The sequence below is a fragment of the Benincasa hispida genome, chromosome 9, assembly GCF_027475165.1.
Source record: "Benincasa hispida cultivar pf3 chromosome 9, pf3_genome.v1.1, whole genome shotgun sequence".
NCBI classification, from domain to species: domain Eukaryota; kingdom Viridiplantae; phylum Streptophyta; class Magnoliopsida; order Cucurbitales; family Cucurbitaceae; genus Benincasa; species Benincasa hispida.
In genome coordinates, this window is record NC_143486.1 from 23,413,679 (window position 1) to 23,485,767 (window position 72,089).

Here is a 72,089-nt window from a genome sequence, read left to right on the forward strand (position 1 = left end):
CTGTTCGGACTTGGAATGAGGTAGACGAAGGAGGAAACACTGATTGTGTACACGACTGGACAAATGGGAGATGGCGGAGACCTATCGCATAGGTCGATGCCTAATCGTTTAGCTAAAGCTAAGCGATCGTCTATCAAAAGCTCTGCGATCATTTAGCTCATCACTTAGCTCAGTCTGTCGCCTACAGACATTACACGATCATTTACTTTGGGCAAGCGATCGTCTAACAAAAGCTATGCGATCGTTTGGTAAATACTGTACGATTGTTTAGCTTGTCACTGCATGATCGTTTAGCATGCCCAAGCTGTCGTTTAGTAAATCTGTATTTACTTAACAACTCCGTGAGATCCTTTTGCATGAAAGAAATCTCAAAAAACTTTTATAAGAACTTTTCAACAGTATGTAAATCTTACTAAAATTAGGAAAACCATTTTTCTTTTATCGCACCCACTCAATTGGTTATTAAAGAAAAATAATTAATTATCCAATAATTAATATTTTATAAATATAAATGATAATCAACTTATCATACTATATTTATAACCTATAGTTTTAATATTTCATCTTATGAAACATATAAACTATAGTTCTTTTTCTATTCCATGGTACTTAATGTAAATCTCATTTACATCAATCCTCCACTAGATGTATCTCATATATTATATCGATTATATCATATATAATCAAAATACCTCTTGTCAATTTGAAAATTTCAAATCAACACCAAGAACTGAATCACTGATCCTCCACTGAATCCATTGAGCTACCAAGGGGACCTCATGAACCTGTAGCTCGAAGCTCCAACAATACGTGAATAACTGACTAAACTCTTTAGTCATGTGATCCACCATTCGTTAACTGCCAGGCACTCCACTAAAGACCGACAATTGAACTCTCCTTACCACAGATATATTATGTGTCCATCTCAACCAATCAACAGTGCGACAACCCTTCACAGATCGTTCGTAAGTACAGCTGGGCCAATAACCGTTATGTCCCCCTAGTTATATCTGTCTCCTTAAGTACCACTGATCTCTTCAATGAACATAAGTCATAGTCCTACTATGACTGAGTCTTCTCTTCCAAAGAGAAGCTGTGGCTACTATGTTTAAGCCCTAGAATTAGCCCTTAAGGGAGCAATCTCTCTACTTATCCCTACTTCGAGAAAGGAGTGAATTCCTTCTTATGGATTGAGTACCCAACTCCCAGATCAGATAAGTGCCCAAAAAGATAGGCATGTTGAGTTGGCAATCTGGCCACTTTTACTCATACTAATCAAAGGACCGCCCTTAAAGGCAGGAGTTCCCAAAACCCTCAGGATTGAGGTCGTGTCACCTATGGTCGTTTAGGTAAGATGTAAGTCTCTAGTATTAACGGTGTTATATACAGAGTCTAGTCATCTCGTGGTCCATGTCTTATACAAACTCTTTGTATAGGACACCCCCGCTTGCACGTCTTCACATAAATGGTCAGGATCTACCGTCTGTAGTAGTTTACAACACTTGCAAACCTTTACAAAGCAGGTCGTATCCATAGTATCACCAGGATCAGGTATCTCACCTGAATCCTTATACTACATACCTATTTAGGTTATCACTTAAGGCATGATCCACTTGTATATCACATATATATGCTTAAGTTCACATAAGATAACCAATGAGCTTTGTTTATTGGATATGAGTAAATGTCAGAATTAAATAACACTTATTTTATTCATTAAACAATGTGTATCTTTACAAAACAACAAGACTCCAGGAGAATTAAGACATCAATCTTAACAACCCCATCGTCTGTTTTTAATATTTGAATTTAATGAATGTCTTTTGAATTTAACTTATTTATTTAGCATTTATTTCACTGTAAAAGGGTGTCGTTTTAGATTTCATGCATGTATGTATTTGGTAACAGCCTAACTTGAGTCCTAGGGGGTCAGGGTCGTTACAATTTATTTTTTTAAAAAAACAAATATTTAATGTTTTATACACACATAAATAATAAATTTTTTTTATATTTAAAATTCATACTTATAGAACAAAACTCATAATTCAGACGGACTAGAATTTTGATAAAAATATATTTTTGGGTTTAGTTTCCATTTCACTTTTTTTTTAAGAAAAAAAACAATAAAAATATATATATAATTTTCCCAACTATTTCTAAAAATATCGTAGTTTCAAAAAAAAAAAAGTTTGCAAATTCTTTAAAACGCACATTCCCGAGGGAAAGGCTGCAAATTGGTTGCAAATTGGTTAAAATAATAAAAGGTTGAACATGATTCTAAATTTAATGTCACCTTGTGGACAATTGTACTTCTTATTCTTAATTTAACAATTTTTTCCACCCTAACTAACAACTATTGCTTACCATTTTTTTCACTCCTACAACTTTTTTAAAAAAATATAAATTTCCTTTTTATAGTTTCCTTTTTTTTTTTTTTTAACTATATATGTTTTAAGTTATGCAATTAGTTAGTACATTAGTCATTCCATTATGATACATTTTTTTCATTTTCTAAGAAGTTCCCACATTTACAATTAATTTATTTTAGAATTAGGAAAAAAACCACTTTTAATTTAAATGTCAATATCAATACAAATGTTGGTTAATTAGTTTAAATAGCTTAGTTGGTTAATCTCGGATCGTTGGAGTCCATGATCTGTAGGTGCATTAGGTTCCCTATTAGTTCACAAATGGACTAAACCTTAGAATAGTGTGATAGTAAATTTGAAGCGTTCAAATTTGAATTAAAGGAATCAGTAATTATATATACGATATATTTTCACGTTTAATTATCGAATTGAACGAAATTAGCGAAATGAATAACATTTAAATTTGATTTAAATATTATATACATGAATAGGGATTCATGATTATGAAATTGATGGTGTAAATAATTAATATTGGATATTAAATTATTTTAATTAATTATTTAAATTATTTTTATTTAAAATTAATTATTTGAATTAAATATTATATACATGAATAGGGATTCACGTTTAATTATTAGAAGGTTGAATTTTATGAAAATTCAAATATTAAATTCAAAATTTGTGTTAATTTAATTTATTTTAAATTAAAAAATTGAATTTTAATTTAAATAACGAAAATTGATTGAAATTGATAATAAATCAAATTTAGTGGGTTTATCCCACTTTAGACACTTAAATTCCCACTATAGATTGACCTACTTGGTGTCAATCTATCGATTGCATGGGAAGGATGAACAAAACCTCACTCCAATTTGCTGAGAGGCTAGACATGCAAATAAAAATTTCTGGAATTTTGGTTGAAGAAGTGTTCTTCAAACTTGGAACCAATAACCAGTCTTTCTTCTCTTATATTCCCTTCAATTTCAACTTACTTTGGGTTTCACCATCCAATCTGAGGTCCTAGAGGGTAGTAGAGAAGATCAAGTGGTGGTCTACAAGCAGTTAGAGTGAAGATTCAAACTGGATTTTAAGATTGAAGTCAAAGGTATATCTTCAAAATCCTATTTTTAGTTTAGGAACTTGCATGTTTCAATGCTAATTTTGATGGGATTAGAATGTTTAAGATCCTAATTGTTTTCGTTGATTACATGTTAACTCCAACAGAGTTCACAACTCACTCAGGATTTAGGTCATGTCATCTATGGTCATTATGGTGAAATATAAGTCTCTGCTATTAATGGTGTTATATAATGGGACTATTCATCTCGTGGTCTGGTCTTATATAAACCCTTTTGTATAGAACACTCTCACTCGCATGTATCCACATGAATGTTCAGGATTAGATTATTTATAGAACTTTACAACAATTATAATATCTATAAAGCGGGTCGTATTTATAGCGTCACTAGGATAAGGTACCCAGTCTTATCCATCTACTACAAACCATTTAGGTTATCACTTAAACATGATCCACATGTATGTCTCCAGGTACATGTTTAAGTTATAAAAGATAACCTTGGATGTTTATTAGTTTTGTGGGTTAATGCTACTAAATGTCAAATAAAATATCTTAGCTTTATTAAATAAATAAACTGTTTGTACAATACAATTACAAACTATAGAACCTACGAGATTTAGGGCATCAACCCCAACACTGCCTATGATGCCAGTCCTTTGATCTTTATGAGTGAGAGTGGGCAGATTCACCAATTCAATATACCTACAATTTGAGGATCTGTCCGAATAGAAAGCTAAGAACATAGTTATACATGATGGAATTCACTCTTTCCTGGTTTTAGGTAAGTAGATGAATTTTTTCCTTAAGAATTGATTTTGGATCTTGAACAATGAGGTGCTTCATTCTCTCACTGGCTAGAGAGGGGTCTAGTTTATAGTTGGACTATAACTAATTGTTCATTATAGGAATCAGTGGTACTGAAGGAGTTAGATGTAACTACAAAGGAAAACGGTAATTTGACCCAGTTGTAGTTATAAACGATTCGTGAATGGTCTACTTACTATTGATGGCTATATCTGTAGACACAGAAATATATCTACAGTGTGAAAAGTGCAGTCGTGGGACTTTAGTGGAGTGATCTGTAGTTAGTAAATGTTGATTAATTAATTAAATAGTTTAATTAACTAATTTTGTGTCATTAGAGTTTACAATATATAGGTCCATTAGGTCACGTTGCTAGCTCAATAAGGATAAAACAAGAAATAAATGGTTTTGAAATAATTTGAAGTGTTCAAATTATTTATGAAAAATTTTATATTAGTGTGATTAATATAAAGTATATTGATATACTATAATACACAGTTAATCATGAATATGATTTATAATTAATATTATGTATAAAAGAGAAAAATATTTGAAGGAGATTCAAATCAATATAATGTATATTAATAAAATATAATATATAGTTAATTATAACTATGATATTAATACTATATAATATATGATAATGGTATATTTGAATAAGATTCAAATATCAATTATATGACTGTGATTCATATAAATGCTATGAATTAAAATTACTATGAATGATATTCATATTAAAACTATAGGTTATGTGAGAGGATATCATTTGAATATGATTAAATTGAAATTAAATATATGATATTTAATTAATATTATTAATTTAATTAAATATATATTACACCGAATTTGATATATATATTAAATAAAATAAAATAACTCTCAAAGGAAATTATTATATGTTAAGAGGAAGGGAATTATAACTCCCCTCCATCATTATTTACTCTCACCACTTTTGAATCTTTGAGATGCACTCTATAATGATTACAATGTGATCAAGATTTTGAATATAAAAATCTCCATCTAATGCTCTCTGAAAAAACTCCCTAGCCTTTTTCCCTTTCCAAAACACAAAAGATCCCACAATCTCTATTCTTTGTTTGAGAATAGCAAGGAAGTTCTTTTTGTTGTGTCTTCTGTACGTGATCTTTTGAGTTTGTGGGAAATAATTTGCAGTTGAGTTCGAGAAGGAGCAGTTCGTGTAGAGGATTTGGGATTGTTCGTGGCTTGGAGAGGAAATATTGTGAAAATAGTCTTTAAGGGTCAGTATCTCTTATTTTTCTCTATTTCTCTCCAAAAGCATGCTTATATTAGTTACATTTATTATGTATGTTTTTCTCTGGTTTATGTGTCTTCAAAGTTGATTATACATTTGGAACAACGTTCACATGTTTCTGTGAGGAATTCTATTTCTTCAATGATAATACAAGCCAAAAAGGAAAAATTCCAATAATAGAAAAAATACACAATCACAAATATAAGGAAAGAATTAATCCTTTGATATAGTCGATGTTCCAACCAATCTTAATGACAAACATTGAGACAATAGTCAACCAAAATAGTATCAAACAACCCTAAACAAATGTAGTCAATCTTCAAATCTAACATATTGGAAGGCCTTCGTTTGGTCCAATTGGTTATAGGCAATTAACTTGGTTTTGAAGAAATTGGAAAGTTGGTGAAGAAAGATGTTGGGTGGAAGATATTTGGCAGCTTTCAAACTTATTTGATCAATTTTTTTTTAATACATATTAACAAAAATTGTAATAAGTTGATTGATGTTATTGCAAAAGAAGCAAAAAATTGTAATTGTTTTTCCTGTTTGGATGGAAATATTGTCTTCAATGGACTATACCGCCTTTGTCCACGAGGCATTAATAAAGAGGTATTATTTTAAGGGGGTGTTTAGCTCAGCAACATGAGTTGAGTTGAGTTGGTATAATATACCAACTCATTGTTTGGCCCACCAACTTTAAATGTTGGTGGAGTTGAGTTGGTATATTTTACCAACTCACCCCAACTCTTCCTTCTTCCCATGTTTTCAATGGCTCCACCCATCGACCACTGTCACACTCCGGGAACTAACTCCGGGCTCTGACAATCACCTTTGATTACAACTTTGAAGGAAATCGTACACGAGGATTTCTATGAGCAGCGGACAAATCATTCCAAATTACAATCATATATAAACTTTACAAATTATAGTCACAAACACAAACATACAGTTATGCATTCATTATAGAAATTATAGCATGATACAACAAATGATCAAGAAGAAACTCTGCACACATTTGTAGACTCATCGCCAAACTCCTTGATCACGAACGCTCAGACACAGTAACCTCGAACGCTCGTCCAACACGACTGCTACACTGCATGAACACCACGCACTGAAACCCAGCGATCACCTCGGTCACGGACAACCTCCACATAACCTCGACGGTGTCGAGTTGAGTATGACACTACCAAGAAGGCTACTTTGGTATTCTCGGTGTGAGAATCCAGAGGGTGGGCTCTGTGTGGACTTGGTTGGAGGTAGAAGACGGAGGAAACAACAATCGTGTAAACGATTGAGCAAATGGGAGATGGTTGAACCTATCATATAAGTTGATGCCCAATCGTTTAGCAAAAGCTAAGCGATCGTTTAGCTCATCGCTTAGCTACGCATCTGTCGCCTACAAACACTATACGATCGTTTAGCTCGCTCCAAGTTGTCGCTTAGTAAATCCTATTTGCTTGACAACTTCCGTGATATTCTAAGGGAGAAAAATCTCAAGCTTACAAAACTTAACATTAACATTCCTAAAAATAGGAAAACAATTTTCCTTTTATCTCACGGTTACCATGAAACTACCAATAACATCCTTCAAATGGTTATTAGAGAAAAATATTTAATTATACAATAATTAATATTATTATAAATATAAATGATAACCAACTTATCAGACTATATTCATAACCTATAGTTTTAATATTTCATCTCATCAAACATATAAACCATAGCTCTTTTCCTATTCCATGGTACTTAATGTAAATCTCACTTACATTAATCCTCCACTAGATGTATCTCATATACCATACCGATCATATCATATATAATCGAATTACCTCTTGTTAATTTGAACATTTCAAATCAAACTGATCCTCAACTGAATCCATTGAGTTACCAAGGGGGTCTTATAAACTTGTAGCTCGAAGCTCCAACGGTACGTGAATAACTGACTAAACTCTTTAGTCACGGGATCCACTATCCTTTAACTGTCAGACACTCCACTAAAGACCGATAGCTGAACTCTTCTTACCACAAATATATTATGTATCCATCTTAACCAATCAACAATGCGACAACCCTTCATAGATCTCTCATAAGTACAGTTGGGCCAATAACCGTTATGTCCCTGTAGTTACATCTAACTCCTTAAGTACCACTAAATCCTCTAATGAACATAAGTCATAGTCCTACTATGACTGGTCCTCTCTTTCAAAGAGAAGTTGTGGTAACTATGTTCAACCCCGGAATCAGCCCTTAAGAGATCAATCTCTCTACTTACCCCTGCTTTAGGGAAGGAGTAAATTCCATCTTGTGTAAGTGAGTTTCCAGCTCCCAGATCAAATAAGTCCAAAAAAAGGTAGACATGTTGAGTTGGCAATCTAGCCACTCTCACCCATACTAATCAAAGGATTGCCGTCAAAGGTAGGAGTTTCCAAAACACTCAGGATTGAGGTCGTGTCACCTATGGTCGTTTAGGTGAGATGTAACTCTCCAATATCAATGACGTTATATATAGAGTCTAGTAATCTCGTGGTCCGGTCTTATACAAACTCTTTGTATAGGACACCTTCGCTCGCATGTCTCCACATGAATGGTCAGGATCTACCATCTGTAGTAGTTTACAACACTTGCAAACCTCTATAAAGTAGACCGTATCCGTAGTGTCATCAGGATCAGGTATCTCACCTTAATCCTTATACTACAGACCTATTTAGGTTATCTTTTAAGGCATGATCCACTTTTATATCACATATACATACTTAAGTTCACATAAGATAACTAAGGAGTTTTGTTTATTGAATATGAGTAAATGCCATAATAAAATAACAATTATTTTATTCATCAAACAATGTGTATCATTAAAAATAACGAAACTCTGGGAGAATTAGGACACCAATCCCAACAATCTCCCATTTGTCTTAGTGAATCGGGAGACTAATGTACAATACAATTATGTACAATATACAATAAACTAGGGCATACCCTAAGTATCATATCAATCTCCCATCTGTCTTAATGATTCGAGAGACTAATGCACAATACAATATACAATAAACTAGGGCATATCCTAGTATCATCTCCCACTTGCCCTAGACAAGATGTCGCATGTCCCGCAGACCCAGACTCTCCAGGTGACTCTCGAACACTTTAGCCATGAGGGCCTTTGTAAAGGGATTAGCAACTTTGTGCTCCAATGCGATTTTCGTGACTATCACATCACCGCGATGCACAATCTCCCTTATCAGGTGATATTTTTGTTTGATGTGCTTACCCTGACAATGACTCCAAGGCTCCTTCGAATTTTCCACAGCCTCGCTGTTATCACAATAAAGAGTGATAGGCAAATACATATTTGGAACAACTTCCAAATCTGAAAGGAATTTCCTCAGCCAAATAGTCTCCTTAGTTGCTTCACAAGCGGCTACGTATTCGGCTTCCATAGTGAAGTCCGCGATGCATCCTTGCTTGATGCTTCGCAAGACTACAACCCCTTCATTCAGAGTGAAAACTGACCCCGATGTCGATTTGTGAGAATCTAAATCGGTCTAAAAGTCAAAGTCTGTGTATCCTGTAAGGATTAGATCCTTATCTCCATACATGAGCATATAGTCCCTCGTTCTCCGAAAATAGTTAAGGATCGTCTTGATCGTCATCCAGTGATTAAATCATGGATTGGGTTGATATCGATTGACAATCCCTACTGCATAAGAAATGTCGGGTCTGGTATACAATATTGCATACATCAAGCTTCCTATAGTAGAAGCATAGGGAATCCACCTCATCTCCTTAATCTCTTGAGGTGTCTTAGGATATTGATCCTTAGACAAAACGATTCTATGCCTGAAAGGTAACAAACCTCTCTTGGAATTTTGCATTCGGTACTTGATCAACATTTGATCAATGTACGACGCCTTAGACAAGGCTAATTATTTGTTCTTACGATCTCGAATGATCTAGATCCCTAAAACATACTGTACCTCACCCAAATCTTTCATTTGGAACTAGGCAGTTAACCATTTCTTAATGTCGGTCAAATATCCTACATCATTCTCAATGAGTAGCATATCATCCACATACAGTACAAGGAAAGCTACTGAGCTATTGATGATCTTCTTGTAAACACAAGGCTTATCAACGTTCTAATCAAAGCCAAACGATTTGACAACAATGTCAAATCTGATGTTCCAAGATCTAGATACTTGTTTCAGCCCATAAATGGACCTATTAAGCTTGCGAACTCTTTGCTCTTGATCTGAAACTATGAACCCCTCTGGTTGAGTCATATAGATGGTCTCCTCAAGATTACTATTAAGCTTACAAACTCTTTGCTCTTGATCTGGAACTATGAACACCCCCACTCGCATGTCTCCACATGAATGGTCAAGATCTACCATATGTAATAGTTTACAACACTTGCAAACCTCTATAAAGCGGATCGTATCCGTAGTGTCACTAGGATCAGGTATCTAACCTTAATCCTTATACTATAGACCTATTTAGATTATCACTTAAGGCATGATCCACTTGTATATCACATATACATGCTTAAGTTCACATGAGATAACCAAGGAGCTTTGTTTATTGGATATGAGTAGATGTCAAAATAAAATAACAATTATTTTATTCATCAAACAATGTGTATCATTACAAACAACGAGACTTCGGGAGAATTAGGACACCAATCTCAACAAACTTCGACGATCAACTCTGGGCTTCGATAACAACCTTCAATGACAACTTCGACGACCAACTTCAGGATACGAAAACCACCTCCGATGACAGTTCTGGCGACAAAATATGAACTCCGACAACCACCTCCGATGACACTCGATTGACCAACTCCGAGCTCCAACAACCTTCGCGCGACTAACTCTGACAATCAATTCTAGCCTTCAACATCCACCTCCAGTGACCCAACTCCAATGACCGATTAATTTCGACAACAAACTCCAATGACCAACTCTGACAACCACCTCCAATTACAAACTTCGATGAAAATCACCTTCGATGATGACCTCTAAAAGAGCAACTCCAACGACCAACTCAAGGCTTCGACAACCAACTTCGATGAAAAATTCCAACAACCAATGCTAATACCATCTTCATGTGACTAACTTCGGGCTTTGATAGTCACCTTCATTTACAATCTCCAACGAAATTCGTCTTTGATGATCAACTTCAACAACCTCTTTTGTCCGACCAACTTTGGGATTCAAAAACCGCCTCTAATGACAAAATTCGACAACTAACTCCAATATTCCTTCATGTGACTAACTTTAGGCTCTAACAACCACCTCCGACTAGAAACTCCAGCAAAAACCATCTTCGATAATCAACTTTGACAACCACTTCCGACTACTATAAAACTGATGTTTGTTAAAGTATGTTGTACGGTTGTTGATTATATAAAAAAATATTACTTTGTCTACATTAAGTGCAATATTTATAGGTAATGAATTCACATATCAAATGAGTATTAAGAATATTTAGATACAAAGTATGTAACATGTAACAAAAAAAAATCATAAAATGAAAAGAAATTCCTTGTGACATTTTCCAACAAGAATTAGTGAAAAATAGAGATTTGTTCTCTGATGATCCTCCAAATTTAGAGGAAATGAAACTGAAATTATTGAAGAAATGTGATGACATTCCATTGGTTGTTACGATGATGGGGGAGATTTAATTAAAAAAAATCATGACATAGTGAAAATATAGAGCAACAATAGAAAGAAAAGAAAAGAAAAAGAAGAAGATGATAATGAAATTCTTAGAGAAAAATTAGCTAGAATCAAAAGTTTTGATTTCATTTTAATTTCTCATTTTATTTAACCACATTTCTACAAGGAATGTAATTGATTAATTGTTGTTCATTGTCAAAAAAGAAAAAAAGAAAGCAAGAAAAGTTTTAAAAATTAAAGAAAAAATTGCAATCCATATTTTATTCAAACAAAGATGGGTAGAATTATTGAATAAAAAATTTTCAAAACGTAAATAGTAATCATAAAAGCATATTTTAGAGTTCAAAAAACTGCATCAGATACCCAAGCATATGAACTCATCTTTGCACCCCAAACATAGACATATGAACTCAAACCAAATAACTTTGTACCCCAAACACAGACATGTGAACTCCACAGATATACGAACTCTACAAATATATAAACTCCAGACATCTTATCTCAACTCAGCACCCCATATATCCCCTAAAAGAAAAAAAATTGTAGATCTTTTGAGATATCCCCAATGCAGCTGAAGCACGATTTATGCGAATATAAAATGAATTAGACAATATCTAAAATAAATTTAGATTAAATAGAAAATTGACTATACTATGTATAGCTTGACCAAAAGATGCTCTCCTTCACTAGTAATCTAGCACCTTTTGATATTTTGATACCAATATATGTAATTTTCGGTCACATCTCCACCATGTGGTTCAACTGGGCATCGACTGCAACAATTTTTTTGCATGAGTGTCATCACACTACCAAATTTGTAATCTGGCTAGATCAATCTAGAGTTCATAACTCTATGTCATGCAATTTTGATTCAGTATTGTATATTGATGAGATAGCTTGTTTTAGGCCAAATTGTGTGATCAATATGTTATAAAGATATCACTCAATAATGTGAAAACACATGAGTGGACTTATCGTCTGCCATATGTCATGACCATTAGTGTAGTTAGAGGTGTTAAAAAATTGATACGAATCGAAGTAAAACCACTACTTCGGTTCGATTTTTTATAAAATTTTTAATTTTTCAATTTAATCCATTAAAAATGGAGTTTTTCAGTTCAATCTACAGTTTATCTCTTAAAAAATCAGGGAAAAAAAATCCCAAATTGGGCCTACACTATAATTAAGTTTTAACCTTAATATATAGTTCAAAAGCTTTAGGTTTTGTCATACCTTACAAAATGGTGCGATTTTCATACCTGGGAGATGAATAATAAAAATATAACCTAATTAATAAATAAATTAATATAAACTGTTCATTAATATTAATTTTATTAATTATTAAATATAAATATATTATCTAGACTTGATAAATTTCAACTAATACCTTCACATTAATATTTTATGTTATATTAACTAATTAATATAAATTAATTTTAGCAATTATCAATATTTTAATTAATTTAATTTGTAATAATTAATTTAAATAATTTAATTATGCTTAAATAAATGTTTAATATAGCAATATTCATTTTTTTTTCATTGATTAAATACTTAATCAATATAACAATAAATTGAATAATACTAAAATTAATGACTACATCGATTGGTCTTTTGCATTTAATTAAGTAATTATTTAATGGTAAATTTAACACATATATTTAACTCCTGCATATCCAAACACAAACATTAATTATTCCAGACATTCAAATCTCAATTTATACCAATGAAGCAATATTTGTGATCCAAACAGTCCCTAAATATCACAATCTCTCTCATTTTCACTAAAAACCCATCCAGCTGCCCCTCCCACTCCCTCTATCCTTCAAGCTTTAATTTCCCTCTCCATTTCAACCCCTACTACCTCGGTTCTAAGAGTGTTCATTCTTCTTCTCCATCTCTACTAATTGCCTTGGTCATCTCTCTCACGGCCGCCTACGACAATATGTTTGTTGTTCATTGTATTTCTTTTTTTATTTCTATTCATTTTAAATTTGTAATCCTTGTTCTTTATTCTTTGAAAATTGTCTCATTTAATTTTATAATTAATTAAGGAGAATGACCTTTTTAGTCTCAAAATTTTTAAGAATATGTACGTTTGGTCTATGAGTAAATATAGATCTATTTGGTCCTGAATTTGCAAAATGTATCTTTTTAGTCCTTGAATTTTTTAAAATATGTTTAAAAAAATCCCTCAAATAACTTTATACCATTGTTTTAAATAATTGTTTTACATTTTAAATTAAAAGAATAATTTTTAAAAATCACATTCTCTCTAAAATTATTAAATATGATATAATTATTTTTGAAAAATCAAACAAAAAAGTATTTCAAAGACCTTTTAAAGGTATGTTTAAAAACTCAACAACTAAAAAAGTACCAAACACACCCATTCTTTAAAATTTGGAGATTAGAAAGATAGTTTTACTAATTAATTATCAATGTTTGATATTATCTTCTTTTTCCTTTTTAAATTTTTTTATTATATCGATATTTACCATATATGTCTAAATATTGTCTTAAAATGATCAATTATAGCTTAATTAAACCACAATCAAAATTTCATTAACTAATTTTAATACAATTTTTATAAAGTTTCTCAAAATTTCTAACATGGATATTTTCATAAATCCATGAAATCGATATTTTCAGACATTTTCAATATTAGTGTAATTGTGTAAATTGATACTTAAAAAAGAAAAGAAACTCAACGAAAATGTACACCGTGGCAATTAAAATAAAATTAGTGCTAGTTTCATGAAAAATTTACAGTTTGCCCAAAATCTTTATGTTATTGTGCGTATATATATAAGAAACCCTAACAATTTAGGGCTCGTCGTTTGCGCAGTTTCGCACGAGAGGAGGCGAAAAAGGATCTGCAGAAATGGAATCGGCCGCGAACATCGTGTACTCCAAAATCACTATCCTCCTCGGATTTTTAACACTCTTTCTTCTTCGTTTTTTCGATTATTTTAACTTACAGATTCGAAATCAATGATCTCCTTATTATTATGGAGCTTCATCGATTCGATCGCATATTTTTTCTTTTCTTCTTGTTTGGATGAATTTGAATGCGAAATTATTAGTCTTGTGTTCTTGTTTCTGAAAGAAATTTGTGAATATTTTTTTGTTGATGGTGGCTGGTGATGACGAACATTTCAGGCATGAGCCGCAACAATATGATTTGCGCTTCTGTGTAGACAATATTTCTACATGGGTTGTTGTTGCGATGAAGAATGTGCCAAAATGCTAATCTGAAGCTCTCCCATTTTCTTTTCCTCCTCCTTTCAATTAAATCAGAGAAAATCGACAAAAATGGCCTATTGAAAGTTTTTATTTGAAAAGAATGGTAGATGACATGGAAAAACCTACTCATTCGCACAAACAAAGGGGAAAGAATCTATTTTTCACCACTTATGGTAGGAAAAAACCATTATAGAAAAAGGTTCAAAATCACAATTGGAGCCCTTTTTTTTGCAACCTTCAAAGTCCTTTCAAAATTTTTCTTCAACATTTTGGTTCATATCTTCAAATTCGTACTCGAATAAGTATTTATGCACATTTTAGGAGATTTGCACCTTTTTCTTTGAAGATTTTGGTTTTATATTTTTCTGGTATTGTTCTTGATTGATTTTTATAGATAAAAAACATTGTACTCTAGAATGATTTTGAGGTTGAGGTATATAGATAGGATATGAGGTTTTACATTGACATGGAAGGGATCGGGTGGGGTCGGGCCAAAAACCGGGTTGGGATCGGGCAACTCGGTATTGGGAAAAACTCTCATCCATAGTATTATCCTACCGAACTCTCATCCATAGTATTATCCTACCGAACTCTCATCCATAACAAAAATGTAATGTTTTTAAAGAAGCTGAAGCTTGGTCGGGTATCAAACTTATTCCAACAATTATTAATTGAAGAATTGGAGTAGATGGCGGTTTTTGAGGTTCCATTCGAAAAAATAGCAAAATCACTTAGGAATAAGAATGACATGCACATGGTCGCAAATTTTGAAATTCGTGATTTGTCCGGACTTGTTTGTGGATTGTCTTCCTCATTTTGCTCGTATGGTTAATATAATCTCTATAGTTTATTATTATTTTAGATTTTATTTAACCACTTTTTGAATATATCTCATCTTAATAAAATATCCACATTTTAAAACTAAATTTATATTTGAAATATCCATATAATATTAAAACTTATTTCCTAATTTTTAGATAACACAATCTCTATATTTTATTATTAAATTAGATTATGTTTAACAACTTTTCGAATTTATCTCACCTTAATAAAATATCTAGATTTTGAAATCAAATCTATATTTGAAATACCCATATATTATTAAAACTTCTTATTAACCATATATATTTTTTTTCAAATTTCTATATTGTTCTCCGATTTGTAATAAATTAGGTGTATATGCCATTGATATTATTTTCTAAAAAAATGGCCATATGTTGATTGCACAAGAATCAACTTGATTGTTTGCTTGAACTTTGTCATAAGTTTTGTTACCTACACAAAAGGTTTCGTCCGTATAGGTTTCCTTGTCAATTCATTAACTGTTATCTGAAAGGAAAACATTTGAAAACATGAGTTAGAAGCTCAGTGAGTGACTAACATTTAAGCATAACGTTCATACATAAATTTCATATTAAAAAACTGAAACATAAATTAGCAATTATTATTCATGTCATCATCAACATCATATAGTATTTTTTCTTATCTAGCTAGACTATGCCTTTGTTTATTTGTCTAGAGTGGTCCTTTCGCTCACTCCTTATCATTCTTTATTGCATTAATACTTAACTGAAAAGGAACTCTTTTTGTTCACTTTCTACAATTATAATTTGCATCCTTAGTTGAGAGAGAACCTTTACTCAATCCCTTAACATCAACCTATAGCTAAAGTGGAGTGATCTCGACACTACCAATAACAACTTTTCATTTATTCATATAATTTTAGTTTAAGTTTTGTCATACCTTGGGTACTATTGCTCAGATACCTTCTCCGTGTACTTCAATATCGAGTTGTTCGGATACCTTCTCCATGTACTATAGTATCGGGCTATTCAAATTCTAGGACAAAGCTTCAGTACCTTCTCCGTGTACTTCAATACTGAGCTATTCACATTCTAAGACTGAGGTACCTTCTCCGTGTACTTCAGTACTGAGCTACTTATACTTACTTGCACATTCTTATATCTTAATGACTTAGTTGCCCAAACACATCCCATACTAACGCATCCTCATAGTCATTGTAAAGCATAACATAAATATAACATTAATGTGTGATGCGTTGATTGGTAACTATTTGTGAATAGTTGTCATAAATAGCTTTCAGCAAACATGCATTGCTAGATATTCATAAGCATTAACAATTTACTTAAAACATTTAAAGCATTTAAAGTCACTCACAGTCTTTGGAAATCCTCTTCATATATGCTTACTGTGCGTTGAACATCTAGCCAAATCCTTAGGCCTTAACTTGACTAGGTAGCAACGTTAATATCATGCGTCCATGCGTTGCGTCCATACATTGCGTTAGGTGTTCAAGCCTCCTACGCGTCCAAGCCTTTAACTCACGCCTACTGCCCATCACATAGCAATCTTTGCGCCCATCGCTCAGTTCATGCGCTCATCTTGTGGCACATCGACGCATGCCCCATGCGTTCGTCCGATTGCGCCCATCACTCTAACGCAACCTTGCGCTTATGGCTTCAATATGCGATGCATGGTTTAATGTTTCTCAATGCATCCTTGCACCAATTCAACCTCTAACGCATGCGCCCATCATCGTCGTTAAGCCCTTTAAGCTGCTTGCTTGTTCAACCCAAGCAGCTGCCTGCTTGCTCAAGATTCCACATTTAATTTACAATTTTAATAACTAATTTTCTAGGCCTTTTCTCAAGAAAGTTCCTTCTACAAACATTCTTTAAATTGTCTTAGCAAGCTTAACTTAAAATTTCAACTCAGAATTCCCCGTGGTTGTGCCAGAATCCTCAAATCATCAAGACTGGCTCAACTTACACGAGTATTCAACCTCCAGCCGGATTCTTCATACTCCAGCTCGATTCTGCTAGAATCTCCCTCCGACGTATCAACCCCAACAACTAGACATACTCAGGGTTTGAATGGCTTTAGATTTATTTCATTTGCCCGAGTGAATTTCTCCAAACTCCTGCTTGAAGTCGGGCTTTTCTTTTTAAACTAACAGCTGCATGCTCTCCTTTTAACATCAGGCTGCTACCTCATTCTTAGAGGATAATGTCAAACCTGAGTATGACAGTTAGCTTAGCTGATCAATCTTCAAGATGATATTTCCCTCTTGGCTATCAACGCAAGGGTCAGCTCCCAAGCCAACGCTTACGACCACATGGCCGCATACCTCCTTCTCAATGCATCACCCAATCTAGCTAACGCATAGCTCACTTAAAGGTTTTTGCGTTCCTCCTTTAGTCGCATACTTCTAAGCCAACTTATGTCCTAGCCCACGCATAGTTGTCCTATCATATCAACCATGCGTTAAGCCTTCCTCGTTTCATAACATAACTTTAGCATGCATCACATACTCCATCGTCTAGCTCATCATCTAGTACTACTATCGCATAACACCAACACATAGGCCGCATAGCACCAACGCATAGTACATCACTAATGCATAGTGTAGCATTGCCGCATCTAACGCCACATGCCTTCCTCGCCGCATGCCATCCATCGACGCATGCCTCGCACTGCATCATCGCATGCCCTCGCCTCACCGCATGCCCTCGCATCACCGCAAACTACCAACGCATTTCCTTCGGCTGCTTACCATCGCATCATAGCTTTCATTTGTTGGATTTTATGACCTAAAACTCGTAGTTTATAAATTAATAAACATATTCTGTTTTGTTTTTCGATAAAGTTGTTATTGAAATTGTAATCTTGAATCCAATAAACTAAGGCCCCGAGGCTATTTAATGTAGTTTGAACTTTATGTAGTGACATAAATGTGGATCAAGTTCAAATATATAGCCAAAATGGTCTATAATATATGAATAAGGTTGAGCGCCTTATTCTTGGGACACTATGGATGCGACCCACTTTGTAGTTAGTACAAACGATGTGATCCTGAATTGTTCATATAGAGATATATGAGTGGGGGCATCCTATGCAATGAGTTTGCATAAGACTGAACCATGAAATAGTCACTTTTTACGTTCTAAATGTCATTTTATGTATAAACTGACTATTTCGTTAATTGATGACCTGGGTAACTCAATCTTATTCCTAAGCTAACTATGAACTCCTATTCACTCGGAATTATCCTTAGATCTGCATAGGTGAGGGCAACTTAATATCGTTGGCCCAATAAGTCTCCCATTTCAGGGGTAAGATCGGGTGGATAGCTGGGAATATAGGGTGCAAGACGGAATTCACTCCTACCTGTTATAGGGATAGTAGATAGGTTGTTCCCTTTAGTACTGAATCCAGGTCTTGAACAAGGGGCCCCACCCTCTCCTTAGCTCGAGAGGGATTCGGTTTATAGGTTGGACCTTAAACCAATTGTTCATTAGAGGATCAGTAGAACTTAAGGAACAAGATGTAGTCTTGGGGGTAAAACAGTTTTTATGACCCAGCCGAGATTACGAACAGTCTGTGAAGGATTAACTTACTAATCATGGTTATATCAAATGGACACAAATATATCTATAGTGAGGGGAGTGCAACTACTAGACTATAGTGGAATAACCCGTTAGTTAACGAATGTTGATTAGCTCCGTCTAAAGAGTTTAGCCAGCTAATCTCGGATTGTTGGAGCCCATGATCTATAGATCCATTAGGTTCACCTACTAGCTCATATGAAATAAACTTAGAACAGTATGATAGAATGATTCGAATTGTTCGAATTAGGTGAAGAGAGAGAAACCGACAAGTATATGTGATATAGTGGTCGGGTTTTTCAGTTTAGAAATACAACTTTAATATTTAAATGTGATTTAAATATCAAGAATATGGATACGTTCATATTCGGAAGCTCGAAAATAATGGAAATGGTCAAAGATGTAAAAAGTCAAAGAGTTGACTTTCGACTTTGAAAAGTCAAACTTTGACCGACCTTATATTCAAATGTGATTTGAATTTCAAGAAAATGAATGCGGATTCATGCTCGGGAGGTCAAAATTAGTCAACATGGAAAAAATCATAAAAAGTCAAAATGTTAACCTTTTGGTCAAAGTTTGACTTTGACCAAATGACTATTTTGCCCTTTGACTATAGTTAGTGGGAAAATCCAAACTTTTGTTGGATAATTCCACTAACAAAATAGTGGGCTAGGTGTTGACTTATAGTAGAGACATTAAGCCCACTAAGATAATGGATTATAGGTGTTGGGCTTTTATGGATTTGGTTCATGCAATAGTTGCATGATTTTTTCTATAAATTAGACTTTTGAATTTGGATTTAAAACTCTTGCAATTTTTTCAAATTTAGTTTTTCAAAATTGGGCTAAAAAAAAAGGAAAAACCCAAAAACCAAAATTCCATCTTATTTTTTACATCTTTTTCTCTCTCTCGGTTTTCTTCATCCACCGGGTCCCACAACTCGGTTCTGAGTCCAGAGGATAGTAGGTCAACTCTAGTTGTGGTCCGTTCATGTTAGGGTCAAGATTCAACGAGGAAGAGCGATTTTCGGTAGCTACAAAGGTAATTTTAATTACTGTTTTTCCTTCATTTGCATGCATAATTTCCTTTAAATTAAAAGCAATTAGAGTGTAATTAGATCCTAATTCTGCTGCGTTAGATCCTAATTCCGCTGCGTATGTCTCGTGTTCCATCATCACTCACGCGTTCACCCTTGGTACCAATGCATCGCTTATCCTTGCCTTCAACCCTTAGCCTCTACAAGCCTTGGTTGCTACACACCAACCTCATGCGTCCACACTTCTCCATCAACACATGCCTACACTTTGCTTCCATACTTAACCAAATTCCCACTTGTTATATTATCTAAGACACGCATCTAAGTATTTCTAACACTTAGAATTTTCTTCCTCCATCTTCCTACTTTCTTTATCTCCTTTCATAATTTTACTTAACACGTTTGTTACTCGCTTTTGTAGGAAAAATAGAGTACGAGGTTGACAGTATTGAAGAAAGCAATTTATTTTTTTGCTCTTAAAAACAGTTTCGAACTTACTACTACTAGGTCAAACAAAACTTCGTTTGAAATTCGTTGTAAGGATATGTCTTGTGGATGGTATCTATGTGCATCTGTATATAGAAGGGGTGGTGTGTGGATTGTTCGGAAATTCATCGATATCCATAAATGTTCTATTGACATTGTTAAAGATGGTAATCGACAAGCAACATCCTGGATTTTTGCTGAATGTACAAAGTCATTTTGTAAAATGAATGACAAAGTCCCATGCCGACCGTGTGATTTGTAAGCTATATGAGAAGACAACATGGTGTAAATATAAGTTATGATAAAGCTTGGAGAGGTCATGAGATTGCCCTCAATTCCCTCAGGGGGACTCCTGAGTCATCATACGCTGGTTTGTCACCATTTTCAGCTGCGTTGATTGAAAACAATCCCGGTATGTTTCTCGTCTATATTTAGTTTAAGCAATTATATACACTCTACTTTGTCTTGTATAATCAATCTAAATGTTTATTACTTACATGAACATATACAACACAAGAATTTGATGATGAAGGTAGGTTACAGTATTACTTTATGGCGCATGCTGCTTATATAGATGCATGGAAATTTTGTTTTCCTATTATCTCAGTCGATGATGCATGTTTAAAGTACAAATTTATGGAGATATTATTGCCTGCTTGTACACTTGATGGCAATTCGCAAATCGTACCTCTTGCATTTTCCGTTGTCGATTCTGAGAATGATGCATCATGGTCTTGGTTTTTTCGTAATCTTAAAGCTGTTTTTGGGGATTCTAACGACCATGTTATTGTGTCTGATGGTCATAAAAGTATAGCCAAGGGTGTTAGTTCTGTTTATGATTTTGTTGAACACGGGTTGTGTGCATTTCATTTGTATAAAAACCTTATTAATAACCATAAGTCATGTCCAATTGAAGACACTTTCCATATATGTGCAAGAGCATATACAATTGGAGAATTTGAGTATTACATGAGGAAATTGGATGAGATTGCTCCGTCCATTAGGATTGAATTATAGGATGTTGGCAAATCCAAATGGGTTAGGGCATTTTGTCGGAGGAAAAGATATTCCTTAATGACAACCAATATATCTGAATGCATGAATTCGGCTTTAAAGGAAGCACGCGAATTACCCGTTATTGGTTTCCTTGATTCTATCTGTAGTTTGGTTCAAAAATGGTTTTGCAAATGTCGTAGTCATTAGAGTTTCCAGCATTCTGAATTGTCAATGGATGTAAGTGTTCTTTTAGTTACACAATATTTGTATTCGATTGAGCCTATTATTAATAGTAAAATTGTAAGTTTATCGTCTCTGTTTTTTTTTTTTTTTTTTTTTTTTGTAGTTGTACCCCATTAACCAGTATGAATTTGAAGTGTATTATCGCTCTAACCAATTTGTTGTTAACATTCTGAATCGTACTTGCTCATGTCGGTGGTGGGACCTAAACATGATTCTGTGCTCTCTGCATGCATTGCATTGTCTCGTAGGAACCTTCAACTATAGTTATATGCACATGATTTCTATCGTGTTTCCAATCTATGTTTGTTATACAGAAAGGACACGCGACGTATTGGCAATGTTCAACAATTCACTACAATCATGCAATTGGCAATGATTTAGTTCTTCCTCCTAATGTCAAACGTCCAGCTGAGAGGCCTAAGAAAAAAAGGTTCACTTCTTGTTTATAAAACAAAGCTACAGTCCGCTGTAGTCGGTGCGGTAAGAGGGGTCATAATTGTAGGTCTTGCAAGGATCCCATACGACATTGAATGCACCTATAGTGTTATATTGTTTAGTATTGTTCTACTTTACATTCCTTCTTCAAACAGTTCTTTGATGTTCAAACTTAATATTGTTTATGGAAGAAATTGCTATTTGCATTAATGATTGTACATGGAACTGAAAGTTAAATATTACTAATTTATGTTGTTTGTTCAAACCTTTGTACTTTCAGTTCCCAGAGACTAGGCGATCGTTTAACAAGTCCAAACGATCGTTTACAAAATACCATACGATCACTTAAACTATCTACACGATCACTGAGTAACAAAATACTATACGATTGCCTACCCAATGCTAGACGATCGCCTACTAAATGCTACACGATCACTTACCCAATGATATACGATCGCCTACCAGATGCTACACAATCGTTGAGCTCGGCCGACACGATCGCTTAGCTTTCTACACGATCACTGAGTAACAAAATACTATACGATCGCCTATCAAATGCTACACGATCGTTGAGCTCGACTACACGATCGTTAAGTAACAAAATGCTATACAATCGCCTACCTAATGCTATACGATTGCCTACCAAATGCTACACGATCGCTGAGCTCAGCTACATAATCGCTTAGCTATGCTACACGATCACTGAGTAACACTAGACAATCGCCCACGAAGACCCCGCGATCGCTTACCCGAAACTACCAAATGCTATATGATTTGCCTACTAAATTGGAGGCCTATCATATATCCGAAAAATGTTATACGATCGCCTACCCAGTGTTTGTAAAATCAATTCAAAATATTCAGATTATATACAAAATAGTAATGATATACCAATATTGTATATAAAATTGAAAGTTAAATATTACTAATTTATGTTCACTCTTTAGTCCTTGGTATTATTCATAATGTCAAATTGAGCTAAACGTTTTAGAATTACAGTGTGTTTGTAAAATCATTTCAAAATATTCAGATTATATACAAAAATAGTAATCATATACCAATTATTGTATATGGATTGAAAGTTAAATATTACTAATAGATTGATTCCAAACTATTTATTGATATATCAAAACAGTAATGATAACAATTCCAAATCACTTTATATATTCATTGTTCATTTTAGTGATTGAGAGTTGGAGATTGAGCTGCATGCTTTATAATTACAGTGTGTTTGTTTTTATTAAACTTTATGTATGTGTAATGTGAAAAGTTCAATTCACATACAAATAATTTATGTATATGACCTTTGGACAACTAAGACTTTACCGAGGTTATTTAGTATAGGGCTGCCCAGACAAACTCGTACAAAACAGTTGCACCAAATCCAAAGCTATTATAATTTCAGAATCTAAAATAGTTAAACTGTATACCTAAACAGGAAGCAAGACTACTAAATCCTAAAACATTTAGTCAGCTGCACCAACATATTCAACATATTTTCAGAATCCAAAATAGTTAAACTGTATACCAAAATAGGAAGCAAGACTACTAAATCCTAAAACGTTTAGACAACAACCAAAACAGCTGCATCAACATATTCAAATTATTCTGTCCATTAAATATAGGAAGCAAGACTACTAAAAAGTTCTAAAGTTTAAAACATATACCAAAACAAGATTATAGAATTCGACCATATAGTTGACACAAAATCTAAATGTATCCTACTTTCAATATCCAGATTGGGAATCACATAAAAAGCCAGAATTAGTTGCTTTGATCATTCATTGCAAGATCAAGCTTGGCTTAGATTCAAGTCAAATGATGGGCCATCTGGGGGTGTATTTTCATCCGTGGTTTGAGGTTTTCGTATTATTCCTCTTGCTGCATCTATCCATATGCCTTCATTGGTGGACTCGCATCATTCACTTTTGGTAGTTTCCTTTTTAGTTCCCATTGCTTTGGTCTTCTCTCCTCCTCTTGGTTAGCCATCATGATCAACTCTTGCTTAGTTACGTTTAACTAATAACATTTAATGACCAATTAGTTGTTAGGACTTAATGAATTATAATAGTGATCAAATTTACAAGATCAATTGTTCTTACATGTTTGAGTATGATCCTTGTAGTAGGGTTATTTTCATCAATGTTGTAAAGCTTATCAGTCATTTCCACCTTCTTTTTGACATTTTATTAGTTATTAAAGAGACAACATCTGTTAGAGATATGTAGAAATACACATTATATATTCAAGATCTACATTAGTTGTAGTATTATACCTCTTGCTTTTTTGGTTATGGGGGTTGACCCGTGCATCGCAATGGTTGTACCTTTTGAAGGATCTTAGTTGTGTCATTTTGTTAACACGTTAAAAAGTTGAAATAATTTATTTAATATTGGGTTAAAAGATGATAGGTATCAGGATTGTACAGTTTAAAAGGAACATACCAATATTGTTGTCTTTCGCTTGTTTGACATCTCCAACTTCTTGTAAATCTCTCATTCATCAATTGATCGTATCACTTCGTTGATTTCTTCATCAGCGTCTTGATTATCCTATCTCAATCAATTATGTTAGTTAATTTCCATGTATTGTTAAAAGTTATAATATGCAACATGCTTATATCAACTCACCTTGACCTCTGTTTCTTTACTTCCTTTTTCTTCGAACTCTTTGTTTTTATCTCCATGGCATGTTTCTTTGTGTACTACTGATTGTATTTTCAGTCCATGATCATTGTTTCCATTGCCTTCTTCGTCCTCATCGTCATCTTTTCTTTGAACCATTGTAGAAGCATTAGAACCATCAACCAACTCATTCTCTTCTTCTTTTTCTTCTTGTTCTTTCTCAATACCATCGAGTTCCTTTTCGATCTGGGATGCAAGATGTTTCCATATAATTCATAATAGGTTTGTACTATGAAAAATAATAAATATAGTGTAGTTAGTGTACATAACATAAAAAGATTGCTTGTTGATGCATGTGATTGGACAGCTTGTGTAGTCTTCATGTAGTCAATCAGTTTGGTTAATGACTCCACCAAGTCATCGATCTTCTTCGTTAAGATTTGCTGACTATTCTTCATGGCATCAAAGCTTTAATTCATCATCGTGTTCATTAATTGTTGCATTTTCTCTATTCCTTCAAACCTTTGTTCCATTTCATCTTTGTCATATGATAAACCGAGTCTTCTATTCAAGGATAGTTCTACCACTCTCTCCTTCGGTCTATATTTGCTCATTTCTTCTTCGACCTCTTGCAACACCCTTTTTTCCTCCTCAATAAATGGGGCAAAATATGGCATAGTCATTTCATGTGGGGTTGCAAGTAATGGACAAATTTCAAGCTGTCAAGTAAACAAGGGAACAAGATGTTAGTTTACAGATTAGAATTTAAAACTCTACGTATATTTTGTTGTATAGATATTTATACCTTGAATCAAACACTTTTCACTTAAGATCCTTCCATTTGGGTTGACTGTCTACAACCCAATTTACTATTCTTTGAACATTGTTAGAAACCTTCCTGGCAAAGAAATTTTGTGACGAGCTCAAGATGGGTATGACCTCGTATGCCCATGCTAAGATTGGGAATATGAATCCCCCCATTGATATTCCTGATTTACCTTTGCTGTGTATTGCTCTATGCATAACATCAACAAGTAAATTAAATGCAACCCTTCCCTATGGGTAGTTATCAAAGAGGTCATCATCATCAACCATCAGTATATGGTCTATATTCACATTCACCGAGTCTTGTTTTGGGAGAAGAAAACTTTCCAAGAAATAAAATTTCGCCATTTTTATCCTATCACTATCACATCATGCCTTGTTAACATTAAAAGCTATGTTAAGAAAATACCTACTCACAGCTTTCATATCCTCGAAGTACATTTTTCTTATATTTCTTCCTCCCTTTATCCCACTTGTATCAATTATTGGTAATTCCTCACAATTTATACAAGTTATCAATGCAAACTCAAACCAAATTTCATTACTCTACCCCCTATGAAGAATTTCAGCTGGGATGATGATTTTGGTTTACATTGTCTTTGTATTAGGTGTAACAACAGTTGAGAAGATTGATTTGTAATGGAAAAATCAAGGAATTGCCCAAAAACGGTTTCTCTAAATCTATATTGTAACTCGTCACTTAAATTATCCTTGATTTTATCAATTACAGAAGTCTTTGTTTGCAAGTTTATTTTCAGTGGTTCATTTCTCGTTGCACTATCCATCAGATACAAAGAGTCCTAACACATTTGAAATAAACCAGAAACACAAGCTTAATAATATGCTAATAGTAAAAACAAGTACACAATATTTGAGTAAAAATACCTTACGTGGTTCTATCAATTCGATTGTTTTTCCCTTTTGGCGTGTTCCTACTTTTCCTTTCCCTTTATCAGATCTAGTTATTACCTAATATTTTTAAATATTAATAAATATTTAAGTAAGAATACCTCACATATATCCATTCCATAGATGATTACTTTCTTTCCTTTCGTTGTTTCCATCTTCTTGTCCAACTCTCCACTAGATGATCTCTTTTCTGATTGTGTTGTTTCCCCACGACTTTGTGACTGTTCTTCTTCATTGTCTTTGCTTTCGTCGTGCACATTTTCACATGTTCCTTCAAGCTTCTCTTCTTCCTCTTCATATTCATTACTATCTTGTTCATCCTGTTTTATTATTTAGTAATTATATTATGTATATACGTTAACAAATACACTGTAATTAATAGATTAGTTCATCTTTCCCTATCACTGAAATTAATAAATACACTGTAATTAACAAATACATTGTAATTAATAGATTAGTTCATCATTATTTAGTAATTATATTATATATATATGTTAACAAATACACTATAAATGTACATTATCATACCTTTCCCCCATGTTGTTCATCTTGCCCTTCTCTTTCTTCTACTACTTCCTTTCTCCATTTCTTCTTTGGTTCTAACCTTTTCACAGCCTGCATCATAATTTAGATCTATGAGATTTTCAACCAACATTCTTGTTGACCTTGCTTTTTTTTTCTTCAAATAATCCTAACCTTGCTCTTTATCCTTGGTTTGTTTGCTTGAATTTTCACCTCTATTGCAGAAGCATCGCGCTTTCATTTGTTGCTAGTTATTGGAGTTGCATGTTTTGGCCTGATCCCCTTGCCATTGTCTCTGTTTCCCCCTGTTTTATATGTATGATTAAAAATTGATGTTTTCAAATACATTAAAAGTAAATTAAAAACATACCTCGTCGTCATTGTTGAGAACTATTGGCTCTTTGCTTGTTTGTTTTTTTCCACCAGTTATTCCAGCTGCTCTTAATCGTTCGCTGGCTCTACTTCTTCCTTCAGCTTTCTCTTTATTCATGGCTTCTAATGTTTGATAAATGACAGACTTGTCAGTTAAATACAAACAACCAAAGGGCCATATTTTATATCATCGTTTCTGTTTTCGGCTCCTAAAAAAAGGGCATTTTTTTTATATCCCAAAAGATTCGAATCTAAATACTTAATAGTAAAACCAATATTAAATATTTTCTTATTTTTGGAAAATAATGAAATATAAAGAGTGACGACCAACACTGGTTTCATCTCTTCAATGTGGAAACAAGAGGAAGAGTAGATTGCAATGCATGGATTATAAGAAATTTGGGAATCGAAATGTTGTCCGAAATTAGGAAATTTAAGTAAATGCCAGACCTAAGTAGATTGCATCCAATAAAATGGTGAAAAAATGGCCAAGAAGCTACAATACCGTGGAGAAAACCATGGAAAAATACTTATGTGCAACAATGTCCATTGTACCTGCCGCTTGAAGCTATCCGACAAGAAGCTCTCGAAGGTCAAGCGTCTGAAAGGAAGGGAAAGAAAGTCGAGAAAGAAATATTATTGCCACCATCAAAGGTGAATCGTCTGCCGCCTTCTGAAAGAAAGAAAGCCAAGAAGGTGAAGGTGAAAGAGATATTATTGCCACCGTCGAAGAAGGTGAAGGATTCAAGGAGACCAATATGTGTCTGAAGCATCGAAGAAGGTGAAACGTCTAAAAGATTCAAGGAGGTGAAGCGTCTGAGGATTGAAGAAGGTGAAGCGTCGAATGGATAAATGTCGAAGAAGTGTCTGAAGAAGGTGAAGGTATTATTGTGAAGGAATTTGGCGTCTGTAATTGTGTTTATAATTGTGTCTGAAGTGTCTGCAATACCGTGGAGAAGGTGACCAATATGCCGCCGTATTGATTATTGTGAGCAAGCTGGTGGATAAACGCTATTGTAACCAATATGTCGTCGTATTGATTATTGTGAAGAGGTCAAATCTGCCGTCTAAAGCGTGAACCGTCTAAAGAAGGTGAAGAGTTTTGCACAATAAATGTTTGGTTAGGGTTTTAGTTAAAGTTCATTGATTATTGTGAGGTGCGATGGTGGATTAGACCTCTTTTCAGAATGGAGTGTGTAATGTGTGGTAGGAGTAGGTAGACTGTATTTGTTATTTTCAAACGATTTTGAAATATTCAAACCTTTAGAATTCCATTGGGGGTAGTTTTGACAATTGCTAATCTTTATTTTTTAATTTTATATTTCGTTTGCTATTTTTACAATTTTAAAAAGTTTTTGCTATTTGTCCAAATGGAAACTTAAATTATGCTATTTATCTGGTCAACCCTTATTAATTTTAACTCATTTCTTTACTACCCGTTGAAGTCCAACCGGGTATTTAAAAAAAAATTGCTATATTTTTTTTCATTTTTTTAAATAAATTTATAAATATCAAATACAGGCATTATAAAAAAAAAAAAAAAAAGAAGAAACCATCAAAAAACAAATATAAATCAAACTCCAAAAATGTCATTTATCATTTATTTTTGTCAATTTTCCCATAAAACATACCTTCTTATGGAGTATATAAAATTTCGTTTTGAAAATCATTTGGTGAAGATAACTTTTTGTGGATTTGTAAACAAATCAAATTTGTTAGAGAATTTTTTGTATGAATAATTTTTTGTTAATAATTTTTGGATAAATTAATTTTTTGTGAATAAATTTAGGTGGAAAATTTTTAGTGAATTAATTTGGTAGGTTGGTTGTTAAAATTGAGAGTGAGAAATTAATAAGGGGCATGAGAGTAATAGAAATTTTTTTGTGTGAATAATTTTTTTGTTAATGATTTTTGAATAAATTAATTTTTGTGAATAAATGTAGGTGGAGAATGCGAATTAATTTGGTAGGTTGGTGGTTGAAATTGAAATTAAGAATTTAATAAGGGGTATAAGAGTAATTGTACAACTAATATTTAGTTGCATCATTTTCATCCTCAAAAGGTTAAAAAAAATACTTGCTTTTCAAAAATAGGTAAAAAAAAATACAAAATCAAACTTCCAACCCTCGTTCTTTTTTTTTTTGTCAATTTTTCCTTAATTTAGGTTAAAACACCCCCTCGTTCACATGTTTTTTAATAATTCTTAAATTTATGCGTTAAATAATAATAATAATTAAAAAAAATACAATATTATTAAACATGTTTTCAAAGTTAAAAATGATAATACACACTTTTTGTTATGAAAACTAACATTAGACCATGGAAAGAATTGAAAATCAAAATGGTCGTGTAACCGTAAATTTAGAAAAGCGAGTTCATTTTCAAGAATTTTATGAGTATTTTTATAGGCATGTTTATTTTATTTTTGGTGGGAAATTTTCATAAATTTCAAGTTAAAATGTAAAATATACACCAATTATCCCATCCTTACACTATAAAGATTGGGTCATAGTTAAATCTTTATGATTTTTTTTCCCTCTTCCCTCGGAATATCTAGTTCATTTTATCCTATGTCTTTAGGATGGGAGTAAAGATGAGTTTAGAGACGGGAATAAAGAAGAGAATCGGTAAGAGATCATACAATATTTTTTTGGTTTAAATCCTATTTTGATCTTGAACTTTTATTCTTGTTTTATTTTGGTCTCTAAATTTTAAAAACGTGTGTTTTAATCTTAAACTTTTAAAAAAATATATTTTTTGGTCACCGTGGTTAAGATTCCTTAACTCTTTAAGGATGAAATCCTTTTGAGATCTCCAATAGAAAATCATTTTAACGGACTAATTCAAAATTAAAATCCTAGATTTTTAAGTGTGGTTAACTTATAGGGTGTTTAAAAGCTAACAAAAACTTAATAACATGAATAAAAAAAACATTTTTTTTTTAAAAAAAATTAGAGACCGAAATAAACATTTTTTAAAATTTAAGGACCACGATAGAACAAGATTCAAAGTTAAAAAACTAAAATGGGATTTGAACTACTTTTATTTAAGACAAAGTTGGCATAGGAATAATATCTGCACGTACCTATAATATTCATTAAAAAAAAAAAACGTAGGCTTTTCTATATGCTTTCATCTCTCATCTTTTATTTTATATTATTAGTTGTAGTTATTTTAAAATAATTAATATGTGCAAATAAAATTTACAATTTACAAAAATTACAAAATTCAATAGTATGATATAAAATAATTTCTACAAATATATACTATTTTTAAAAAGATTAAATATATACTTAAATTTTTAATTTAATTTATAATATACACATACATTTAGCTTTTTCAATAAACTGCAACGAATTTAGTAATTGAACTATCAATTTCATTAATTAATAATATATATAGTTAATTAGTTATCACGATGATTGGGTAATTAATAATTATTATTAAGTATTATTTTAAGATTTTTTTTTATTGACTTATGCATCCTAGTTATATAAATTCATTTAAGATTATATAATTAATTTCAATTATAAATTACTCATATTACAACTACTTTGTCATTAATTATCTGATTATAAGTTAATTAATTTTCCTCAATATTTATTATTTATTTAATTAATTAATCTATTAAAATTATATATAAGATTGTTAGGCGTGGTTATTTATTATATTGATTTTAAAAGAGAGAAAAAGTACCCATGAGTTATTATTGAAAAAATTATTTTAATGATACAAAAGTATTAAGAGTCTTATATAAAACAACAAGAATAAATTAATTATATGAATTGTACGACGTAAATATCAATGCATAATAAAAATCACAAATAATGCATGTAGTAATAAACTAAGGTTATTTTAAAAAAGATATCCCCAAACATTTATGAAAGTAACAATTTAATTATTAAAGTTTAGTTAGTCCCTGTACTTTTAAACTTGCATCAATTTAGTCATAAACTAAATAAACAACAATTTACTTTTATACTTTATAATTTGTAATAATTTAGTTTCTATCGTGAAAACTATTAGAATAATTTAATGAAAATATAAAGACTAAATCATTATCTAATAAAAATTAATATTAATTTCGATGGAAAAAAATCACGGTAGGAACTAAATGATACCATTTGTAAATTACATTGACTAAGATTACGATACTTTTTAAAGTTTAGTAACTAAATCGTTACAAATTCGAAAGAGTGTGGATTAAATTGTTGCCAACTAAAATATAAAGACTAAATTGTTGTCAACTAAAATTTGGGACTAAATTGTTACTTTCATGAAAGTTCATAGACTAAATTATTAATTTAACGAAAATTCAGGGATAAAAAAAGTATCTTTAACCTAAAAATGAATTAGTATTAAAAAAAGGGAAAAGAAACTATTTTGGTTCTTGAACTTTGAATCTTTTTCTATTTTGATCAATAAACTTAAAAAAAAATGTCGGTTTTAGTCTTTAAACTTGTAAAAATATTTATTTTGGTCTATACTATTAAGATTTCGTTAACTTTGAAAGATGAAATTGCATCTATCATGGACCGAGCAAAATGAAGATAAAGTAAAATGTCAATGATCAATATGTCCAAATAGTGATACGACCAAAATTTTGAATCCAAAATAACTTTTGAAATCTCCTATAAAATTCGCTTTGCCACCTAATTCAAAATTGAAATCGTAGATTTTTTAGCGTAGCTAACTTATGTGACAACTTAGTCATTTGAAAATACTAGCCATCTCATAATCGGGTGCAGAGGTTAATTGAATTTAAATTATAGGGACTAACGTAAGTAATTTTTTTAAAATTTAAAGATTAGAATAGATTTTTATTATTTTTTTTAAGGAACCGACCGACATAGAATTTAAACCTTTAAAAAAAAAAAAAAAAAATCCAAAACCACGTAACAAGTGTGGGCCAGCATAACCAACTGTACAAAAATTTAAAAATTCATAGTCACAGTCACCGTAACATTGGCGGACTGGAATTCCATATTCTGATCCTACGGCCATCGTTTCAACACCACCAAAGTTTCATCCTATTTTCCTTCGCATACAAGTCTCCATTACTTCTAATTTCAACTTTCAACTCCCTTCCCTCAGATATTTCTTGGATTACTTTTAGACTGGACTCCTCTTCTCTCAATTCTTTTGGCGGTAGTAGAAATAAGGTAAACAAATTCTGCTTTCTTCTTCCCATTTTCATTCCATTTTTTCTTTAGAGATTGCATGTGTAACAGGATCGGCTGTCTTGATGTTGTCATTTCTGATTTGAGGTAAGAATCCTTAAATGTTATGCTTGGTTTGATTGTTTTGATTCGTGGCGTTGCTCTGAAGTTCTTTTGTTTTTGGTGTAGTTAGTTGAAGGAGTGAATTGAAGGTAAAGAAAGTAGTAGATTCTTAAGGGTTAAGTAATGTTCATTTTAAGTGGGAAGTTCATGAAATCTACCCCAGGCTGGCCCTTTCGTGATATTTCTTTTGGGTACGGACTCGATAATTTGTTGGAGTTTATTGTAAAATTAGATATGAAAACCTGTTAACACCGTTTTTCTTTTGTTTCCTTAATGTTATTTTGAATGGCAATGGATTTCCAAACTTAATTGCGGAAGAGAACCAAATTTATATATACTATTAATTTAATTTATCTATATTTATTTCTGGGCCCTCTAAAACATGTATGTTGATGTTGAGTCTCGTGGAAAATTCATGGGAGGGAAACGGCTTGGCTGTTGTTTTTTTAGAATTGTGTGAGATTTGATTGAACCTCTTTTGGATGATGATATGGATGTTTACTACAATTACATTATGATTTTAGTTTCTTGCAGTGTGCGCTGAGGACTTTCCTAATATTCAAATTATTTCATGGATTCGTATTTCGGAAACGCTGTGATGAAGTTGGCTTTGAAAGCAGACCCTGAAGAGCATCGTGTTGCACTGTTTGTATTACTTCTTTGTGCTTGTATTGTAATTGGGCATCTTCTCGAGAAAAGTCGTTGGATAAATGAATCAGTCACTGCCATTTTCATTGTGAGTTGCATTTTAATGCAATTGTGACGTTCCTGTCAATGTATTTCATTCCACCTGAAAATTGATATTTAAACTTGTGAAGTTATCCATGTATTTGGATTCATATATCTTCTGGCCTAGGTAATTGAATTTGTGATATTTCTTTCTTGTTTACAGGGTCTTCTCACTGGAACTCTCATCTTATTAACTACCAAAGGCAGAAACTCACGCATCCTAGTGTTTAGTGAAGAACTTTTCTTCATTTATGTTCTTCCACCTATAATTTTTAATGCCGGGTATGGATCAATCAGATATAAAGTGCATCTCCTACATTTCCTTATTAGTTTTGTTGCATTGGTTCAAGTGTCTTTTGCTATGCTGTTACTTTATCTGTATAATATTTTATTTGGCAGTTACAAGTAAGTACACTCTTGAAAAGTTCTTGAATTACAATTGTGGTCCAGGGGCTACTAAGTTTCTGTGACATCAATTTTAAAAGTATAGTATTTGGCATGTATTCACTAACTTAATAATATGACACGTCTATATGGTAAATTTTTAGTTCTGAGTTAATCATAATGCCTCCTTATTGTGTTGTATGATTTCACTGATGGACAAACTGTCTTCAGCAATAATGCCTTAAAAGATTTTTAATCTGAGAAAAGACTGTTGACTAATTATTGTTTATGGATGTAGCTTGTACTGGTGCCTTTCAGTTATAAATTGTCTTTACTCATACGAGTTTTGTTTCTTTCTCAAGATGCTGATAGTTTCCTAAGTTTAAATTTATTTCCTGTTTCAGGTTTCAGGTGAAAAAGAAACAGTTCTTTCGAAACTTTCTAATGATCATGTTGTTTGGGGCTGTTGGTACAGTGATCTCATTTTTCATCATATCACTAGGTAGTTTCTCATATCTTTTTCTTTCCTCAAAACTTTCACCATCTAGTGATAGTGTATATCTGAAGTTATTGGGATATTCTACAATTTCTTGAATGTTCTCTCCAGTTTTTTCCCCCATATATTTACTTGAAAAAAAGGTTATGTTTAAATCCTGAATTATTTTTTAAGCAAATGACACATGGATAGCATACGTGAGTTGAAATTTTCGACAGTGAGTTGAAGGTAAAAAGTACATAAAGTATATACGCTAATGATGTAGTGGCGCATACTGTGCTTTTCTCAAGCAAAAAGTTACAGATAGTGGTTGTTCTACATATAAGAGAAATAGCCCCCACCTCCAAGGGGATACTTCTTGAATGTTCTTTTATATCGCACCTTTTTCTTTAGTGGGACCTTTTGTGGGCTTGTTTTTTTAGATGACCTTGTATTCTCTCTTTTTTTTCTTTTTTTTCCCTCAATGAAGATTTGATTTTTCATAAAAATAAATATTGAACTGTTGATGAAACAACATAATACTTCTTATGTAACGTACAATTGGCTCAACATATCTTCAGGAGATTATATGCATATAGGAAAATGACTAGTATTTATGGATGATAAATGTCTGCTTATGACTTATCAAATGGCCATCATGACTGCATTAGTTTAGAATGTGTTTATGCCTTAGATTGCAATCTTTTATTGAAATTAACGTTAAGACCCTTGAAACAGGTTCACTCCATTTATTCAAGAACTTTGACATTGGCTTCTTAGACGTGGGTGATTATTTTGGTATATCTCTGAACTTCTTTCTTATCTAATTTGTGTATTGAAAGCCTGAGCATTATTCTCATTATTCTTTTGCTTATGGGGATAGTCTAGAACTAGAGTCCCCTTCCAGTTTTTTAAATTTATTTTTATTTTTAATTCGTCTCTTGCAGCCCTTGGAGCAATCTTATCAGCGACAGATAGTGTTTGCACCTTGCAGGTACGTCTTGATTTTGGTGGATTATATATATGTCACCCAACAATGTGCTACATTTTGCTAATTTTTCTTCTAATGCTGTAGGTGCTTAATCAGGATGAGACTCCTTTACTGTATAGTCTAGTCTTTGGTGAAGGCGTGGTTAATGATGCTACTTCTGTTGTACTATTCAAAGCAATCCAGAGATTTGACCTCTCTCACATCACCTCATCCAATGGCATTCAGCTTCTTGGAAACTTTTTCTATTTATTTTTTACGAGCACCTTGCTGGGAGTGATTGTGAGTCTCTTTTTCAATATGTTCTCTGATTTTCTCCTGTCCTATTGGCAGTAATCTCAAGTAAACTACCACGAGTTGACTTAATCGTCATTGGGAACAAAGAAATAGTAAAGGGACTAGAGGGAATAGGTTCAAACCATGGTGATCACCCACCTAATATTTAAAATCACAAGTTTTCTCGATAAGCAAGCATAGTAGAGTCAAATGGTTGTCTTGTGAGATTATTTGAGGTGGTCACAAGTTATAGGTGTATAAAAAAGAGTAAACCTTGAGCCAATGTCTAATTGGTCATATTTTGAGAAATGTATCTAAAATGAAGGGCCATAGGTGAAGAAGAATAGTATAGAACTCTATTAGGAACTTAAAGACAGTGAAGGTGCAAGAGTTACAAATATCTTATGCTGTGGGAAGGTCAAGGGGCTGTGTTTTGTGTGAAATTGGAATGTTTTTTATACTTATTTATTTACTTTTGTTTAACTATTTGGGGAGTGGCAGGGCTGCTTACTGGAAAGACCCTAGAGGGCTGAATAACTATTTTATTCTTCAAATTTATTTATCCGTTTTCTATGAAGTGTGCGTCTACTTTTAATCTTGTGGGAAAAGGTGGGTTCCTAGGGAGATTTCTAGTGGGAAAGTGTAAGAGATAGGTTTCTGGGTATTTCTCATTTAGTTATTGGTTATATTATTATTCAGTTTTTGGTTCTTAGGAAGTTGAGACTCTACTTTAATTCACAGGTTGGGCTGTCCAGTGCATACATCATAAAGAAACTGTACTTTGGCAGGCAAGAAATCATTTTTTTCCTTCTTTTTACTTTTCTCAATTATTGAATATAGAATATCTTAGTTCTTTTCCTTCCTCTGTTCATTAAGTTCATTTCTTTTAGTCAAGAATTCCAATGTAGTGAATGAAACGTGACCCTTGCCATTGATAAAAAGGATTTAGTTTTAATTATAGAACTTTGAATTAGTGGGATTGCTGACAAACATGCTTATTTTGGAGTGGATCAGAGGCTTTTTGTATCTGTCATCTTATAAATATCAAATTGAAGTCAAGTGCTATATTTTGAACTTTTTCAAAATTTCAGGCACTCAACTGATCGGGAGGTTGCTTTGATGATTTTAATGCCTTACCTTTCGTATATGACTGCTGAAGTAAGACTTCAAAAATATGTACATGTTAAGTCAAAATGCATGTCAACTTTGAATTCAGATCATTGATTTTCACTAACATGTGATGATGCAATTGCTTATTTATGGCAGTTGTGCTATCTAAGTGGTATTCTTACCATGTTCTTTTGTGGGATTGTCATGTCTCACTACACTTGGCATAATGTGACTGAAAGTTCACGAGTGACCACCAAGTATGTTAATTATTTCTCTCGGTCTCTTTGGATACCTCTTTTTCATAGTCTAATAATGTATTTGAAAATTTCCAAGTACTGATGTGGTTTTTTCCCCTTCCGTTATTTATTGATTCTTGTAGGCATACTTTTGCAACGTTCTCATTTGTTTCAGAGACTTTCATCTTCTTATATGTTGGTATGGATGCGTTGGATATTGAGAAGTGGAAAGTTGTTGGCCAAAGGTGACATTCTTAAGTTAGTTTTTGTCTTTGTAATGCTATTATTCATACATTCATCATTCTTACAGGTCTTATTAAGCAGTTTATAAAAAGGATTATGGAAGGATTATCTATATATAGAAACAATTGCTTTCATTGAGAAATGGCCTCCAACTAGAGTAATGTTACCTAGTGTATAATTATAAAAAGTCTTTAAAACCGAAACCAAAGAGAAATATGAAACCTCAACAAGGACCTTCTCCACTCCCTTAGAAACTTTGTTATTCCTCTCCCCTCAAATACCTCATAACAGAGAGCACACCCTTGCAAGCCATAAAAAGTAGCCTTTTTCACTAAAAGGCAGATTGAGGAGGAGCTCCCAATTAAATCTCTAATACCTATTTGACGAGGCAACACAAAATCAAACTCCTGTAAGAAGCGGTTCCACATACATCTCGCAATCTCATAAACTAATAGCCTTCAAATCTTGTTTCTTGGTCTTCAAATCTCCAAAAGCCTCCCTATTCCAAGGCTTAAGAGCCCCTCTTGAGGAGTTCAACTTACCCGTCAACCGATAGCCTTTCCATGTAGCGGGAACTCAAACATTCCACCACGAAGAGATATGAGCCTTAAATATAAATTGCTTGCATAATAATATGTCGGTTTAAGTTTATGGGTTCATCGTGATTCAACATGGTACAACTTATTAGAGTAGGAAATCTTGTGCTTAAACTCCTATATTGTCATTTCTCCCTTGATTAATATTGATAGCCATTTGTTGGGCATTATGCTAATTTCTGAGCTCATAAAGTAAGAAGTAATGTCAATATGAGTATTAAGATTAAAATTACTTGGTCTATTAGCTCAAGCTTATAAGTTTAGGGATAATTTAACTATCATTGAAGGTTGAAATTGTCAACCATATAGCTTTTGAGTGTTGTGGACATCCATGTACTTTATGCAACAGGCTCTCTGTTTGCTCTTTTGCATTACATAATTTGTTGCTTTTTGACAGGCCTTGGACATCGGCTGGAGTGAGTCTAATACTGCTTGGTTTAGTCCTTGTTGCAAGAGCAGCTTTTGTATTTCCACTTTCTTTTATATCAAACTTGACTAGAAAGTCCCAGACTGACAAAATTGGGTTTAAGCAGCAGGTAGTTATATTTTGGTTGAATTATAAGTTTGGCCTATGAACTGTAATGTTATGCCTAATAAGTTCATGTATTTGAAAAAGTTTCTAATAAGTCCTTAGATTTATTTATAATTTGAAAAGTTTCTAACAGGTTTTTAAACTTATTTTGTGCTAATGGATCTTTGCCACACTACAGTAGCCTTACCTAAAATGAGCTTGCCACTTAATCCTTTAATAATACATTCCTAATATTCTAAAATTGAAAGTCTAAGAACCTATTACAAACTTATTGTAGGGACAAGATAAATACGACAATGAAAGTTCATGAACTTACTATAAATTTGTCAAAATACAGGAAATTATACGACAACCTTGAACGTTTAGGGTCCAAACTTGTATTAACCCCATTTTTTGTTATTTAAACTGTTTTGTGTATTTGTTAGTTACTTATGGAAATTCCTTGCAGGTTACAATTTGGTGGGCTGGGCTCATGAGGGGCGCTGTATCTGTGGCCCTTGCTTATAATCAGGTACTCTTCTGGAAGTTATGTGAGCTTCATTGCTCTAAATTTCTTGGAATTTTACTGCCTAACTATGAAAGGACTTATTCTAGATCTTATTAGCAAACCATAAAGAACACTTGCATTGATGGTTCTGATAGGTCTCAACCTTTCAATTTTATTTATCAACAAAACAAGGGAGATTCGAGAGCTCCCTACCTCTCCAATGCCTCTAAGAGACGATTACATTCACTAATTTCCTGATGCCTTACCCCTATTACATGCTCATATATATATAGCCCTCATACTTTCACTCTTCTAACCTTAACTAACAATATTCTTTCGGGCCCACACCCCCTAACCAACATATTCACCCAATAACTAAACCATTTCCCAACGAATCAACACTTCAAAGGCTCCTTCTTCCGTAGGTGAATTGTGCATGCCCAAGACCTCTACTGGTTGTAAAACATAAGTCAAATCAGGTGCCAATGTAGGGGGAAGTGGCAGCACCGGAAGGTTGGAACATGCTGCTTTCTTTTGGAGCGAAACATGGAAAACAAGGTGAATCCTTGAATTTGATGGTAATGCCAAGCGATAAGCGACCTTCCTTATTCACATAGTTATCTGATAAGGACCAACGAACCTACGAGCTAGCTTTGGGTGAGCATGTTGAGCCAATGAGGATTGTCGATAAGGACGAAGCTTCAAATAGACCCAATCATTTACATCATACTCCACGTCTCGTCTTTTTTGGTTTGCTAAGTTGACCATCCGTTGTTGCACCTTCTGAAGTGTTGTTTTCAGGTGCTGTAACACTTCATCACGGGTTCGTAGCTGTTGATCCACTTCAACCACCCAAATCTTGCTTATAACGTATTAGTGGGGGTGGCAGACATTCGTGGCAGACCTCGACTTCTCATAGCAACCTGGACTCTTCTGCTACTTGCAAAGGAAAACATAAAAGAAAAGCGCGAGCCTTAAGCTCAGTGAGTAGCAATATCATAAAGAGTCTGTAAGACCTCCCGTCATAAAGACCTATTGTCGAAGGGCCAAAAAAGGAAATAATGGGGGAGAGGAAGAAATTAAATAAAAGGATATAGCTGACAAGTTAGTTATGGGGAGAATGAGGGAAAATAAGAATATTTCTTACCGTTCGTTAGGAGAAATGAGAAGGGGGGACCAGCGTAGAGGGGTTTAAAAAGGAAGGCACCCTGTAGGCAAAGGATCAGAAAGCAGAGGATCTCTTTTGGGGAGAGGAATACCAACCCTCTTGAATGTGCTAGGCAGCTAAGTTGTGATGTGTTTTGTTTGTTTCTTTTCTTTATGAATGCTGATGTAATTTTCCCTAGAAGTATATAAATAAAATCTATCTCAGGGCATTGCCCTGTTATCGGGAATCTTGTTGGGATAACTCTATTGCATGTGCAGTTCCTAAAAAATTGGTATCAGAGCCAAGTTCGGAAATCTGGGAAAAATGAGTAGAGAAGAAACGCAAGATGGAGGAGAAGGTAGATAACAACACAAAGGGGATCCTGGAACTTTGAGAAGCGATGGAGGAGATGAGGAAGAGCTTGGAACGGATTATAGTGGCGGTACAATCACTGATAGGGATGCGAGGGAAGGAGCAATCGAGCGTAACAAGGGATACACTGAAACACAAGGTAAACAAGGAGGGTGAAGAAGGAGAGAGCTCGCAAATAATGTCTAGTGGAGGGTCAAACGATCGCCACAAGTACAAAAGGTTAGAAATGCCCACATTCAACGGTGAACATCTTGACTCCTGGGTCTATTCGGCGGAGCACTACTTTGAGATACATGAGTTGATTGACGAGGAAAAGATTAAGGTCCCCATTATAGCCTTTTCACCAGAGGCTGTAGACTGGTTTAGATGGTCTCACAATTGGAGACCAATACGGACGTGGGAAAAGTTGAAATAGAGGATGTACGAAAGATTTCAACCCACTCAAGAAGGGACCCTCTTGTCACGATTCCTGTGGATTAAACAAGAAGGGACGTATAAAGAATACTGGAGGAAGTTTGAGACATATGCAGTGCCGATCCTAGCTACGGCGGAGGAGATGTTGGAGGAGACTTTCCTTAATGGTCTAACTCCCTCGATTAAGGCAGAGGTAGTAAGTCGACACTTGGTGGGCCTGGAGGCTTGTATGAAGGAATCCCAAGCAATGAGCGATTGAAATTTGGCACTACAGAAGACACAACAGGAAGTGGGCCCAAGCCCAACAGGGGCACAAAAAGGGTTCAACAAACAGAGTACGGGTAGCGAGCCCAAAAAACGGGAGAATGTGGCCCGAAATGAAACACTCAAAAGTGTGGTCCTCCCAGAGGACAAAGCAGAAAAAAGAGAGAGACCTTTGAGGAGGTTAACGGACTCAGAAGCAATGGAAAAAAGAGAGAAGGGACTGTGTTTTAGGTGTGACGAGAAGTACTCTCCAGAGCATAGGTTCCAGCTAAAGGAGAAACGTGAGTTGAATCTATTAATTTACTAGGAAAAAGAAGAAGGGGGAGAAGAACCGGTCAGACTGGAAGCCATCGAACCTAAGGTAAAAGCTTTAGAAGTTGCAACCAACGTAGAGATTTCTCTAAGATCAATTATGGGATTGTTGGGGAAGGGGACCATGCCATGTCATATCCACGCATAGGCTTCCATTGCACGCCCTAATATGCGTCCACCTCCTTCTAGGCTTGTTCGGTGCTTCATTTGGTTGAGCCATGTACTCCATTGTGCTGTCAACCCAACCTTGTTCTCCAAGACTTCCCCCATCAACGTATATGACCTAGGTTGGGCACATGGTTGCTTCAACAACCATCCCTATGCGTCCAACATTCCCCCATGCATCCATGGTGAAGTTCTCAATGGATGCTCAACACCATCTTACTAACGCATACCAATCCTCATCGCATAACCCACTAGCCTCGGCATCGCATAGCCCCACTTAGACGTGTACACCACTTGACCAGCGCATGCCTCAGCGCCCCTCTTGCGCGCAACGCACATCCTCGCTTGACCATCACATACTATCGCACGCACAAGCCACATCGCCTATAGCATCCTTGTCCATGCGTGCGTCCATGCCCTACTATTAACGCATAGGCCAATGCTTACCGCATGGCATCCCTCTCGACCCTTGCTAACTCGTGCACGCATAAACCTTGCCGCCATCAGCACATGCCTTGCGCCACACCACCCCACCATAGCTGCACACGGTTGCCGCGCCAACCTTGGTCCTCAACGCATCAAGGTTTCAACGCAAGGTTCACACTTAGGCAAATTTCCTTCTTCCTTCTAGGCACACAAGTAAGTTCTTACCCGAGAGATCTATGCTTCAACCCTTAAAATGTTTCCCCTTCCCTTATCATTCTCAAGCCTTTTCCTTACCACATAACATTCTCTCAAACTTAGTCTTCATTATCCTACTTATTAACGTACTTAAGTAGGGAAATAGGGTTCGGGGTTTACAATTTGTGGCCGAGTGTACGACAGTGTTGTAACTGAATTTTACCCAAGGAATCCATTTGGACCATTGTTTGGGCTTCCCCATTGCGAAGCATCTCAAATACGTTTCAAGGCCTCGATTCACCACTTCTGACTGCCCATCAGTTTGTGGGTGGCATGCTGTGTGTCACGGTCATACTTCTCCAACCGTGCGACACCATGATTCACCCGTGATCATGGTCAGCCTTAAGGGATGCTCAAGTCCCAATTCACTTTTTACTCGACTCTTTGAAGCTTCATCGGACCTTAGGCGAGGTTATTCCATCCTCAACCGAATTGAACTCATGCGGAACTGAACTTCATTCGGCCATACACATCGCCCGTATGTGTATTTTCCCTCATGTGCGACTCTAGCCGACTTGCCTTTACTCTAGGCCAAGTTTTAAGGCTTGACCTTGCCCATATATGAGGCTAAGGTCATCACAATGCAACGTCGCATCTCTCTTCGTCATCTTGGTACCCAACAACACGTCCCCCATACTTTTACATCGCTTCGGAACTTCATCGGGATGAGTTCAAACCCTTCGTTGGGCTAGAACAGGCTTATAACCTTTTACCAGGGCTTATCGAGTGATTCAGACACTTATCAGGACTTTCCGGGACATAATAATGCTTACCGGGTTCTACCGACCTATTTCGGCACCTATTGGGCTTCTACCGGCCTAATGGTTGCCTATCGAGCTTTACCGAGCCATTACAATGCTTACTGGGATAAGTCGGGCAAGTATTGGGCCAATCGGGAACTATCGAGTCCCACTGATGCTTTAGGATGCCATCCTGAGTGTCGGGATGTCATCAGCTCTCTCTCTCCTGTTTGGGCACGCTTATCGAGAACTATCATCATCCGATCCATGGGCAAAAATCCAACCCGGGACTTCTCGGACATCCATCCATCCATTCAGACATAATCGAGACTTAGACCCTTCCAAGTCCTTGTCGAATCGAAATGGCATACCGGGTGCTACATCAAACCTCTGGCCCATGGGAAGGGGTGCAATGCCGGCACACCCGTGCCGTCCGACACTGTCCATGAGATCCCATTCTCAATAGCAGACGCCCAAGGCACTTGTCTTGTAATGCTCGCTCACGCCATGACACGCATGTGCCATGTGGTAGCTCACTTAGGCCACAGGGCCTAGGGGTGGTGAAGAGCTGACACCATGCCTCTCCCTATAGTGCATTCTGAACATTTTTCTCTTTGCCACCTATGCATATGAAATGTGACGAACGGTCACTCACCAACGTAGAGCGCCCTTCTGAATTTCGATTGACATGAAATTCGACGGACTTGCATGTCTTATCAATATGCATCTAACTCTAAAGCTGCTAGTTCAAACTCGCGACGAAACCCCACCTTTCGAGGTGACGGCCTGGGGCCCCATCTGGCTCCCACTGAGTTTGTCACTGACACCACTGATGACATGGTTGCTTGTCTTTTTGCTTAATGTTTAACATGACATGCTTGCCCACTTATCTTGGTGTGTTGGATGATGCACCGTCCTCCTCGGTTGCATCATCACACTTCTCTTGACCCTCTATCTTTGCCAGATGTGTTGACACTCACATGTCGCCAATCTACTATCTCAAAGTTAGATTGTGACACCATGCTACGCCGTAATTGTGTCCTTGATGCCTTAAAGATTTCTTCCCAAAACAAATTTGTGAAAATCTTGTCTCTGTCGGATATGATGCTGCGAGGGTAACCATGTAACCTCACAATTTCCTTGATGAATATTGCTGCCACTGACTGAGCATTAAACGGATGCTTAAGAAGGATGAAGTGCCCATATTTGGATAATTGGTCTACCACCACCATAACTGTGTCAAACCCATCTGATTTTGGTAAGCCTTCAACAAAATCCATTTCGATATCTTCCCAAACTTTGTCCTGAATTGGTATAGCTCGGAGTAACCCTGCTGGGGCTAGGGTAAGGTACTTCGTTTGCTAGCAAATCTCACATTCGGATACAAATTTTCGCGTTCGCGCTTTCAGCCCGTGCCAATACACCTCCTTTGCCAACCATTGGTATGTTTTAAGAGCTCCTTGGTGACCCCAACAGGGCTGTTATGAAATTCTCTTAATAAAAGAGGAATGGTAGGGGAGTTGGCTGGAAGAATGAGGTGTGCTTTGTAATACAATAGTTCTTCCCTCACGGAATAACCTGGGGTAGTTGGTTGCTTAGCTAAAAGGGCTTGATGAATGCCATTTAATTCCTCATCTGCCACAATCTCATCCTTAAAACAGCCGTCTTGAGTCCTCCCACGAGGTTGAGTAAACCAAATTCCATTGCTGGTGGTAAACAAGATAGAGCATTCCCCGCTGTATTCTCCATTCCTTGTTTGTATTCTATAGTAAAATCTTATCCCATTAGCTTAGCTATCCAACGTGGTACTCACTTGCAATTACCCGTTGCTCTAACAAGAATTTTAGGCTCTTCTGACCAGTATAGACTGTGAATCATCGTCCCAATAGGTAGGGTCTCTATTTCCTCACTGCCAACACAATGGCCATAAGTGGCTCATAAACCGCCTTGATCCTGTGCGTAAGGGGAAGGGCCTGACTAAAGAAGGCTATGGGTCGCTTCTGTTGCATTAGTACCGCTCTCATGCCTACACCTAAAGCATCCGTCTCTATTACAAATGGTTCATTGAAGTTTGGTAGAGCCAACACTGGTACAACAATCATGGCCGATTTTAAGCGATAGAAAGCTTCTTCAGCCTCAGAGTTCCACACAAAATTTCCTTTCTTTAGCAACTGAGTCAGTGATAATGCAATGGTGCCGTTGTTAGCAACAAATTTACGATAGTAACCAGTCAATCCCAAGAAACCCTGGAGTAACTTTAACATTTATGGGGACCGGGCATTTCTCCATGGCTTCAATTTTCTCCAGATCAGCTGCCATGCCTTTAACGAAGACAATATGTCCTAAATACTCTATCCATGAAGCTGCAAAATGATATTTCTTCTCGTTAGCCACCAACTGATTTTCGATCAAAGTTTGCATCACTATTTTCAAGTGGTTCACATGTTCTTCCAAGGACTTGCTGTATATTAAAATGTCATCAATGAACACGAGGACAAATTTACGCAGATACGGACGTAAGATATCATGCATGATAGCTTGAAAAGTCGAAGGAGCGTTTCGCAACCTAAAAAGGCATTACCAAGAATTCATAGTGCCCTTCATGTGTCCTGAAGGCGGTCTTATGGATGTCGGCCGGTTTGACTCGGATTTGGTGATATCCCGACTTTAAGTCAATCTTCGAAAATATGGTGGCCTTGAATAACTCATCAAGAAGTTCATCAATGGCAAGTATTGGAGAATTCAAGCCTACCATGGAATTAAGGGATAAGTGAGCTACTTGTCATTTGTTACCTGGTTTAAGGCCTCACCATCGTCGGGTTGTTGTAGCTCCCTGTCAACTTCTTTGTCCCATGAAGACATATCTTCCCCATCTTGAATGAACAAAAATGGCAATTCCTTCTTCCAACATTTTTACCCAAAGCTAAACTTCCCATCACATTTGAAGCAAATACTCTTCTCTTTCTTAATTCTCATCTCTTCCTTTGTCAAACGTCAGTATGGTTGGCCCCTCGTGCCCTTGCTCTCACCTTCTCGAATTGAGTAATTGTGGTCGATGAGCTCCCAAGTGCGCTTGCTTTACGATTAGGGCTTAGTGTAAACAATCGAGCATTGCTGGCTCCTGATGACCGACTCGACCCGCTCGTCGCTCCTGACCCACTTGGCCCACTTAATTTCCCCCCCCACACTATCGGGCGGCCCAACTCCCTTTAGTTGTCTCTGTTGGATCATCTGGTCCTCCTTAATCAACTGGCCCATAGTCATCTTGGCCTTCTTGATCCCTGATGAGTTTAGTTTTCTCATTTCGCTTTGGATCTTTTCCTTCAGCCCAGAAACAAACTTACTCTCTAAGGCCTTCTCTCCCAGGTCTTTCAGTCCCGTTGAATACTGCTCGAATCGACGACGATACTCCTTTACTGACTTCCTCTGTTGAAGACGCATCAAACGAGCATAACGGTCTGCCTCATTCGTTGGTCGAAACCTTTCGACAAATAGCTCGCAGAATCGACTCTAGCTTCCAATCGGTTTCCAGTCCTCCTCCCACTGATACCACTCTAGGGCTTCCCCTTCCAAACAGAGTACTGCTGCATCTAGCTTGTCTTCCTCTGTTAAGCGATTAACCACAAAGTACCGTTTCACTCGATGTAACCATCCATCGGGGTTCTCTTCCTCCTCCCTTTGAAGATGAGTACCTCTAGCTTCCTCAACCTCATGTCAAACAACGGAACCTCCTTACTCCCAGGTGCGTGCACTCCTACTTGCGATTCACCTTCCTTCTTTGGTTCTTTAGAAGTTGTTTCCACCACTCCTTTCCCTTTATCCGTCACTGTTCGTTCTGACGAGGTAGTTCCTTTTTCCATCATTGTGTTGAACCGTGATATCAACAGTTCGTGTTGTCTTTGTAAGCTGTCGAATCTCTCACCCGTCTAGTTGAACCCCAATTCACAACCAGCTTATCTTCCACGGCTGATACTCTTCCTTTCATCTTCCCCACCATACCCAAGATCCACGACTCTGAAACCAAAATTGATAGGTCTCAACCTTTCAATTTTATTTATCAACAGAACAAGGGAGATTCGAGAGCTCCCTATGTCTCCAATGCCTCTAAGAGAATTACATTCACTAATTTCCCGATGCCTTACCCCCTATTACATGCACATATATATATAGTCCTCTCACCTTCACTCTCACCTTTAACTAACCAGCTCATTTCCCTTCCTCATCCGTTTTCTCACATATACCTTAGTGATCGGCCCTTTAACTAACCAGCTCATTTCCCTTCCTCATCCGTTTTCTCACATATACCTTAGTGATCGGGGGCCTGTCAGGTTCCTAATTAGCTTTGGAAATTAGAATTGGATTAATTTAATTAGATTGCTTACAGTTCAAAGTTGGTTGAGCAACCAAGTTCGTTTAAATATGGTATGATTGAAATACGTTCTTATATTCTTATAAGGTGGTCTTTCGATAGGAATCTGTTTATCTTTGTTCGATTTACAGAGCCGTTTTGTGTGATTACATTTTTGTTCTCTTTCCAAATATTCTTATAAGGTGGTCAAGCAGTCCAATTGGTCAAAGGTTTCATTCTGTAACCAATTAGGGAAGATGCTATCTTTGAATAACACTTATTTGGACTTTATCAATCCCCATGATAAGCCTCGGTCATATACACTCATTCTGATATGACTTGAGGGGAGGGTTTGGTAAGACTCTACATTTTGCTTACCCTACAGTTACTTTTTTGAGTCAATGAAGAGCCCTTTCCTAGTTAGTAGTTACTGTCAAGTGATATCAGAAAGCACATGACTGGGACTGCTGTCTACCAGAAACCGCGGGGGGGGATGAAAGTTAAGTTAGTATATTATTGGGGAATATTCATCAAGGGTGCAGAAGGTGTTGGAAGAAAGGAACTAACCAATGTAAGGGACGAATTGAAGAAATGTAGCATAACAGAGAGGTGCTAAGGAGGAAGATGGAGGGAATGATGAAATGATGGGTGGTGAGTATCCAAATGTTTCAGAGGGAAATGGAAAGTAGAAGGCTACAGGCCCAGATTTCAGGGGGGGATTCTGGGGCAATAAATGAAAGTTGAATTTTGATGCTAGATTAAATCTAAGCATGGATATGGACACAAGAAACGAATAGTCCACGAATACAATGTCACAACATTTTCTAAAAATCTATGACACAACGGACACAATTATTAAAATATAAAATATATATCATTTTCATATAGGAAGGAAATTTAAGGTCGATAAACTTGTGCATTGATATATTTAAAAAACAACTTTAATGTTTTGCTCTCAAAATTTAATATTTGCATCCTATATTACCATTTATTATGCTTACCCAATATTTAGTACATATGTAACAATTGTCAAACTCGTATTCACTTTGTACAATTAGTGTTTGAAACATGTCTATTATGCTACGAAGTGTTCAAATGTTTGTGTAATGGAAATGTATTTGAGACAAACATGTTATCCAAACTAAAGTATCTATGCTTTTAGCTGGCATGATACTTGCACCTAAATAAATGGGGTTGTTTCATAATTTTTTTCGCCAATAATTTGTAATCTAATTGGGTACTAATATATTTTCATATATCTGATGTGCAATCAATCATTTTTATACTAGAAGCCTTTTGCATACTAAAAAATGTGTGGACTCTTACAAAAGTGGGGGTTTTTTGTGATTAGATACGTGATTTGTAATATTTGCAGTTTACAAGGTCGGGGCACACGCAACTACAAGGGAATGCGATCATGATTACTAGCACAATCACAATTGTCCTCATCACTAATGTGGTAAGCGAAATGATTTATAGAGTTGAGATATTAATGCATCATTATTTTGATTACTTCACTTAATCCTAACCATGTTACTGTTCAAGTGCTCCTAAATTCCAACATTGGCCAAGAAAGAGGACAATCATTAAGTGATGGGCAATATTACCATTAGTATGAAGAAGCCAAAGTTAGGATTTTTTTTTTTTTTTTTTTGTGAAACCAAAAATAAAATCATGAGAGCTTATGTCCAAAATTCACAATATCATACCATTGTAGGAGATATATATATGGCTTTGTTGTCCCTAACATGATATATAATATATTGCATTGTCACCTAGTTCATTGAGGTTCCTTTGAAATTTGACATTGAAAATGTGGTCTTAGGCTTATTGATTGTACTGCTTACTGATGTGGTATTATTTGCCAAGGAAGTTGGTCAGAGTGGATGGTTATAAACAGAGTGAGTTAGGAGTTTGAGAGGAGGGAGGCATAATCTTTGGAATTGGTGGTCCATTACAGTAATTGGGAGAGGATTGCCATTCTTGAAAGCTGGTCGTAATTTCTCTTTGAAAATATACTATCGTTACTACGTATTAATATACCAATATGTCACTACTCATACCCTAATAACAATTCTAACTTTACTCAATTAATACTCAAAATTATAGGATTGAACATTTCTAATATTACCTCTCTTGCTCATTAGAATAACTTTGTAGTTACTGTTTTGAAGTGATAGCTGACAACAAAATAATATTGTAGTTCAGTGTTTTAAAGTGATTGCTAATTCTTATCATGTGGCAGGTATTTGGACTATTAACTAAACCTATTGTAAGGTACATGCTTTCACTGCATGATAGACAAATAGATGGCATAATTCTAGCAGATTCTCCACTGAAGTCGCTGAATGACCCTCTTCTGCCTGGTGTTGAAGATACCGAATCCGATGTTGGAGGATCAGACATTCCCCGTCCTACCAGCTTACGAATGCTGTTGACAACTCCAACTCATTCTGTCCATTACTATTGGCGGATGTTCGATGATCGATACATGCGGCCTGTTTTTGGTGGAAGAGGTTTTGTATCTTTCATCCCTGGTTCACCAACTGAAAAGTATATCCATTGATGGCCAGATTGTATAGAAAACACATGAAATTTTGTAAATCAGTTATTCCTAGAATAACTAGAGAGAAAGGAAGCTGTAGCCTGTGTATAGTTTTCACAGAAGATGGACAACAGTTAGTCTGTGTATATGACCTTTTAAGTACATAAAAAAGTTAGTTAGTTAGTGTTTTTTTAAATTTTTTCCCTCCCCTTCTTCAAACTTAAAAATACTTTTTTTTAAACACTTTCAAGGGCATTCAAACATGCCTTTGGAAGATGTGTAAAAAATTAGTATGTATCGAGATTTATAAGTTTACTGTAACAGAAACAGGACATCGAGTTATATATGTTATTAATTTTTAAAGAAGTGGCATGTTAAATCTCTTTTTATGGGTTTGTTTAACCCAAATAAAACCCTCAATTTTCAAAAAAAAAATAAAAAAATAAAAAAATAAAAAAATTGCACTTTTAATTTTCAATAATAAAAGTTAAATATTAGGTCAAATTACAAGTTTGTCTCTTAACTTTCAAGTCAAATTCAAACCTTGCGGATCAGACCTGTACATATATTTTTAGAAATTATGGTGTAAGCTTCGCCGTGTCACAGTATGCCAATCCAAGAGATTTTACCATTTTCTGTTTGGGCGCTGCGGACGCCTTAGATTCCAATGTAACAGTTGAAGGCGGAGTAACTTTTAAATTATATTTGTTGAGTTTAGTTGTAAGGTTTGATTGTTGGAGATACCCCTTTGAGGCATGCTTCTGCGAGAAGTGGGGTTGAGGAGAGGGCTCGGAATTTTTCTAGTACGGTGAGCATCATATACTCACCTTCTTCACACTATAAATTTGCATCCAAATATATTTGTAGACCTTACATTAATATCAGTGGGTCCCATCTATCATGTAGGCTGAGCCATTCTCATCCCAAGTGGTAGCTCGACTCAACCTAGTTGGGAAGAGATTCACATAGACTCTTATATTATGGAAATCTCTTTCTATGTTAGTGGGAGGGGTGGACTTTACTATGGTAGTCAACCTTTGATCATTTGTCCCAAAAGGCACTCATTAGTCAACTTGACTCCTTTCCTATTCCACTTTATCGTCTATTAAGAGAATAGGTCTCGGTGAAGCGGCCCGTCTTTATTCATCTATACCAACTGCCACGCACAACCCAATAGAAACAATTTCAGTGCCCCTTTCTAAATAAGAAGCAGAACGCGCCATTACTTACAACCCTTTCTTTCCTTTATCGGGGACTTCCTTGAAATGAAAACGGACGACATTCTCGTATGCTCGACATTTGTTCCCCTGGTTTATATCTCGAAGTACTGCTATGCCTGATTTGTCACCCAATTTATTTAAACAACCTAAAGGATTGACCCCATGCCATTTGGAGAATGAGCCTATATATAGGCATGAGTTACTTGTTCTCATAGTTTAGATAAAATTCGGACCGACACTTCTCTGAAAAGTATGGTTCTTGCCTCCTTCCTTGGAGCTCGTCTATTTCTTGGGTGACCCTTTGCTTTCACATTCGAGTGTTTGCTCATCGTTTAGGTCAGTGAGTAAGATTTCTACTCATTGTAGTCACCCTCAAGGTTCTTCACTCTTGTATAGTACCAAGACCCTTGTGCCTCGACCCTTGATCAGATAGATCCCCTTATGACACACAACTCAAAATGAGCCTTGTAACAAGATGCAAACATTCTCGATGTTGCGATTCCCTCCAGCCCATTCCCAGGTTGGATTAGGAGAACATCCGAGCGATTACCTTCGCAGATCCAAACGCTCTCACAGGGCGCACAATAAGAATAAAACCAATATAAACTTCATGAGCTGCATATCGTAATGCTCTTAGAAAGGCATATTTCAAATACAGAGGAATGAGAGTTCCCAACAATCAACGAGTTGATCATACCCTTCTTTGAATCGTATGAGAAAGTTGATGTAGCACACAATAAGTGGAAGTAGTACCCATACTATTGTAGTATAGGAAATTTTTCCGATGTGGTTTAATTGGTTGGGCTATGTTTAGATATTAGAGGGGGTGATTGGTGATGGAGGCTTCAAGGTATGTTCATGTGACTTTGACGATGTATTTTCTGCAGTGCCGATGAGTCTCCTTTATGGTCTCATGATAGGGGATTATCCAACTTCTTTACTGAATCCAATTCATAGGGGTTGGTTCAAGCGATACATCCACATCATGGAGCAATTTTGGAGGAAGTTCTTATTAACGTTATAGTTTGCTTAATGGAAAAAAATCTTTAAATTTCTAACATTTTTTTAGTATAATAATTGTGAAGATGGAGGATCGAATTTCCAACTTCTAGAATAGAAGATCATACCAATTACTATTGAGCGAACTTATTTTAGTTATTAAAAAGTAATATCAAACCATAGGTTCTTTTACAAAATTTTTCTTTAATTTTCATCTTATTTAGGAGAGTTTTTCATCGATTTTCGTCATTACAATTCTATTATTTTCATTTTTCTATCAATAATAATAAATAAAAAAAGAAGAGAAAAGTCACATTACACACAAATCAATTCAGTTAATCAATGTTTTCACATTCATGCTGCATATGCAAATATGTACTAGGTCAACAATGCTTCATTTGGCAATTGTTCTTATTTACTCATGCATGTTTTTTTCTACTATGTATGTAAAAGTTTTATTGATCTATATTACGATAATATTTAAATGTGATGTACGTAAATGTTATATTTCAGTATTATAGTCTAAATACTGTCACACCACAAGGACAACTATATAATACATGATATATTTATTTGTTTGATAGCTAGTAATGTAATTCATGTTTGTATGCTTTACGAAAATTTTTCGACTACAATGTATCATAATTAATTTGATGGTCATTATTGAATGAGAAATTTTAGACCAATCACAAATTGAGATTGTACACAGTCAATTATGGTTACTAAGTACACTAGTACTACTAGTATGCCAATTGAGTTATACTTGGATTGACAGTGTGCAATTATTAGAGATATCAAAATTGTAAAATTTGTAAAATGTATGCCAAGAAGGAAAAAAGTAATAATCACAGATAAATCTCAATATTTGTTGACTTCAATCTTAATATATCATTGATTAAATTATAAGTTGACTAACAACTATTATAATTTGTAGAAATGAACGTAGTTCAATTAACATCAAGTATGAACTATCAACTTTGAGATCAAAGGGTCAATCCTCCATCCTACATAATGTGAAAAAAAAAAAACTATTATAGTTTCATTAGTTTGTATATTAATTAAGGTTAAATTACAAATTTAATACATAACCCACTTCGAGAGTTATGTCTTATAAGTTTTGTTTTGGTATAATAAGTCTTCAATTATTAAAAAAAAAAAATCTTTAATAGGTTCATGAACGATTGGTACTAATGAGTCCATAAACTTGAAAAGTGTTAACTTTTTAGACTTTTAAATATATGTAAATAGAAAAAATAAGCATAGCTTAGTGATAATTGATATGTAAGAAAAGTTAGAGGTTCGATTTCTCATCTCTTTAAAATAAACAACGTCGATAAAGACAAGTTTAAAGGATTCTTTTTGAATTTGAAACGAGTAGTTTTCCAAAAATAATATCTACCACGAATAAAAGCATTTAGAAATTAATTTAAAAACTAGTTTTCAAGAAACACGAGAGAAAAATGTCAAAAAAAAAAAAAAAAAATCTTTAGTGATTGACTTTGACTAAAAACATTCAAAACATAAAAGAAACATATTTATTACAGCTAAACATTTTCGTCTTCATAATTTAAATATTTAAATTTAATATTTATATTGATCTTAAAATTAGTCCATATTATTAGTTTATGATTCATGTTTTCAACAAAATTTTAATCTACATTATTCTCTTTCTATAAATTTTGAAAAATATTATATATTTATCTTATCCTGCATAGCTATTGTTATTATTATTACGGAACTAATTTTGATAAACAAAATAACTTTAAACTAGCAAATACTTACTAATTTTTATATTTAATGAAAGCATATACAATAAATTTAGACATCTAAATGTAAATGAATTATAAAGAATGAAATTCAAAGGAATTATTTGGGATACAAAGTTGATTATAATAAATAATACGTGAGGTTATAACAGTATGTGAAATTGAATAATATGTGTTTAGGATGTACAAACTATTTTAATTGGACTCGAATAGTATGCATTTAAGGTGCAAATTGAGGTTTTCATAAATGGAATAAATTAGATCGAATATTACACAAATGTTAATCCTTCAAATATGTACCAATCTACCTTATACAAAATAATTAGGGATTTTTATGTAAACTAATTCTATGTCCGAGCCCAACCACCTCCAAAGTAACTAAAATAGTAATTTAGCGTAAAATCATTTTTGAATGGAGTGCAATCAAACAAATTTATTATTAAACATATTAAATTTTATTTTATTAATTACCTAATTAAATCCTAAGGCATTACAATGAAGAATGATTATGCTAAAAGGTATACTAAACTCACCCTTAATCACTAAATATAGAGTTATATTTGCAATTATTAGTTTGGCGGTTATTTTTGTAATATTTGGAGGAAAATAGGTTAGAATTACAAATATCCCAAAATAAAAATAAAAATAATAAAATTGGCGCCAAAGAAGAACTCCGTCTTTGTAATGGAATTGCAAAGAGAGATGATTGTATTCCGTCGCCGGAGAGGAAATCTTCGCTACAATACGCCATGGATTTCATATTTCATCAGGATTCTTCCGCCAAGAACTCCGTCAACATTTGGATTCCTTCTACTGCAAGGTTTCAATTCACATCCTTCGATTCTCTATATATACATGTATATGTAATCCTAGTTACTCTTGATTTCTTATAGGTTTCTGAGGAAGACGATTCTAGGTTTGTGGTTCTTTTTCTTTAATTTTTAGCTTCAGCATTTGACATTATGTTCATTTACTTATCTTTGGAGTGGAATATATTATCATTCTTTGCTTTTTGTGGCTTTTGTAGTCAGATTATACCTGCATGCTGAATAATTTCATTAGTGGAGTGGTGATGTTTAATTTTTTTGAATTCTAGGATTACACTAGGCTGCTACGAATTTAGTTATCGATATAATTCTTTGTGATGTTGGTGAAGTCTGGAAGTTAGATTTAAGTATATGAAAATTTTCTAAAACTTTATACGAAGGATTTGAATATTTTTGCAGTGATCTTCTTTTTGGAATTTACAAGACTGAGCTCTTGGGTTAATGGATTCATTCGCTTTTCTGTGGCAATTGGGGGTGAAAGCAGACCCGGAAGCCGCGCACTTCACGTTTTTTGCGGTGCTACTCTTTGTCTGTTATCTAACTGTTCGTCTTTTTGAGAAGAAACGTTGGCTGAATGACTCTATTACTTCCCTAGCCATTGTAAGTTTGCGTTTAAAGCTCATTGTATTGAAGTACAAAATTATGATGTGCTATGATTCTACCAGATGATAGCATATATAAGTTTGTCAAATTATGTGTTTAACATGAATTCGTTACGTCATTGTATTATATGACTGCTTTAACTCCTAATGCTTAGGTATTTTTTTCCGATTAAGTCCTTTTTGTTTAAAAAGTTATTGTTGAACATTGGCCTATGGTAAGCATATATGACATCATACTCAATGAACGGAGAGAAATTTGGAGGAGGAATTTAGCTACCTAGGAGGACCACAGTCAAAGTTTTTGCCAACTTCTAGAAACTTTACTCTTTAAGATAGTTCAACTTTTACTCTAAATTTCTGTCAACTCACCAAGGATCATGCTACGTAAGCTTATTATAAGTCACATTTTAAAAGATAAGGGATTAAATTGAAACTTCTTTGAAAATAGGGACTAAATTAAAAACATCTGAACAATGGGGACTAGAACGTTCATTTAGCCTTATCTGACGTTGGTCCTGTGTTTCTGTAGGGAATTTTCACTGGAATTATCGTTCTCCTAACGACTAGAGGAAAAAGTTCTCACATCTTAGAATTCAACGAACAGCTTTTCTTCATTTACCTTCTTCCACCCATAATATTTAATGCTGGGTAAGTTGTCATAATCTTACAGAACTTTCATTCTATTGAACTTTTGTTTGGTAAATTTTTTGGAATCAGGCGTGATAATCTTGTATTCTTTGTTTTCCTTTTCTTAATTTAGTACCATGATCATATGAGGCAATTGGCTGTACGTTAAATTAACTTTTACACCTACTATAGGTTTCAGGTGAAGAAGAAACAGTTTTTCCGCAACTTTCTGGTAATCATATTGTTTGGTGCTTTTGGAAGTGTGATATCATTCTTCATCATATCACTAGGTACATTCTGCATCCTTGAACAATACAATTTCATACATATATCCCATATCCAAATGGGGGAAAAATCACCATGACTTATATGCAAACTTCATCATATCACCATGACTACTTAAGTTAATAGCTTTTGAATTATCAAGAATGTAACTTGAAAACTTATGACACAGGTTCCCTCAACTTACTCAAGAAATTGGATGTTGGCTTAGTGGACACACAAGATTATTTTGGTACATTTCAACCCTATACATTTTTAATTTGGCCAATGCTTGTTTTCGTGCCTCTGATAATATCTAGAGATAGAATAAGTTTCCACTTGTTTCAGTACACATGTTTGTGCTTATAGCATTTATTCTTGCAAGTTGTTGAGTAATTTGACCCCTCTCACCACCACTTTTATTTAAATGGTGAGAATTGAAACAGGGGATAGGTCCTTCTGTCTTCAATTCACACCCATGCCCAAAGATCTTAGTATAAATTTTATAATCCTATTGATCAAATATATTTGGTAGGCATTTATCAAATACAGCATGTGGCAGTAGGTATAATGTCATGATATAATATTTATGGAAACTGGAGATATTAAATTCGAGAAGCAACTTTAATATCTTTTTTTGATCGACCTTCTTTCTCTGTTCTTCCATACATAATTTCACATTCCTTAGTCTTATTATTTATTATTACTAATTCATTATTTTTTACTTGCAGCACTTGGGGCAATCTTAACAGCAACAGATAGTGTTTGCACCTTGCAAGTACGTACATTTAAATGTTTTCAATGGAATAGCTGTGCATATAATAGATGCACTAACTTCTTTTGGTTCTGATGTTACAGGTTCTTAAACAGGATGAGACACCTTTACTTTATAGTCTGGTCTTTGGCGAAGGTGTGGTCAATGATGCTACCTCAGTGGTACTCTTCAATGCAATCAAGAAATTTGACCTCTCACACATCACTTCAACAAGTGCCATTCAGTTAGCCGGAAGTTTCTTTGGGTTGTTCTCGGGAAGCACATTACTGGGAATTGCAGTGAGTCTCTCTCGTCTAAAATCATTTCGTTAACTATTTTCTAGATGTCCCATATTCTTCTTAACTTGGGTATTAAACGATTAGTTGATTAGAAATTCCACATCAATATAGCATCCCTTCAAATAAACTTTTGACAAAATTAAGCTACCTAGTACTCCTAGTGGTAATGGTTTTGTTCCTTTAGATTGGGGTGGAGCCAAGAAGGAAGGATGAGGGCAATTCCTCCATAGTTTGTTGTAAATTCAAAAAACATACTTAAAATATTAAAGATATCATAGTTTTTCTCTAGTTAGCTTGCCTAAATTTTTTTAACTCGAAATATTAAATATAAAAAAGTTACAATATATAATTTTCTTGCTCTCTTAGATATGTTTTGCTCTGCTCCTGCAGTGAAAGTTCATAAAACAATTGAACTCTTATTTTTTTTTTTTTTTTTTTTTTTTTTTTTTTTTTTTTTTTTCACAATTGAACTCTTATAATTAGTTAAATCACATAAATGTAAGTTAAAATGGAAACTTTAAATTCATGGTCTAATAATATGTTTCTTTAATTGTTCTTTTTATGCGTTTTTTTTCTCTTTGGTTACATTGATTTGTTCTCTTTATACTTTATAATTTTCTTTTTTGGAGGTTGGGCTGCTATGTGCATTTATCATAAAGAAGCTATCCTTAGGCAGGTATGAATAATGTACTTTTTTTCAATCGTTTAAATGAATAAATATAGGGATGTATATTATCTTTTCCTTGTTCTGTAACAATCTCAAGGGCTCATTGAGGAGATTGTATGGAGGGTTACATTCAGTCATGGTATACATCCGTGCAGTTAATTACATTTACTTGCAAGTTGTGTTTGGTTTATTAATAGAGATGTTATATAACACATTTCAGGCACCCTACAGATTATGAAGTTGTTCCAATGATTTTGATGGCCTACCTTTCGTATATGATGGCTGAAGTAAGTCTTCTTATGTGCTGTCGAGTCAAAAATGATGAACATCTTTACTTGCAGTTTGAATTTTTATTACAATTCTTTAGGGATGACATATTCATTGTTTATTATTGCAGTTGTTGCTTCTTAGTGGTATTCTTAGTGTGTTCTTTTGTGGGATTGTCATGTCTCACTACACATCTTGGAATAATGTGAATGACAGTTCCGATAATGGGATTGGCAGTTCCAGACTAATACCACGGTACGTAAATTCTTTTGCTTGAAACCACATTTTCAATTATTAATTCATGTAATTGAGAGCTTATCTTGAAGAATTCATGCAACTGATGTGATCAATTGATTGCTATTTGCAGCCATGCTTTTGCAACATTATCTTTCGTTGCAGAGATTTTCATCTTCCTTTATGTTGGTATGGATGCATTGGATATTGAGAAGTGGAATGTTGTTAGAGAAAGGTAAAAGTCTAAAAGTTGAGTCCACGTATTCTTATTAGCTGTGTGTTATTACTTATATTTCCATAACCTTTTTCAAACTGCTTACATATATTTTAGAGTTAAAGTAGTCAATCATATGCCTCTTGCTTTTTTATAAATATTTACATGTGTTTTTTTTCCGTAACTTGAAACTTTATGTGTGCATATCACATATGATATATTTTAACATATGTTTTTATATTCCAAAGGCTTCATTTGAGAAGGTTTTATGTTTTATTTTTTAAGGTTAAAAATTATATGCTTTCAAAACTGCTTTCTCCATTTTAAAATTTTAATTAAGATTTCAATAATAAAATTTTGATTGTAGACATACATAATTATTAGTAGGGTTAGAATTTTAAAACTATATCGGGAGAAATATGTCAGAAAATGAACACTTCAAAGTGTCTTTCTTTTTTTCTTTTTTTGTGCGTGTGTGTGTTTTGGTGCATCTTGTTCTTTACATTTCCATCACCTTTGACAGCCCAGGGAAATCAGTTGGAGCAAGCCTTATACTGCTAGGTCTTGTTCTTGTTGGAAGAGCAGCTTTTGTATTCCCACTCTCTTTCATTTCCAACTTGACCAGAAAGCATAAAAAAGACCATATTGGGTTTAAACAACAGGTAACTTAACTTTCATGTTACTGCAAGTATTTAGGGAAGGGTATTTTTTAGAGTGATTCTGAAATGGTTAAAATCACTGTCATTTTTCAAATTACTTTGAAACATTTTTTTAATTATTCAAAACTATTTTTGATGATTTGAAGATTGCATGTAAAAATATTAAATTAAATTTTAAAATCAAACATGCTTGGTTGGAGTGAGACTAATTGGTAAAATTCTGCAGTTTACAATTTGGTGGGCTGGACTCATGAGAGGTGCTGTATCAGTGGCACTTGCTTATCATCAGGTACAATAGCAACAATAATTTTTGACTCGTTGCAGTTTTTTCCCGTCATATCTTTTGCTTTTATATATAATATGCAGACACACGCACATGTATGTATGTATGTATGTAAAGTATTATGACTACTTTTTGTTGTCTCTTTTTTTATTGATTCGAAGTTGGAACTCCACATTCAACTTTTGTATAAGGACGGAAAAAATTCCACATTCAATTTCTTATAAATGCAGTATTCCTATTCTAAGAACTCTAGTTATGATTAGGAGGAAACTTGAAAATCTTGATTTTTTTTCTTATAAAACATTGGATTTAAGATATATGTGATACTTGTTCCCTTTCCTTATTCGCTTTGCACAGGAAATCTCTTTTGGGAATTTTCAAACTCCAAATTTAGGAGTATGTGAGAATTGATGCTGTTGATTTCAAAACTAAATATGTTGTTTAAGTTTCCTATTCTTGTGTTGAATCTCAATTTTCAATCGAATACATGTTTTGATTTTATAGGCTTTGTTATCATATTAGATAAATATGAAGTTCCATTTTTAAGTCAATGGACAATGATGAGAGGAAAAACCATGCATCTTTTCAACGGGAAGTTCTCAAGAAATCGCATATATAATATATACTCCTGCCATGCCATAATTTTTATAAATCTTTTGCCTCGTCGTTGCCTTATTTTACTCTTTGTTTGACCCCTTATTTGAAAGAATTTTGTTTGCTTTTGGAATGCATGCGATTAAGCTAATTTGTATATATTGTTCTATATGCAGTTTGCAAGGTCAGACGAAAAGGACCAAGGGGATTCGATAATGATAACTAGTACCATTTCAATTGTTCTCTTCACAAACGTGGTAAGAGAAACAACGCTATCCCTTTTCCATTTAATTTTTATAAAGAATTAATTAAACACTGTTTTCTCCTATGAATTTATTTATTTATTTCTATTGATCTACTTTCTAACCATGTTTTCAAAATCCAAAAACAAGTTTTCTAAACTAAAAAGAAAGTACATTTTTAAAACTTTGTTATTGTAAAGAAATGGGGAGAAGACAATAAGAGATTTGCAAAAACTAAAAATCCAAAATCCAAATGAACACTGATATCAAACGATTATATGACGTAGTGTTGAATTTGAATGTGAATAATGATAAATTATCTTTCTGATATGTTTTACTGTTTTGTTTAGGTGTTTGGATTATTGACAAAGTCCTTAGTAAGACGAATGATTCCTCGAAATAATCACTCAGCACATTTATATTATCCTTTACTTCGAGAATTAAATGATCCACTGGTTGATGAGAATGATATTGAATCAAGCACCACCGAACTAAACCAATTTCATCCAGAAAGTTTCATGTCGTTTATGAGATCTCCAACTAAATGTTTCCATTATTATTGGTACAAGTTTGATGATTGCTTCATGCGTCCTGTTTTTGGAGGGAGTGAATCATCATTGGAACATCTCACTCCCTCATCTTCTCCCTGATTTTATATATCTGACATGTCACACATATAGTCGTACACGTGCACTTAATAGACTATGCAAAATGCACATACCTACTTGACCAACTTATTGAGTAAAAAAATTGGTCAAGCATGGACCTGAATTTGGCATGAAATTGAATTAAGGTTTGAAATGTCAATATCTCAATATGTCGAATCTCAAATTTTTTTTAAAAAAGAAAAGAATAAAAAATATTTAAATTAGTATATAGATATTTTACGATATTTAAACAAGTTTAGTATATATATATATATTTTTATAATATATTTATATTAGTGATATTGTTTATTTTTTATATTTTATGAATTTTTCATACAAGATAATGAAAATACTGACTCATCTCTTATTTTGATATCAAATTTTTAAAAATGTTGGTATGCTGACGGAAATTTAATGGGTTTTTTTTTGTTATTGGTTATGATGAAGATAAAACATTTTTTTGATGTTTGTAGATTTATTTCATTGTTTAATATTGGTTAGATGATCATAGTTCAAATAATTTTGATTGATCTGTGATCTTTCTTTCGGAAATTTCAACTTGTTTTTAGAAAAAAATTATAATATTGACTCAAATTATTTGTTCATAAACTAGTAAACATAATTATTGGACAAAATGTTGGTGTTTGTGAAACTTGATTAAGAGTTTGTTTTGGTGTCTAATCATGCATGCAATGCATGTGTAAAGTTCAAAGGTCAACTACAAAAGCGTACTTTGTTTTAATGTTTTAAGTAATGATTATTTGAGAAGTGAAATTCTAAAAGAAAATAGTTATTTAAATAAGAAATGTCAAAGAGGCACAAATTCCAATAGAAGAATCATTCCGTACCATTCTATTTCTCTTGATTAGTTTTCAGTTTTTTTTTTCTTTCTAGTATCTTATTATTTTTTAATTAAGTTCGTATTTAATTTTTGTTTTCTTTTTCTTAAATTAAGTATATTAATATCACTTCCAGTTATAATTTCTTTTCCCTATTTTCTAACAATGTTCTAAAATATCGTATCAAATTTTGGAAAAAAATATTTTTTTTTGGGAATTTAGCTAAAGTTTAGATGCCATTTTTTGAAAGAGGAAGATCATTGATTGTAAACAAATTGTAAAAAAAATAATTATTTTTAAAAACTAAAACTAAAAATCAAATACTTATCAAACAAAATCGATTTGTAAATAGATTTGACACCAATACCCTCACATTTCATAAAAAAATTATAATTAAAAATGTAAAATAGAACATTTATAAATTTACAGAACCAAATTTAAATATTAAAATAAGATATTTAAACCTTGTAATGTAATTTTTATTTTTGAGGTAGGAGGAGAGGACAAGCTTTTGAGTTGTTGAAAAATGAGGAAAAAGCAAAGAAAGCCAAAAGGACAACTTTTTTTTTTTTTTTTTCCTAAGGTGCTTTTAATTTTAGGTAGACTTCATATATATACCTCATTGTGCTTATGATATACCAAATATACATACATATATAGTATTGTGCTATGTACTTTCTTACACATTTACATTCCATGAAAAGATAAGATTGGTCTTGATAGTAGAAATTTTAATAATAAAATTGTTAACAAATTAAGTTTTTTTCCCTAACCAAAACAATATCTCATTTATAATGTTTAAAGAACTATTTCAACCCCCAACTGGAGTGGGCTATTATAGCCCACTTCATCTTTGAGGCACGAAATATAATTGTATTTACAACTATTTATAACACATAATTAACTACACTAATACTATTTGAAATCGCTTCTTGTTATAATCCTTAGTATTTCCTACCTATCCTCTCATTCTTTGTTATAACGTTTATTATTTTTTATTCAGATTAAAATAGTCCACAACATAAATACAGATGATTATAACCTATAGACTATTATAACACTAATTTTGGATATGAACACCCCTAAATAAATATAGACGCTTTTAAATGTTGATAGTTCAATCTTCACCGTTGAAATTATTGAACACCAAAAAGAAGATAAAAGAAAATAAAGAAAGCTAATACAAATACTCGTGATTTAATATATTTTAAAGGTCATACAACTTCATGTGATATATCTATCATTGACATGAAACCAATCATATAACTTTAAGAAAAAAGTATAGAATATTCAATTTTTTTCCCAATTTTTTCTCATTTTTCAACTTGGCCAATCATTTCTACTCTAACATATTATTTTTTCTTTTTCACTCAACATTAAAAATAATAATTCAATTAAAAAACCCCCCCAAATATGGAATTGAAAAAACAAAAATTGAACTCAAATACAAAATTAAATTTATATATTGTAACAAAAAGACATAAAAGTAAAAGAAGAGAATTACTAGTGCCATCAAACACAACTACACTCCAACGTCCACTAAAAGCCGAGCAACGGCGACTCACCAGTCACCGGCAGAGCTCCACCGCGAGAGCCGTCGTAAGAGCCACCAAAACCGGCCAACACCACCCATCGAAGTTGAGAGAGACAGCGGCGGAGAATGGCAAGGACTGAGACGGCGGAAGAGACATCTCCGGAGCCGGCGCGGCGTCCATAAAATCTGGGTTCGGAGGGCTGGGACTGGAGGGGATGGTAGGCAAAGAGGACGGAGGAAGTGTAGCGCCGCCGGGTGTCGGAAAGAGCGGAGAAATGTCAGACGCCGGCGAGGGCGAGGGCGACGGAAACGGTGAAAACTCCGGCGCGGCGGAGATAGAAGAAATGAGGGTAGGGGAGTAATTGGGATAAGAAGCTAAAGAGAAAGGCAAAATAGAAGCTGTGTAGGCCATGAAAATGGGGATGTAGAGAGAGAAAATGGAAGCCATTTTCAATGATGAGAGAGGAAAAAAATAAAAATTATAAAAAAAAGTGAGAATTTGAGAGGAAGAAGAAGAAGAATGAATAAATGAAGAGAAGGAAAAACCCAAAGGGAAAAAAAGGGGTTATGATAATTAAAGCTGAAAAGGGAGGGTGTCTGTGATGTATGTGTAGCTAAGGTGTAGACAGAATGACACGTGGCATACTATTATTGGACTGTCATGTGATAATACAGCTTGGCAAGTGAAGCTAACAAACAAGGCTTGATATTGTGTGTTGGGTCTCTTCTCTCTTGCCATTCCAAAGCACATGGAAATGTTTTGCAAAGGTACATTTTTTTTAATTTTTTAATTTTTTAATTTTTGTTTTTATCTTTTTGCATTTGGTGTTTTATGTGTTGTGATGTGTGTGTATGAGTGCCACTATGAGATTTTTATAATTGAATGCAAATTGGCTAATATTATTCCTTCGTCTAGTTGACATGAAATTGTGGGAGACTTTTTATCGGGAAATTCGAACTTCTGGTCTCTTGTTTATATTTAAATCAATCGAGTTATATTCATATTTAGAATTCATAAATGTTCAGTAAATTGAATTATGAATTTGATTCTATGGTTTAAAAAGGGTTCAAAAAAAATATATTTCCTTTTATCTTCTACTAAATTTCGAACCTTAAACATTGATTATAATGCATTTGGTAAAAAAAAAAAAAAAAAAACGTTATTTAGATCTCTTATAAAAAAAGATTGTAGATACAAATGATTTGTGTGATTTGACTATACAACTTAATTGAAACTTTTAAAATACATTGAAAAATTTGAAACTAAGTTTAAACCTGAGGGATGAAATTAAAATTTAAGAACCATATACTATGCTTAGCCCATATGGATCAAGTTTGTAATTTAATAATATTAGACGTATTAGGTTTTCCATATATATTTATACATCTTTTTCAGCCTAATTCTAAAAGATATTTTAAGGGGAAAAACTATTTTTGAGAGCACTCTTGAGAGCCAAGAAAGATATTTAAGACTCGTGATTGCTAGGTATTACATAAAAAACGAGGATTAACACACATTAGAGAGTTTATTCTATTACTTTATCTGGTAGTTTTTTACTCTAGACTTATGAGTGATTGGACTCCACATGGATCAATTTTATAATTTAACTATATTAAATATTAAAAATGTAAGGATCGTATCTATAATTCTTTTAACTTATGAAGATTAGCCTCCAATTAATTTTGATACTATTTTAAAGATTCGTTGAAAAAAAAAAAAATATAAACTAAAATACAATAAATTTTCAAGTATAGAGATTAAGGTAGTGTTTTAAATGGAAATAAATTTATCTTTTTTGATCATAGTTGTATAATAAGAGAGAAAGAAGAAAAAAGAAATGAAACAAAACAACAACCCCTTAATTAGTCTTAATTTTTTTAAAAAATATATATAGAAATGTATGATTTTAAATTTCCAACCTGTCTAACTCAACAGAGTGTATAAAAAGTTAAGAATAATACAACATTTTATTTTGATCTTATTTGATAAAGAGAAGATTGTGAAACTTTTTATTTATTTATTTTTAATATAATATGTGTTGGGTTAGCTCTCTTTCTTTCTCAAGCATACAAAATGGTTATGCTTTGCTACTTTACTTTTTCTTTAATTATTTTTATATAAATTCTTCTACTTTTAAAGGGTTCAATTTGATGACTAAACTTTAAATTTTGATTTAATTCGGTTCTTAGATATACTTTTAAATAGTCCATTATTGTCCTTAAACTTCTAGAAAAGTGACAGGTCTGATTCTTATTCTTAAACATAAAGTTTAGAAGAAAAAGAGCTTAAAATAAAAATTAATTAACGCAAATGGTCAACTTTTTTAAAGTATAACAAAATGTTTTAAGTATATCAACAAAATTGAATAGTTTAAAAATAATTATGTTAAATGATAAATTTCTGAAAAATATTTTCAAATATAATAAAATGTCATTCTTTATCAATGATAGACAGTGATAGAATTAATAGACACCTATCATTGTCTATTACTGACACTGATAGATGTTTGTCTATCAAAATTTATCAGTAGTATCTATCATCGATAGATAATGACATTTTAATATATTTATAAATAAATTGGCTATTTTTCTATATTCGAAAACAGTCGCATTTTAAAATTATAAAATCGAATTAAACCAAAACCTAAAATACTACGAAGGAAGATAAAGTAGGTTTTTTTTCCTCCTTGCTTTTTTTTTTTTTTTTTTTTTTTTAATTTTTAATTTTTAATTTTTGCATTTGGTGTTTATGTGCTTTGTGTGAATACCACTATGAGATTTTTATAATTGAATACAATTTGGACAGTAATCACACATTATGGAGATAGATATAAATAATGAGAATTTGGTGCATGTTCATGTAACTTTAAATTTTTTATTTATACTTTTTATATAGTTTAGGCTTATTTTCTTTCTAAATTGTCTTTTAAATATCCTGCTGAAAAATCTACCAATTTTCTTTTATATTTTTACTCAACTTCAATGTCACACTCATTCCCAAGCCTTAAACCTCAAGATTGGGGAGAGGGCATGATGACATATTAGTAGCATTCCAAGACAACATTTTAATTTAACATTTTCCCCTTTATCTATTAAAAACCTTAACATGTTTACAGTAATCTATCTAAGTTTCATACATATAGCTCAATTTCATATACTTTTCTATTACATGATCCGAGCCGTGCCCTGAGAAATTATCAAGTCTTGATGTTTTGGTGGTTGTAGACTCCTTCCTAAACGCTTCGCTTTGTAATTTGGGGGGGAAGGGAGGGGGAAATAGAAGAAAATATTTGGAAAAGCGTGAGCTAATAAGCCCAGTTCACATAATCACAATTTCAGTATAATCTATGCATGATCATATGCAGTTTTATTCAATCATTATCTTCCAGTCTCATGCTATACTTGGCATGTTCACATCAATCATAACAACTTTTTATGGAAACTTTCCTATAACTTGCTTTCCCCCGCCAATGTGCACATCGACAATTCTTTCCCGCTAGTCATGCTTAGGTATCTTGACTATATTTTCCGCCGGTTGTCACCGACTATTATTTCCCGCTGACCGAGACCGACTATATTTTTTCTGCCAAGTACTATTTTTAAGCATGCTAACTTATGTGTTTCGGGAATAATCTTAATTTCCATAGAAATTACACAGGCAATATCATGACAAGTAACATAACATCATAAGCATGCATCTTGTACTTACCTATGCATTTATTCACATATCAATGCATAAAACTAAATAACCACTCACCGTAAGCAAGATTCCTACTAAAACCACTTTGAGAATACCTTCTTGAGAGTTCCTCCATATCAATGAAAATTCCTCAATTAACACTTGTTATATCAATAAATAATGCAAAAATAGTCAAAATACCATTATGTAATGAAAATACTAGCTTACCCCACTCCAAACTTAGTCAAAATCCTAAAATTAGCCCCTTTAGAGGTTATTTGGATTGTGGCAGGTAGCTGGCCATTTGACTGTGTGCAGGTGGGCGTGCTGTGTCGCACAGTGGGCTGCTGCGTTAGGCGTGCGTGATGCATCGCATGGTGGCTGCTGCATTGGGCTGGCGTGCGTGATGCATTCGTGCGAGGCGCGTTGATGGACGGATGCAGTGCTGCAAGGCGCAAGGCGTGCGCGTTGTGTGCTGGATGCATTGGCTAGCTGTGCGTTCGGGCTGGCTCCAATGCTTCACCAATGCAACTTTAACTCCTTCAGACCCCAATTAATTTGGCAGCCTAAATACTCAAGCGTAACACTCTAAATAAGCTCTCAACACAGAGATTTTGGTGATGGCATGAATGCATTCTTCTCGCCTACCCTTTTATTTATAGCCATCCCAAACTCACCCCCTTGTGACAACTCAACTCCCATTTGTCCCTTTTTGAAGCTGCCAACACTTAGCCTATTCCAGCACAACCTTGAGTTGTTCTCACCTTAATTTTCCAGCCAAAATCCCCATTTTATATGTAACCTCCTGCTTAAGGTGATAAGACCTCTTTTGCATGTAATCTCCTTTGTCCACCTCATGCTTAGAGCTTTGTGTGAACCTCCTTTTGTCACCTCAATCACTTAAATACTTAACATGTTCATCTATCTAATTTGTTAAGCTTATCAACACATTTCATAAATATTGTCATCTCCCCTTGGAATTATTTTCCCCATCAATTAACCTTTCTTTTGTCCACAACGTATAGCAAGCCAACTCACTTCCATCGAAATCCCACTTAGCCATCGCATGAGTCAGTCATCACCAATGCATAGGGTGGCCGCTCATCCTCGACACATGGTTCACTAGGTATGTCCGCACGGCTTGCTTGGCATAGGCACTGATCATCACTCGCTTGCTCGGCCGCATGGGCGTGCCTTGACTCATTACTGCTCGGCAGGGCTCTTCGACGGATGGCCGTTCAATAATGCGCTCGCAACGTAGGCTGGCCGTTCGACGCATGGACTGTGTGTTTGGCTTAAGGCATAGACGCATGGCTGCTCGACAGGCTCGACAGTGCTCGACGCATAGGATGGGCGTCCGGCATGCCCGCTCGACGCATAGGCAAGGGCGCTTGGCATACCTGCTCGACGCATAGGCTGTGTCCTTCGGCTTAACGCATGGGCTGTGTGCTTGGCATGCTTGCTCGACGCATGCCTCCAACGAATGCCTTGCCCGTGTCCGCATGCCCTTGCATTAGTTTCATACAAGCCTACAACCATTGCCCAAGTCTTCTTGCTTCCATCCTCCTATGCACTCTTGCGTTCAATGTGCTTAAGCCCTCCATATGTGTTGGCCCACTTGCCACCTTTTGATATAATTTAGTACTAATGCTTTCACCCTTGCCTCAATATCTTTATTACTTAAGATTTTCCTTCTCCAAATAACCTTTTACCTTGGATTTAGTATTAGGGTTTCACATTCAAACCATAATATAAAACCAACAAAACCAACCTTAGCTCCTTATTACATAAAATTTTTATCAATATGGCAACAACCTAAAATGATGGTTAGATTTGATTAAATTATATAAAGACTATATTGAAACTTTTAAACCTTGATAATATTGATTTGGTTTTTTGTTTTCAATTTTTTTGAAAATAAGATTTGTTTCTTAACAAATTTCTAATACTACGATAGTACCTTCATTCATAGCTTGCCACAATAGTGACATTTAAAAATTATGTGGAATCCACTAAATAAATAAATAATAAATTAATAAATTATTTAATGACATGTTAGATAATAAATCGAAGGAATTTGTAGTACTAAATTTTTTTTCCATTTGTCTCTTCACAGTTTCTTTAGTATGTAGTGTACTGTTCTTTAAATCATACCCTATTGAATTTATAGTAACATATATATTAAATTGTTTATAGTTTTTTCTTTTGTAAATAGACTTTTGCCTCTGGGTTTAAAAATAGTATTTATTTGGTCTTTAAGATTTTATTTGTCCTTGAAATTTGAAAACTGTTTTTAAATAATATTATTAATTTGATCATTGGTTGATATAGTAATTTTTAATGAGGTGTCAAGTTTATATTATTTCAAACTTGGGTGCTTATCCTTTTATTTTTTCTTTCCACTCAATCACTCTCTTGTCCCTTCTCTATTCTCTTCAAAAAGTTGAAGGACTAAAATAGATATTTTGAAGATAAGATCTAAATATAACAAAGTTGAAAATATGTGAACCGAATGATATTTAAACCAAACATTTTTTTAATTAAAAATAACTAGAAGTATGTCAAACACATTTTTAGTTTATTAAATATTGAATTTAATACATTTAGTTTGGAGCATAATTTTGAATTTAGTTCCTATAATGGTTTAGAGTCTAATTTTAATGATTTGAGGTTAATTTTAATTTGATCTACTCATTTTAAAATTTTCAATTTGGTCTATTTTGTTAAATAGATTCTAATTTATCCATTTTTTTTTCTTTTACCCACCCCAATTTCTCCTTAAAAAAACATGTTCAAATTGTTACTCAAATTGTCCCCGCCACATTAGAATATGAAATTTATCTTTTAGATTTTAGCCACCTTATAAGTAGAAAGTTCTTTTTCATATTTCAAATTGAAGTATTTGTGATCTGTTCAACGATTAAATCTTAAAACATCTAGATTTTATTTTGATATGACATGTTGGAGATTTGTTGGTTGGCTCTATATTTTTTCTAAGGCAATTTGTGGTGGTTCTTGCTGTTGTCTCAAATGACGTCTTAACACCTATTTCATACAAAACTATTTCCTACGTAACATTTTTCTTTCCTAATCTAAAAGTTATATGTGGGATATTTTATTTCCAACTCTAAAAAATCTCAGTAGATGTATATTGCCCGAATTGTGCAACATTGTATTTTGATCTTTGCTCATTGTATTCCGCTTTATAAGTTCATCGATTGATAAGTGTAAAACATTAAAGATGATTTTTGTCTTAGGGGGAGCCTAAGGTGTCACACCCCGTTCTAGATTTCCCTTCACTTCTAGAACGAAGTGTGAAAACGTTAAACGTCACTTTTCTCTATGACATCTAACGTCCCAACTCTTAACATATCTTGTACTCAAGATCAAACCCAGACTTCCAAACTCATTTCAAAAAATAATCTATGTTCATTGACAGAGTTTAGGAATTTGATTAAATTTAAATCACAGTACTATTTAAAGATATTACAGAACAACAGTAAGGATTATTTTGAATAAAACCTCCCATGACATGCAACTCACAAATTCTAGCTGTTTTGGAATACTCTCAAATACATGCTCAAACAATACAACAGATGTTTAACAACACTAGTGGCGTTTGACGACTTAGCAAGCACCAGGAACTTGTCGCTACCTGGGGGTGGGGAAAAACATAAAATATGGAAGGCATGGGCTAAAGCCCAGTGAGTGGTAGTTTAATATAAACATAAGCTATCGCTTTCTAAATCATCAATAAAGTTTATCAAATCATTGAACAAAGTATAAAAGATTCAGCATCATCTCAAACATGTGCTAGTAAAAAAAAAAAGTGGCATGATCAACTCTCATAAGCACATTATAAAGCATTCAGTCGTTATTTGAAAACCATACCAACTCTGTACCCAAATACTCGTTTAAAACGGCGGGTTACTCTGAACAAAGAATGCCTCCCGCAGTGTAAACTAAATCACAAGGTCATACGTGCACCCAGAGCTGCCTCAAGGCTAAGATGTGAACCCTGAACCCTAATTTCTCTATTTAAGTATGTACCCTACTGAGACTAGTGTGATGAGTAGGTTGATGTGGAAACTAATGTGTAATTGTAGAGAAAAGGGTGAAAATGTAGAAGAAAAGTGTGAATTTGAAAGCATGACTTTTGGGGAAAAGCTTGAAAAATTGGTTAAGTATAACCCATGCGTTGGAAGCAAGAAAATTGACTAAGTGCTGTCCATGCGTTGACTTTGATCATTTAGAGGTTATTTGGGACGTTGAAGGAATCCAAAGTATGGCCAAGAGAAACTCATGCAATGTCTTGAGAGGTTAGAACAACGCATGCGGCAAAATGTATTGAAAGGTTAGAATAACGCATGCGGCAGCCAAATATATTGAAAGGTTAGAACAATGCATGCGACAGCCTCAAGTTGCGCATCCAAGGGCGCTGGACATTGGACACGATGGTATGTAGTAATGCGATGCAAGGGCATGCGATGATACAAGGGCATGCGGTGATACGGTGCAAGGCATACGGTGATGGATAGCATGCGGCGATGGAGGTATGCGACGATGGACGCGGCAGTACTATGCGATGGTATGCAGCGATGGATGCGGCAGTGTTACCCGATGGTATGTGGCAACACTATACATTGGTGAGGTGCTATGCGTTGGACATGTACTATGCGTTGGACATCTGAGGGCTTGTAGGCGCATAGGACAAGCTAGTAGTATGCGTTGAAAGAGTGTTGGTCATTATCCTAGTTGAATGCATAGAGCAAAGGTAAGCCATGCGAAAGGAAAGGATATGCGGCCAAAGATGAGCTTGCAAGCATCTAGCATAAGTGACCAAGTTGTGTCAATTAGATGCACAATGAAAGATTAAATGGACGCATACGTCGGTTGATGGTGTCCAGACATAGGAAAGTTGCGGCATTTTGATGGACGCATATGTGTGATTAGATGAACGCATATAAGATTGGATAGACATAGGAAAGTTGCGACATTATGTTTATCTGATTAATATGCTTGTTGAGATGTTGCTTGTATGTTTGTTTTGGAAACTGAAATTGTACCCGGGATACATAGTTAGCACGCTTGAAAAAGGTACTTGGCGGGAAAATATAGTCGGCTTCGGTCAGTGGAAAATGATAGTCGGTGACGACCGACAAGAAATATAGTCAAGTCACTTAAGCATAGTTAGCGGAAAAATAGTTGATGTGCACATTGGCGGGATAATAGGGTACAAGGAAAGTT

General features: G+C 34.2%; 3 protein-coding genes and 1 pseudogene across 13 annotated transcripts; 3 read left to right on the forward strand and 1 right to left on the reverse strand.

Moving 5' to 3' along the window:
- The first annotated feature begins 20,643 nt into the window (after window positions 1-20,643).
- On the forward strand, window positions 20,644-22,145 carry LOC150033695 (uncharacterized; annotated as a pseudogene).
- A 10,113-nt stretch (window positions 22,146-32,258) lies between these two features.
- LOC120069115 (sodium/hydrogen exchanger 1-like) lies at window positions 32,259-49,824 on the forward strand. Of its 11 annotated transcripts, none has more exons than XM_090317769.1 (17): window positions 32,379-32,464; window positions 32,534-32,569; window positions 32,651-32,775; window positions 33,119-33,320; window positions 33,477-33,595; window positions 34,102-34,199; window positions 34,911-34,970; window positions 35,120-35,166; window positions 35,248-35,442; window positions 36,178-36,224; window positions 36,528-36,594; window positions 36,703-36,803; window positions 36,926-37,027; window positions 38,019-38,157; window positions 38,602-38,664; window positions 48,459-48,542; window positions 49,329-49,824. In XM_090317769.1, the coding sequence occupies exons 4-17, from the start codon at window positions 33,156-33,158 to the stop codon at window positions 49,647-49,649; spliced, it is 1,608 nt and encodes a 535-aa protein (XP_090173895.1). In that variant the 5' UTR covers window positions 32,379-32,464; window positions 32,534-32,569; window positions 32,651-32,775; window positions 33,119-33,155; the 3' UTR covers window positions 49,650-49,824. The 11 variants fall into 11 exon arrangements, with proteins under 11 accessions (XP_090173889.1, XP_038876727.1, XP_090173897.1 ...); XM_090317765.1 differs by having other exon boundaries at window positions 32,400-32,464; window positions 33,109-33,320; XM_090317771.1 differs by lacking the exon at window positions 32,651-32,775 and having other exon boundaries at window positions 32,316-32,464.
- A 4,436-nt stretch (window positions 49,825-54,260) lies between these two features.
- Window positions 54,261-60,802, forward strand: LOC120069119 (sodium/hydrogen exchanger 3-like). Its single transcript, XM_039020806.2, has 15 exons — window positions 54,261-54,433; window positions 54,840-55,040; window positions 55,572-55,690; window positions 55,862-55,959; window positions 56,124-56,183; window positions 56,662-56,708; window positions 56,789-56,983; window positions 57,613-57,659; window positions 57,871-57,937; window positions 58,048-58,172; window positions 58,285-58,386; window positions 58,889-59,027; window positions 59,251-59,313; window positions 60,078-60,158; window positions 60,494-60,802. Exons 2-15 carry the CDS (start codon window positions 54,882-54,884, stop codon window positions 60,791-60,793), a joined length of 1,602 nt encoding a protein of 533 aa, XP_038876734.1. The 5' UTR covers window positions 54,261-54,433; window positions 54,840-54,881; the 3' UTR covers window positions 60,794-60,802.
- Window positions 60,803-63,063: 2,261 nt separating this feature from the next.
- On the reverse strand, window positions 63,064-63,748 carry AGP26 (arabinogalactan protein 26). Its single transcript, XM_039020808.2, has one exon. The coding sequence runs from the start codon at window positions 63,609-63,611 to the stop codon at window positions 63,198-63,200; it is 414 nt and encodes a 137-aa protein (XP_038876736.1). The 5' UTR covers window positions 63,612-63,748; the 3' UTR covers window positions 63,064-63,197.
- Window positions 63,749-72,089: the final 8,341 nt, after the last annotated feature.

Bases quoted from the DNA above. Each gene is read 5' to 3' on its own strand.
- LOC120069115 (XM_090317763.1), top strand. From the start codon at position 33,156: ATGGATTCGTATTTCGGAAACGCTGTGATGAAGTTGGCTTTGAAAGCA. The intron at 35,167-35,247 runs GTACGTCTTGAT...CTAATGCTGTAG, and splicing joins ATAGTGTTTGCACCTTGCAG to GTGCTTAATCAGGATGAGAC. The intron at 36,225-36,527 runs GCAAGAAATCAT...TCAAAATTTCAG, and splicing joins AAGAAACTGTACTTTGGCAG to GCACTCAACTGATCGGGAGG.
- LOC120069119 (XM_039020806.2), top strand. From the start codon at position 54,882: ATGGATTCATTCGCTTTTCTGTGGCAATTGGGGGTGAAAGCAGACCCG. The intron at 56,184-56,661 runs GTACATTTCAAC...TTTTACTTGCAG, and splicing joins GGACACACAAGATTATTTTG to CACTTGGGGCAATCTTAACA. The intron at 59,028-59,250 runs GTAACTTAACTT...AAAATTCTGCAG, and splicing joins ATATTGGGTTTAAACAACAG to TTTACAATTTGGTGGGCTGG.
- AGP26 (XM_039020808.2), bottom strand. From the start codon at position 63,611: ATGGCTTCCATTTTCTCTCTCTACATCCCCATTTTCATGGCCTACACA.